Source organism: Neomonachus schauinslandi, chromosome 3 (assembly GCF_002201575.2).
Source record: "Neomonachus schauinslandi chromosome 3, ASM220157v2, whole genome shotgun sequence".
Lineage (NCBI taxonomy): Eukaryota > Metazoa > Chordata > Mammalia > Carnivora > Phocidae > Neomonachus > Neomonachus schauinslandi.
In genome coordinates, this window is record NC_058405.1 from 73,217,949 (window position 1) to 73,278,896 (window position 60,948).

Consider the following 60,948-nt stretch of genomic DNA (forward strand, 5'->3'; position numbering starts at 1 on the left):
AAAAAAAAATATATATATTTAAAATTTTTTTTATTTTTTTGAGAAGGAGGGACAGGGGGGGGGAAAACAAGGGGGGGGGGGGGGGGGGGTGGGAGAGGGAGAAGGAGGCTCCCCGCCCAGCAGGAATCCCGATGCGGGGCTCAATCCCAGGACCCTGGGATCATGACCTGAGCCAAAGGCAGATGCTTAACGACTGAGCCACCCAGGTGCCCCTAAAATATATATTATTTATTTATTTATTTATTTATTTTTATTTATTTTTTTTAAAGATTTTTTATTTATTTATCTGAGAGAGAGAATGGGAGACAGAGAGCATGAGAGGGGGAGGATCAGAGGGAGAAGCAGACCCCCCGCCGAGCAGGGAGCCCGATGTGGGACTCGATCCCGGGACTCCAGGATCATGACCTGAGCCGAAGGCAGTTGCTTAACCAACTGAGCCACCCAGGCGCCCCAAAATATATATTTTTTAAATGCCACCTTTTGTGGCAGAAATGCCACAAAGGTTTTCCCTGATCCCTCTTTCTAAAAATAACCCTTATACATCCTGATGCTTTATCTTATTACTTGGATTTATTGCATTTTAAAAAACTTACAATTATCTGACATTGTTTTTGCTTATTTTTGTCTACTTATTTACAGACTGTCTCTCTTTGTTAGAATGTACATTTTATGAGGACACAGATTATATCTGTGTCATTTACCACTCTGTCCCCAGCACCTGGAGTAATGACTGACACACAGCAGTTGCTCTTTATGTATTTGTTGAACAAATGAATGAATGTATGTCATGAATTGATGAATAGCCATTATATCTAAAAAATTAATGGAGATGTTGTCTTCAAAGAATATGAATAACTTTCTAGATTGTTTCAAGTTTGACAGTTTGTTCCTTTTTATTTCTGAGTAGAATTCCATGGTATGGATATACAGCCCTATGTTTAACCATTCACTCATTGAAGGACATCTGGGTTGTTTCCTGTTGTTGGCTATTATGAATAAAGCTGCTATAAATATTCTTGTACAGGTTTTTGTGAGAATATAGTCTTTATTTCTGTGGGACAAATGCCCAGAAGTGCAATCACTGGGTTTTATAGTAGTAGTATGTTTAGTGTTTTAAGAAACTGTCAAGTTGGGGCGCCTGGGTGGCTCAATTGGTTAAGTGGCTGACTCTTGATTTTGGCTCAGGTCATGATCTTGAGCCCCGTGTTGGGCTCTGTGCTCAGTGGGGACTCTGCTTGAGAATTCTCTCCCTCTCCCTCTGCCCTTTCTCCCATTCACGTTCTCTCTCTCTCTAAAATAAATAAATCAATCAATCAAAAAAAAAAGAAAGAAAGAAACTGCCAAATTGTTTTCCAAAGTGGGCTTTACTTTCCCACCAGCAGTGTATGGGTTTATCCATCTTCTTCACATCCCTGACAGCATTCGGTGCTATTTTTAATTTTAGCCATTCTGATAGGTGTGCAGTAATATCTCATTGTGGCTTTAATTGGCATTTCCTGAATGGAATGATGTTGAACATTTTTTCATGTGCTTACTAGGCATCTGTCTGTCCTCTTCATTGAAATGTCTGTTCATATCCTTTGCCCATTTTCTAATTTGATTGGGATTTTTCCACTTTTGAGTTTTGAGAGTTCTTTATGTAATACTAATACTAATCCTTTTGGATATGTTGTTTGCAAATATTTTTTCCTAGATTTTAACTTGTCTTTTCAACCTTTTAACATGGTCTTTTGCAGAGTAAAAGTTTTCAATTTTGATGAAGCCTAACATCAATTTTTCATTTAATGGATTGTGCTACAGTATAAGTATTTATATGTTAGGGCTTAAGTCTTAGATTTTTTGTTTTATGTTTGGTCCGTTTTTCATTTCTCTTTGCTTTTTACCACCTCCCTGTGGGTTATTTGAGCATTTTTTAAAATGCCATTTTGGGGGTGCCTGGGTGGTTCAGTCAATTAAGTGTCTGCCTTTGACTCAGGGCATGATCCCAGGGTCTTGGAATCAAGCCCTGCATTGGTCTCCCTGCTCAGTGAAGAGCCTGCTTCCTCCTCTCCCTTTGCCGTTCCCCCTGCTTGTTCTCTCTCTCCCAATCAATCTCTCTCTCTCTCATTCTCTATCAAATAAGCAAAATCTTAAAAAAAATAATAAAACAAAATGTCATTTTGATTTACATACTGTATCTCTTTGCATAACTTTTTTAGAGGTTGCTCTGGGTATTCCATTATATATACATACTTACCAGTCTGCTAATATCATTATTTTACCAGTTCCAGTGAAGTGTCATAACCTCCTTTACATCCCTTCATTTTTCTCCATTTATAATATACCTGTGGTTTTGTTTTTTTTTTCTTTTTCAGATATTGTATTCTCTTTCTTTCCTCTGAGTATACTGGACCCAGTGACATTTGCTTAGTATGAATGTGGAATATAGTGTCTTCGGTTTTCCCCAAAGGAATGATAGTAGAGGGGGAGAATGCACTATGCTATGCACAAATGCTATGGTATAGAGATAGCACCTGTCTATAATATAATTGTTTTAAATATTTACTCTACTTACCTTTAGAACTGCATCAGGCAGTGTTTAAATTTTTTCTTCAGCTATCAAGCATAATTTAGAAAACTCAAGAGGAGAGAGAAAATGTAGTGTATTTACCCATAATTTTTACTCTTTACATTGTTATGTTCAAATATTCCTTTTTTTATAATTTCCTTTCTATTTTGAGAATTTAAGTTATTTTTTTAGGGTAGATCTTCTTTTTTTTTTTTTTTTAAAGATTTTATTTCTTTATTTGGGAGAGAGAGAATGAGAGACAGAGAGCATGAGAGGGAGGAGGGTCAGAGGGAGAAGCAGACTCCCTGTGGAGCAGGGAGCCCGATGTGGGACTCGATCCCGGGACTCCAGGATCATGACCTGAGCCGAAGGCAGTCGCTTAACCGACTGAGCCACCCAGGCGCCCTAGGGTAGATCTTCTAACAACAAATCCTCTTAGTGTTTTTTCTTTCCTCCTCTGAGAATATCTTGATTTCCCCTTCATTCCTGAAGGATATTTTTGCTGGATATAAGATTCTGGGTTGACTGTTATTTTTTCCTCCAGCATCTGCAATATGTGGTGATACTTCTGGCCTCCACAGTTTCTGATGAGAAATCCACTGTCATTAATTGTTTTACCTTTATAGGTAAAGTGTTATTTCTCTATAGCTGCTTCAAGGTTTTTTATTAGCCTTTAGATTTCAGAAGTTTGACTATCATGTGTCTGGCTGTGGATTTTTTTGTTTTCTTATTTTGGATTCATTCAGCTTCTTGAATCTGTAAGTTTTTATCTTTTGCCCAATTGGGGTGTTTTCAACCATTATTTTTTTTTTTTTAAGATTTTATTTATTTATTTGACACAGAGAGAGACAGAGAGAGAGGGAACACAAGCAGGGAAATGGGAGGGGGAGAAGCAGGCTCCCCGCCGAGCAAGGAGCCCAACACAGGGCTTGATCCCAGGTCCCCTGGATCATGACCTGAGCCAAAGGCAGATGCCTAATGACTGAGCCACCCAGGTGCCCTCACCCATTATTTCTTCAAGTACTTTTTCACCCCTATCATCTTTCTCTTCTCTTTGTGAAATTCCATTAATTAATTAATGGAGGCTCTGTTCATTTTCTTTAGGGTTTTCTCTTTGGTGTTCAGATTGGATGATTTGTATTGTTTTAGCTTACAGTTAGCTAACTTTTTCTTCTGTCTCCTCCACTCTGCTGTAGAGTCCATCGTTAAGTTTTTAATTTTTTTGATTTTAATGTATTTTTCCATTTTAATTTTTTTTATTTTAATGTATTTATTTATACCTTCTATTTCTTTGCTGAGATGTTCTATTTTTTCATTTGTTATGAGAGTGTTTAAAATTGTTGAAGCATTTTTATAATGATTGCTTTAAAATCTTTAGGATGGTTCTAATACCTATGTTATCTTGATGTTGGCATCTATTGATTGTCTTTTTCATTCAGTTTGAGATCTTGCTGGTTCTTGGTATAATGAGGAGTTTTGTTTTTTGTGTTTTTTTTTTTGCAAACTAGAAATTTCTGGTATTATGAGACTCTGGAACTTATTTAAAACTCATGTTTTAGCTCAGATTGGTAGTTTCCTGGAGGTAGTGATTTTAAAGCAAGGGACAGATGTACTTGGACAAGGGAAAAGGAGGAAATGCTAGGGATGATAGATATGTTCATTAACTTGACTGTAGTAATGATTTTACAGGTGTTTACATAACTAAAACTTACAAAGTTTTACACTTTAAGTATGTGAAGCTTGTTATATGTCAATTATACCTCCATATAGCTATTTAAAAATGTTATCAGGGGAAAAAAACTAAAATGAAATAGATATCAAACTACTCCCTTTGATATTTCCTGTATGCAAATTTTTCTAACAAAGAATTCTAAGGACTGAGATGCCAAGATTTCTCTTAAATACGACTTTTATTGCTTGTTAGAAAATTTTGCATGACAATCAAGGTAATGAATATATCCATCACCTCTAACATTTCCCTATTCTGTCTTATCCATGTACATCTGTCCCTCACTTTACTATCACCACCCTCAGGAAAGCACTGATCTGCTTTCTGTCATTATAGGTATTTACATTTTCTATAACTTTAGATAAATGGAAGCAAGAATTATGTACTCTTTTTTTTTTTTTTTGGTCTGACTTCTTTGACTTAGCATAATTTTTGAGATTCATTCATCCATGTGATTCATGTTCTTACATGAATCAATATTGACTTATTGTAATTGCTGAATAGTATTCCACTGTGTATTGTGTATGATATTCTATATCATAATTTGACTATTTGCTTACCTTTTGATCCATATTTGGGTTGTTTCTAGTTTTTGACTAATGCAAACAGAGATGCTAGGAACATTCGTGAATAAGTCTTGGTATGGACATATGACTTCATTTCTCTTGGGTAAAATACCTAGGAGTGGAATGATTGGACCATATGGTAAGTGTATGTTTAACTTTTTAAGAACATATCAAACTGTTTTACAGAGTGGTTGTACAATTTCATAATCCCATGATCGGTGGGTGGGAGCTGCAATTGGTCCACATCCTCACTAACATTTGATATGGTCAATATTTTTAATTTTAGATTTTTTTTAATGTATTGATATCTAATGTTTCAGATCTGACCTATTTGTTGGAAAGACTCTTTCTCCACTGAATTTGTTTTTAAATTCTTTTTTTTAAGATTTTATTTATTCATTTGTCAGAGAGAGAGAGAGAGCACAAGCAGGGGGAGTGGCAGGCACAGGGAGAGGGAGAAACAAGCTCGCTGCTCTGCAGGTGTGGGGCTCAATCCCAGGACCCTGGGATCATAACCTGAGCCAAAGGCAGAGGCTTAACTAACTGAGCCACCCAGGCGCCCCAGCAGAATTACTTTAAAAAAAACCCCAAAACCCAGCTATTTTGGAAAAAAGAAAAAATCATTTTAATTTGCATTCTTTTCTTTACTGGTGAATTAGACACTTTTCATATGCTTCTTGGATGTTTGTATTTTCTGGGAACGTATAATCTATTCATAATTTTTTATCATGTTCTTAGTGTGTTTCTAATAGTTTTACATGATCTGGTTATATATTATGTATTGCCTTCTGTGTTTATTTTTGAGATTCACACACATATTTTTGAGATTCACTAAATATATTCACTAGAATAATGCATATTTTTAGGACTCATCAAAATGAAAATTTTGACTTAAAAAAAATTGAAAATGAATGCTTCTGTTTTGTTTTTGTGCTGATGACCTACCACCAATTGCTTCCCAAATATGGAAAACTGGAATACCAGCAGGCAGGGCAAAAAATAATTTTGAGAAGCAGGTATCGTGCTGCACAAATACTCTCTACCTTTAAATTTGGTGGACACGAACGTGGCTTAGAAGATTTTGAGGCCAGGAGTTCGATTGTTCTAATCTGGGCCCAGCATGTGCTTGTCACATCTGCTTATCTCTCTTACAGAATGAGTGAGTGAGTGAGTGAATGGCTCGTTCTTCATGTAGGCTATAGGATTAAAAATCAGTCTTGCAGTTTTTCATTTGTAAATCAGCCCTGAGCTTTGAAAGACTACCCATCAGACAGGGCTGTAACTTGGAGTAAATAGAGGCTTGTAACTGGGCAGTATATACTAGTTCATCCTGAAGGAACTACACCTGAGGAAGTAATGAGAAAAAAAAAGACATTTAGGAAGGATGCCGGACAACCACTGAAGATGTGCTATACATCTACCTGGTGGAGCCAAATGTCTGTCAGGTATTTCATAAGGATGTTATATTTGGAGTTCATGTTGCACATAGGGAATTTTCGTAAGTCATGAAAAGCAAAAGCAAAAGTTATAGGGCTAGATAGAGGGGAGAATAGCTCAACTATTAATGATGCTCCCAAATCTGTTTATTATTGGCCTTTTCATGATAATGCCCAGGGCCTTCTGCTGAGATTTATAGCATGGTAACCCAGATCAAAATTCTTTGTTTATAAAATTCCTCTGAATTCTGCTTATTATGTTGTGTTGGCAGTTTAATGTAGATTAACTAATTTGCTTCCTTTTCTGTGTCCGCGTGGGTGTGAGTGCATGCTTCTTAGCAGTCTTTTAAAAAAACTTGGGGGCGCCTGGGTGGCTCAGTTGGTTAAGCGACTGCCTTCGGCTCAGGTCATGATCCTGGAGTCCCGGGATCGAGTCCCACATCGGGCTCCCTGCTCGGCAGGGAGTCTGCTTCTCCCTCTGACCCTCCCGACCTTCCCCCCTCTCATGTGCTCTCTCTCTCTCAAATAAATAAATAAAAAATCTTTAAAAAAAAAAAAAAAAAACTTGGGAACGTGGGCAAACTAGCCTTCTCATTATTGAGCCTCAGACAAGGGCAGGGCTTATTCCAATACCTTTTGACACGCCTTTCCAAGGTGGTTGAGGTGGGGGCAGCACACACTCCGTGGGTCATAGGATGTTATTATTTAAGGTACCAAAGAGGCCTTGACACTAAGATTTCTTAACTCCAAAATCTTGCAATTCTTGCGGATGGAAAAAAGGAGAGGCTAAATATGAAATAGCTTAAAATCTTTCCTTCATGTGGGGTTTAATTTCCCTCAGGTATTCCATCAGCCGCCACTTAACCATTTAACCAGAGAATTTTAAGAGTTTTCCTCTTGGATTTCGATGGCTGTTGAAGCTGGCCTGCGTGGAAACTCTGGCCCAGCTGGCATTCCTTGGGTGGCCCTTGCCCAGTCTGGTCACCAGGAGTACACTGTAACCAATAAAATGCATTAGCTAGGGGCGCCTGGGTGGCTTAGTTGTTAAGCATCTGCCTTCAGCTCAGGTCATGGTCCCAGGGTCCTGGGATCGAGCCCCATCAGGCTCCCTGCTGAACAGGGAGCCTGCTTCTCCCTCTCCCACTCCCCCTGCTTGTGTTCCCTCTCTCGCTGTCTCTCTCTGTCAAATAAATGAATAAAATCTTAAATAAAATAAAATGCATTAGTTACATAAATTTTTATGCTCTGAAGTAGGGAATCCTTGGCCCATTCTACACCAAGACATCCTAGTCCTGTGTTTTGAGGGAGCTGAGTTCGGATTCGGATTGGCAGAAAGTTCTGGAAAGAATATAGGTTTGTAGATTCAGACAGTGGTGGCTTCAGACACCATTCCTGCCACCTCCCAGCTCTGAGACCTTGGGCAAACTGTCCTGTTTCCTTATTTATAAAATGGGCATAATAGCACCTTCTTCATAGGGTTGAGGTGACTGTGTGGACACAGGTGAAGGCCTTTCTTTTTTTTTTTTTTTTTTTTAAAAGACAATCGTTTTTTTTTTTTTAAATTTATTTATTCATTTGAGAGAGCGAGAATGAGAGAGAGTACATGAGAGGGGGGAAGGGTCAGAGGGAGAAGCAGGCTCCTCGCTGAGCAGGGAGCCCGATGCGGGACTCGATCCTGGGACTCCAGGATCATGACCTGAGCCGAAGGCAGTTGCTTAACCAACTGAGCCACCCAGGCGCCCATTGTGAAGGCCTTTCTTAAATGTTCTCACTACTCACACAAAAAGCTAACTGTGTGGTAATGTGTTAGTTTACCTAATTGTAATCATTTCACAATATATACTTACATCAAATCACCACATTTTATATCTTAAACTGATGCAGAGTTATATGTTAACTATATCTCAAAAAGCTGGGGAAAAAAGGCCTAACATGTTTGGCCCACAGGTGATACCCAATAAGCATTATTGTCCACACAGTTTCAGTATAGCCGACCTACGCCTCCTGGTGAGAATACTTACAAGGTTAGCACTCCTTAAGGGAGTGTGAGGCTTCACTTCATCAGGAATTCACCGCATGTCATGTTTATTAAACAAGCTCTGATTATGGGCCAGATACTCTTTATGATCCAAAGACAATGGCATGTCCTCTAGGAGTGACAGGAATTATATAAATATAAAAATATAAGTGCCATGCTAAGTCACATGGATAATCCATGAAGGAATGACAAATTCTACCAGTAGATTTGAGGCGGATCTGTACCACCTCAACCCACCTGGGAAAAAAAAAAGCACAGGCAAATTCAAAGTTCCACAGCCACCTTCCAGAATCAGACCTGAGGAAGTGTTCTTCAGTACTCAGCCTGCTCTAAGTAAAACCATCCGCTCTGGCTCCCTCCCCATGACGCGTGGGCCATTCGGAAGGACTAACACTAACAGGTCACCAGCCACAGCGGAGACCATTGATTTTGGTTTACATTTCTCAGAGACCATAGTTTCTGAAACCCAGTAAAGCAGAAAATGAATTCTGCTAAGTCCCACTTGTGTTCAAGTCTTGTAGCTTTCTAAAGGAAGCATGAAACGCAGTTCCTAAAACTGAGGGCTAAGCACTCGGTACTTCCCTCTCTACTTACTGCTAAATTAGGGACTCAGTCCAAACAGCTTGGTTCCCAGGTGGGGAAGACGCAGTCCAGAGAAGCCACCAGCTAGGGCCCCACAGCCAGCCAACAGCAGAGGTCGGCTGCATTCACCTCCTCGACCTCCTCTGCTGGGCTGTGTGAGCTCCGCAGACCCTCATACAGGAGGGCAGACAGTACTGAGGCCGAGGAAGCTCTCGGGGGGGCTTGCACGGTAGGTGCAGACGCAGGACGTGGCTGGTGCAGGTGAGATCTCAGGACCAAGACCTTCGCCAACATCCACTGCCAAGATGGGGAATAAGAACGGATAATTTGCTCTTGACGTTTATGTACAGGAAACCATGGCTGCTCTTGAGCAAAGTTTTAAAAGATTCTGATAGTTTTCAGAAGCAGAACAATTCCTTTTAAAGGGAAAGTGATCCTGCAGAACACTCATACTTGAACACAAATAAGGTTCAGTACGAGGAGGCTACAGGGGCTTCTGTTAAGTATTAGAATGTACTCATTATAATCATTTTCTTTTAAAGAATAATGAACTTGGCAGTTTGCTCTAAACACGGAGAACAGACAATTGATACAATCCAACTTTATTTTACTTAATTATAACAAGAATTTTCAAAAACTCATGACTACGCTATCTCTAGTATTTTAATACAAAACATTCCAAATTTAGCACAAACAGCGTAAGCTAATGCATAAATGGATTTGGATAAAGTCCTATGAACCAAACTATTCCTTTTGTATGTTTGAAAGCAAAGTGTGTTGCTGTGTTGTTACAAAGTCACAGGATGAGGCCCTGGGGTCTCTGGGGGCGGGGGAGGCCGGTGGGTCAAGTGACAAAGCCTGGGGTTTGTCACTCCTGAGCTTTTAGCTCAGAGCAGACTGAGGGTGTGGCCAGCGGCTTGATGGGCAAAGCCAGGACTTGGTCTATTCTAGTTTATAAACACCCCGAAGCTAACTTTTCGGATGTGCTCCTTTCTAACATTTAGAAAGGGCTTTTCTTGGCTGCCAGGAAGCAGGGAGCAGGCTGTGGTGAGTGATTATCTGGGAGCAGCCAGGCATAAGCTTAGACGCTTTGGAAAATTGGGAGGGGTGGGGACAGAAAGACAGATTCTTCTTCCTTTTGTGGACCGGGGAAGAGGGTACTTGGTGACATTTTCCTGAGTACGAAAGGAAGAATACAGGTTTGAAAGGTTTGTAATTATACGTTAAAACAGACACACATCCATATTGAAAAAAACAGAAAAAGGCGTTGTAAACACACTTTTATTTAAAATTAAGATTTCTGAAACAACTATACTGAGTGGTATTATAGTCTGTAGCTAAATAAGACATAGCACTAAAATACTTACATTAATTTTAACTTTAAGGGTTCTTTTTAAAGCACCACTTAAAACTTACATATTCCCCCAAAAATTAAATATAGAAAAGTTGTTCTATCTTAGGAGTGAGTTTGAGAATGCACAAGGAAACCACAGGGCCAATTTTTTAACCTCTGGTTACTGATATGGAACACTAAATTCAAAGCCATTTTGAGAATTTCCTACATTGCTTACTTACAGGAAAACAAAACAGAGAGTTTCATGGTAAATTTCTAGCCCCTGAAGGGCTACCTCTTTTCCTGACTGTGGTTACTGGTCAGATGACTTCTGAATTTTAAATTCATCATCCAAAAAGATAACGTATAGGATTTACAAGGGTTTTATTTTTTGGAGAAAATTGGAGAGACGACCACAATTGTAATACATCAAAAAAAAAAAAAAATCGGAACTAGTAGTAACAATCTCTGAAAACTTGAAGTCTTAGGTTTATTTTGAAACCAACTTCCAAACAAGAGAGAATGAAAACAGGACACGTGTATAGGAGGCCGCCCGGCTGAAGGAGCTGAAACGTGCTCCAACACCTTCAGAGCAAGTCCCCGTGGACTCATTTCCTTGTCACAATAGCAAAGGACCGACCATGAAAGTCACTCCTCGGTGCTCGCTCTGCAGCTCAAGGCCTGTCCTCACAGGCTCGTCTGCACACCCCTAGCCCAGAGGAAGCAGCGCTGGTGGCTGGGGCCCGCCTCATCGCCTGTTGGAGCGCGTCTCGTCCTTCTGCTGCTTGCTGCCCTTCTTGCACGGAGAGCGGCTGCCGGGGCCCCGGGCCTGGAAGCGGTGTTTGTAGGGGTGGGCTCTGTGCTTCTTCCTGTTCTCTTCTTTCTGGCTCTGGCTTTTCGCGGCTTCCTTGCTGCCCTCTTTTTGCTCAGGGTCTTGCTCTTTATGGGAGGGCAGCGTGTTCTTAATTGTGTTAATGAGGAATCTTTTATTTGTCCCAGCGAGAGGACACTTCATCCTGGGGAGGGAAAAAAGAGAACATTCTCAAACCGAATAGCTTGCTCCAGAGCTGCACCCACCGGTCACGGGTCCATGCCAAAGAATTCTGTGTCCACAGAATCAAGTTTCTGAATGTGTTCGGCTTTCCTTGCATGCCACCTAGTGTAAACTCTGAGTACAAGGGGGAAAAGGCAAGACGCCTGAAATTCCGGGCATGACCGAGCTGGACCTTATCTGAATACTTCACCCCTTTCTTCCTTCTTGGCACTAACTTTCCTATAGCTTTGTATGCGCAGGTATTGGCCACAACGTGAAAGAACGGAATCACTTCCATTTTCCCGTTGAATAATAAATGCCCAGATTTGACTATAATCTGCGTTTTGAGCTAAATTGATCGTGGCTTGTTTTTAATTACCAAAGAGTAAAGTTTAGTCCCTCTCCGAGGAACAAAAGAAGTATCTCTTGCCATATCTTGGATGCTGGGACTAAATGCTCTCCTCCAGAAATAAAAATTATCCAAAGAATCCATAAAAATGCCATAATCACATTTTACCTTTAAAAGAATCTCTGACACGTTCCATGTCAGGCCTCTAGTGTGTGTTCTGTTGGGGAGCACTTCATGTAGGCCCACCCTCTGGGTCAGTTTCTGTATGGGGTATATTTAAGCAGCTGGTGATTCAAGTTCACCCAAGAGACAGGATGTAACTAAAGTATTATTTTACATGCTTAGGTATATCCTACAGTAGTTTTCTTTTTCAACTGCATAAAGCTTTCATTTGGGGGAAGAAAACCCCACACAGATGAGAACCTGCGTATTTCTCTCGGCCTTCAGCTGTCTGTCACATGAGGGGGGTGAGGGGATGAGGAGGATGCTGATCCCCAAAATCCTGTTACTCAGAGCGGCCGGCATTAAGCAAAAATGAATGTAGGATTCTATAATCTCCATCTTTGCGTCAAACTTTGATAAAAAAGAGAATCCCACGCAATACTTCAAAATCAATCCACCAGCCCCCACCACAGTGATTTTATAGTCTAGTACCCTATCGGTGAAATATGAGCAGACATCAGCCTCGTGCCACTTACGCGGAGGTCAGACCAGCTCAGGCAACCAAAAATGGCATCGAATCTGGGAGTAAAATATGGAGAAAGATAAAAGAAAATGTCTCCGGTAGCAAATAAGCAGTTCTTGTGTCTACACGGACAGAGAAAATATCTGAGAAGAATCAAAGGTGCTGTAGGCACTCGATGGGCAGTGCGTGCGTCATGCTCAGGCTAGGAGAAGCGACGAGGGAAAATACTAGAACAAGGAGAAAAGGAAACGCAGAGAGAAAGGGCAGTGGAGTGCAGTAGGACCAGCGGGAACACTTAGAGGTGGAGTTTTTGTTTTGTTTTTCTTATAGCGCCGGAGTTTAGAAGCCACAGTGCATGAGATGAGGAGCAAAGAAGAAAGGCAGTGACAAAGATGTGACGTCCTGGGGGCACAACACCACGTAGCTCCCTGGAGCCCCAGGGGGCTTCATGGAGCTTCCAGAGAAGCACACGGACCAGCGTGATGTGCTCAGTAGTCCTAAGGCAGAGCCACCCGGGCGTCGGGTCGCGGTGTGCAATCTGGGCAGCATCGATGACAGGCCGCCCTGCTCTGCCGTCATTGGTGTCGACACACCGATGCCACCAAATACAGCTGGTCGGCAGGACAAAAGGGCCCCTCAGCGCGGAATGTAAAGAGCCGAGCGTGCCCCTCTTTGCCAACTGTGGCCCTGTGCTTAGCGCAGGGGCAGAATCGTCTGTACGAGTAAACGGACCACGTGTGTCTCTTGGCTCTGGGAGGCCACGGGCAGCCAGCTCCAGAAGCATCCTGGGGTCTTTTCCTGGGAGTGGGCCAGCTCAGTGCTGGCAAAACAGGTCAGTTCTTCTCTGGATTAGACAAATGAGGAAAGGCGAGTATTGCCTGATGGGACAATCATCAAAACAAACCCTTTGGTAACTCCTGGTGAATTCCGCTCTATTTTGCTATGTTCCACGGAAGATCATCTTTACCACCATATATGCTCGTCCGAGGAGAACAAAGCTCTTCTGTTAGAGACCCAGCGGAGTTCCTGCTGAGAGAGTGGGGGTCGCGCCGGAGGGGACGGCTGCGAGCTTCCAGCAGCTAGTGTGGCCCACTGACTCAACACAGCCCCCAAAAGAGCTGTTCCGAGAATGAGAGGACTTTGGTCTAGAATCAAGCCACAAGAAAAGTGGCCTTTACATCTCTTTTTTAACATTAGAGATGGGATTTTTAATGTTAGTCGTGCCTAAGAGTCTATTCCAGGTGCAGAGTCAAGGGCAGCTGGGACAGAATTTGGTTTACATGGTGGGGGTGGGGGGTGCTGAGAGTGACGTCTCCCGAACATGCCAGGACATGCTTTAGAAATGAGAGTAAGTGCTTATTTATACTCGTAATAAGTAAGGCAGGGCAATGAGATAGAGGGGCAGTTGCAAGCAGATGTGGAGGTACGTGTAGTAAATGATTCCATATATGGAAATTATAAAATCTGCAGTGAAAATATCACAGTATAAGGAGTCTAACAGCGCTGCTGACATTTGAGGAAATCCGCTGGGAGAGAACCGCTCTAGCCTTCAGTGTGGGAACTCATTTTGCTGAACCTCGAAGCCGGTTGTTTCATTTCTACAGACTCATACAACATGGTACCAGCTGAGAACACATGCTCTGAAATCACACGATCTATCAGATTGAACCTTGGGCATGTTCTATAGTCTCCCCATTGCTTCTTATCTGTTAAATGTGGGATAATAACAGTGACTATCTTAACGGAATGCTTGCAGATCAAATGAGTGAGTGCTTAGAATAATACTAATATATAACAAGCATTTGGTACATGTTAGCTCTGGGTTCTATCCTAGCTCTACGAATTAGCTGTGTGACCACAGGCAAGTTACTTAACTCCCCTGTGCATCAGTTTTCCCCATTTTTAAACAGGAGTAATAGACGTATTGACCTACTGGGAGGATTTATTGAGATAACGCATAAAGCACTTAGCACAGTACCTGGTGCATGGTAAATCTTCAATAAATGTTACCGATGGGTCTATAATTTCTCATCCACGATTCCAAAATGCTAAAACCTTTGAAAATCAGGTTTTTTATATGATGTTGAAACAAACTCGTCTGACAGCAAAACCTGGCCTAACCTGACACTGGGCTATTTATGTCTAGTCTCTATCCCATTTAGTATACGCGTATGTGTGGGGGCAGAAATGATGATGTGTTGAACAAGTAGCCCTGGGGGCGTTCGTAGTGCACACTGGATGTGCTCACGTACCTTTCTAAAATGTGAAAATATCTCAACTTAGAAACAGAGGGATTCAAGGGTTTTAAACAAGGGATTGTGGACCTGTATTATTATTATTATTCACTCTCTCTTCATGAAAAAGAATATATATAGCACATTAGTTAACATAGCAGGGATTTCTCCTTGATAGCAACTCAAGACAACATCCTAAAGTCTCAAATCACCTGGGATAAGAAGCTAATCAAGAACAGAGCAGGCTATCTGGTGTTTCTCAATGAAAAAAAAATTAAAAACAAATAAAACCTGAGCCATCAAGAAAAAGTTAATGGGATTTTATAGAAATTTTCATAAAAATGGTTAAAATTAAAAAGTTTTGGTATTTCAGGGCACCTGGGTGGCTCCGTTGATTAAGCTTCCGATTCTTGGTTTTGGCTCAGTTCCTGGTCTCAAGGCTGGTGGGATGGAGCCCAGCGGCAGGCTGGTGCTCGGTGGGAGTCGGATATTCTCTCCCTTTGTTTCTTCTCCTGCTCATGCACATGTGCACTCTCTCTCTCTCGCAAATAAAAAATCTTAAAAAAAAGTTTTGGTGGAGCACCTGGGTGGCTCAGTCAGTTGGGTGTCTGCCTTCGGCTCAGGTCATGATCTCAGGGTCCTGGGATCGAGCCCCACGTCGGGCTCCCTGCTCAGCGGGGAGCCTGCTTCTCCCTCTCCCTCTGCCTGCCGCTTCCCCTACCTGTGCTCTCTCTCTGTCAAATAAATAAAATTGTTTAAAAGAAAAAAGTTTGGTACTTCAAATGTTTAGACTTCTATACCTGGAAGTTTTACTTGAGGTTATAATTTGCATTTCCTAATAGTGTGTAAGCTCTGTAGATGCTCTTCAGATGTAACACTGTAGGCTGAGGTATGTAGATGATTTCCGAAGTCTGTCCCAGTTTTAAACTTCTCTGCTCGTGTTCTGCATGTTAAGCCTTTAGAAAATTACTCTCCTCTCATTCATCCCATTAGAAAATTCATTTCTGGGGCACCTGGGTGGATCAGTTGGTTGAGCACCTGACTCTTGATTTCGGCTGGGATCATGGTCTCAGGGTTGTAAGATCGAGCCCCACACTGGGCTCTGCGCTTGGCGAGGAGTCTGCTTGGGATTCTCTCTCCCTCTTCCTTTACCCCTCCCCAACAATCAATCAATCAATCAATCAATCAATCAAATCTTAAAAAAAAAAGAAAATTCATTTCATTGATCTCTGTCTTGTTTCTCAGCTCTTCCTTGGTGCCATTTCCCCCCATACTTGAGATGACATGATAAGCTAGCATTGGGTACCCACCATTCCAGGGCTTTTCGTATCTGCGCTGAGGTAAAACCTGAGCCCTGGAGTGAGAGCACAGGCTGTGGCATTTGCACCATATAACGTCACTAGCTATGTCCCAAGACATGCTTCCGGGGTTGGGGACCGAAGAGGCCACCAGACAGAGCGGCTGCTTCCCCGTCTGCAGCTCTGACCCACACAGTGTCCGCTTTCTCACCCTGGCCAGTTGTTTTTATTTTTGGTTTTAGAAAAGTATACTAGCTCAAGTGGGAGGAGCTGATTTTAGCATAAAGGGATAAATAAAACTCGAAGTATAATGAGACCGCTTACAGCTGCATTGGGAGAGTACCCACAACAGCACTACCAGACTTAAGCTCTGACATCCTGGCTCTGGTAAACTTTAAAAGGGAAGCACTTTACTTCACTTCCAAAGCTGTCAGCTCAGAAGCTGTGAAGGCTTCTGCATGCCCCAGGAGAGGTGGATTTCTGGACAATCTGCCATTAGAGAGACTCGCGGACTGACTGAGGCTGGAATTGTAAGCTTTTCATCTCTCTCTCTTTTTGAGTGGGCCCACGATATAACATAATGTGTAAAAATAAGGCACTTCCTCCTTGCAGTTATCATCCTTGACTTAGGAAAAACAGTAGACTGTAAACAAACTTAGAGAACAGAAAGGGGATGAGATATGTGATTTTTTTTTTTCTTTCTGGTTTTAACAGTTTTTGTCTTTACTGCTGAAGGATAGAAGTAGTAATATCTAGCATGCTACAGAGTCAGACCTGCCACTTTTCAAAAAGAAGATGTTATTTATTTTAGAGAGACAGGTGGGGGAGGGGCAGAGAATCTCAAGCAGACTCTGGTGAGCTTGGAGCCTGACGTGGGGCTCGAGCTCAGGACCCTGAGATCACCTGAGCCGAAACCAAGAGCTGGACGCTTAACTGACTGAGCCACCCGGGTGCCCTAGACCCGCCACTTTTGGATTCTAAGATAGTTCCGTGAGTATGACCCATCAGATAGTGGTACACAATCACTAGCCAATGGGAATAATAACACTGCTGACACTGACTTCCATGAAGTAATGGCCCATGCCATGGCATCACTGATGTCACCTTGTTCCATTTCTCCAATCATCCAGCACTTTATGAGCGGACAGGAGAAGAAAAGCAAGTTATCTGAGATCCCAAGCTAGGAGGATTGGAATCAGGGGGTCTGATGCCAAAGTCCACCCTCCCAACACCATCCCAGATGGGGAAGAAGGAGCAGAGAGAGACAAAGACCCGCTGCGGTGGAACCAGGTGGCCAATCACCAGAGCAGTGAGGCAAAGAAACCACGGGTGAAGAGCCTGTCGGCACGCCTGCTGCCAAGGCTGCTTCGTCCGGCAGGGCACCAAGCAGCAGATCTGTATGCAGTGTCAAGTGGAGAGTCACCGACACAGACGAGGCTGGGACAAAGGCAGAAAACTCCCTAAACGCACTGGATTTGGAGAGTTGTGAAGTACAACAGGCATTGGGAAATTATGATTCTTATTTTTGTGGTGAGGGAAATAGAGGCCTTGGGATCATAGGAGCAAGTTTCCATGGGATGCTCTCCAATTCACTCCTTTATTCCACAGCCACACTCAACCCTGCACTGGCAAGCAGCACTGTATCTCCATTCTGTCCGTTCCTTTGCACTATCATGGATGTGAGTACAAAAGAACGCCCGGAGAAAAAGGCACGACTGCACCCCAAACACTCCACGAGACAAGGGTAAAGTAATATTTTTAATCTTGGTGCTGTGGTTGAATGCAACTCATTTTGTTGTTTAATGCTGCCACAACCACAACCACCCATGGCGCTTGCGGTTTGTAATCTGACAATCCAATGCCGCAGCATGCGGCTGCCCAGGAAATTCTTCTAGAGTGTGACAAGTCACCGCCATTACTCAACTGTTAGTCCTTAATTACTCTGTGGACAACAGTCCTGAGGCCCAAGGCAGCTTTTCAGTGTAGTCGGTCCCCAACGCTATACCCAAAAGTAATGTGCGATAGTTGACACGTTTGTACATATATACATATACTATTGATTTTTAAAGGTCTGAGAATCTTGCATATGTAAGGCATTAGGCTGGGTCCTGCAGCAAAGATAAATCCCGGGCTATCTGTCTACGTACTTGTGCTCTTTAGCAGACGAGCAAGAGGAACAGAGGATGTGTGAAGATAAAGCCCAGAAGCAGCTGTGTGAATGGTGGTGTCCTGAGAGAGACGACAGGCTGTCGTCCTCGGCCTCCTACTCCCGTAGCGGCACACATTATTTCCATAGCGATATGATCCAGTGCTAACACACGCAGGGCTCTCTGATTCACTTTCATGACTGGATCTGAAAGGCATGTGGGAAGCTGGGGGCAGGGAGCATGGACGTGCCTGTGCGCTATCGGACAGTAACACATGGAAGAGAGGTGGTGCAGTACACGGAGCATTACGCGGGGGACGAGAGAGTAAATGATGATCCATTCAGCAGCAATTAGCTAGCTGGGGCCTTAGGAAACCCCTCTGGGCCCCATGTTCTTTAGCTGTAAAGGCTTTCGATCTCTGGGCCCTGAAATACTGCCAAGAGCCTCGTCCATGAGTCTATTCTGAAATGGGAGCCCTCCCTTCCCCGCCTGCTTGTTCTAGTACGCTGCATTGTGCTCACCTGCTCACTTGTCCATATCCACCAATGGATTAACAACTTTAAGGCCAGGACAGGGAGTCTTTTTTACTGCTGCCTGAGCCTGGCCTCTTTTTTTTTTTTAAAGATTTTATTTATTTATTTGACAGAGAGAGACACAGCGAGAGAGGGAACACAAGCAGGGGGAGGGGGAGAGGGAGAAGCAGGCTTCCTGCGGAGCAGGGAGCCCGATGCGGGGCTCGATCCCAGGACCCTGAGATCATGACCTGAGCCGAAGGCAGACGCTTAACGACTGAGCCACCCAGGCGCCCCACTGAGCCTGGCCTCTTAATATACTTACTGGTGCTCAGTCAAATGAATTAAAAAAAAAAAAATGCCTGCATAAAGACTCGAGAAACAACCAACAAGCGGATGACACACAATGGAAGAACAATGTCCGTGATTTTTCCCCTTATCACCGGAGTGACCACCACACCAAACAGAAAAGCACCCCAAAATGCCGTTTGCCTTAAAACTGGGTTAGAAAAACTGAATTTTCATTTTCTGTCAAACTCCATCTTTATAACTTTTCATACCAGAATATAAGCCTTTCCAAGTATAAGGCTGAGGTTCTGCAAGCACTGGACTAAAAAATTACATTGGGCTACAGGTCAGCTGATGTGAAAGTGACTAGAATAGAAACAGCTTTGTGGACAATGAAGCTGGACGAATTTCTGAAATTTGTGCTTATAAATTCCTTTATGTTGACTAAAAGGAAGTCATATGGGCCCATATTTCAGCTCCCTTGAGGCCTCTGTCAAGAACAGCTTCTGAAGAGATTCTTTTGCTGAAATACATCCATGGAAATACAGAGCACCAAATGGTCTCTTTCTTTATAAAATAAAAAATGGCATTCCATGGCATTTACTTTAGTTCAGCAATCTCTTTCTGGCAATGGCTCAACTACCTCACTAAGATCTTTTCATGGAATATCCAGGAGGAAAAAAAATGGCACTCTAGTTCTATTTTAAACTTTAAAGCAAATACAAAGGTCTCCTAGATGCTTAGAAAAACAGACCATGGCCCACTAGGAAGCAACAGATCGTCTACTCCTTTAAGATCTGTCCAAGAAGGTGTGTTGACAGGGATGGAACTTGGGACTCCCGTGGCTGAGCATCTGGCTACCCGAGTGCTATAGAGCCGTCTGCCCCTGGGAGAGGTGTGGGAATGCTCTGAATTCTGCAGAGCAGGTTGGTTTCATTCTTTATAATATATAGGGATTGTTACAGTGGTTTTCAAATTTGTGTGCACTTTAGAATCACCTGGGTATCTTTTTAAAACCCCAAAGCACAGGCCATACCCAAACTAATAATCTTTGATAGTGGGACACAGACATTAGTATTTTGGGAAGCTTCCCAGATGATTTCAAATGTGCAGATAAGTTTGGGAACCACTGGATCAGTAGTTAAAAGCTTTTATTTACACACACACACACACACACACACACACAGAAACAGATGGAAAACCAGTTATCCTCCCAGGATGAGCACGATGGGGAAGATGTTCTTTGTCTCAGCACGAGGGAGCAGACGCAAGTCATGGCTGTCCTTCAGCTAGATCCGTTTGCATAGCCCGTATCTGTCCGGGTGTGCTGAACCAAAAACTGCCTCAAGGAAGAGAACCTGTGTGAATGTTTGACTTGCAGGTGAACTAGCTGGTTATTCAGATGTGAGTGAGCCTGACACTTCAAGGAAAATAACTCACAGTTTTCACTGGCAATGATAAAACCTGAGTTTTCAAGTGAAAGAAAATTAGACTTTTAGAAAACTGTGCACTTGACAAGTTCTCAGCATTTAAAAGACTTTTCGGATGAGATTAGTGGTGATATTTACAAATGTATTCTTTTAATATTATATAATGAAATGTGTTAACATTTGGAGGATGACTCAGTGAACCAACATTTTTGAGATGACCAATGCATGATGTTATAAAATCATCTATGAGGAGACGATCCAGTCAAGGTGCAAGGTAGATGAAGGGATTTTATTATAGCAGAACATGAAAAGTCTACATTATTAAAAAGAATGTTAAGAAACTACCACTCTTCGAGGTTATTTGCAAAGTTTTGATGAAGGATTAAAGGATACCATAATTTTCTGGAAAGACTATTGAAATACTTCTTCCTTTTCCAAATATATATTGGTGTGAGGTTGAATTGTCTTCATATACTTCAATCAAAACAACAGACTGTAGAAGCATACATGAAATTCTAGGTGTCTTTTATAAGCCAGGCATGAAGGAGGTTTGCAAAAATATTAAACAATATCACTTTAACGCAGTATTTTTTCTGCGAATATAGTTATTTTTATAAAAGGTATATTATTTCCTTTAACATGTAATAGGCTTATTATTTTAAATGTATTAATAAATAAATCCTTTAAAATTGCTCAATTTTAATTTCAAATACAGTAAATACTGATAATCCACATTAAAAGTTCTTTGTGGTCAATAGTTTTTAAGAGTTGGACCCTAAAAGCAAAAAGTCGGGGGACCACCATTACAAGACAATTGAGGAAAATAGCCATGTCAGCAGGAATTCTTATCCTGTAGAATAATGGGAACTTGGAAGTTTCACATATTGTTCTCCCAGGATCCGCCTCTTCTAAGTCTGGAATGCTTTATTTGGCCTGCCATCTTTTACTCCCTTTTCAACACGCTTCTCCCTCCTTCATGGGAAGAGGCTGCCAGTTGTCCCCGAATATCCGTTCTTCCTTTCTTCTACAGTAAAAGAACCCCAGATATTTGTCTGGCACATGACTTCCTGGGGGAAAAAAAGACTGAACTCCTGACCTTGTAGCTGAGCTGGGTGAAGACATGAAAGGAAATTCTGACCAATGGCGTATATGTAGAAATGGTGTAGGCAGCTTCTGGGAGGGGAGGCGCGTCTTCCTTCTCCTTTTCTTCCCTTCTGCTAACTGAAATGGGATTGAATGGCTGCCACCATACTGGGCCAAGTGGAAAAGCATCACACCCTATGACTGGGAGATGTGGAAAACTGGAAGAGACCTGGGTCCTCGACAATTTTGTGCAACTGCTGACCTTCCTGATACAATGCTCAACGTGCACATCAGTACTTCTACAAATGTCAAGATGACCTGTACATGTGGTAACTCTCTCCAGGGGAAACAGAGCTGACACTGATAAACTAGTTCTCTCACTATCAGAAAGTTCTACTAAGCCAGTAAGGGGCAGAAAGATTGTCAGGATAAATGACTTCCATCCGGAAAGCTGCCTAGAAGCAACTGATCTCCTTGAGCACTCCTAACATAGCAAGAACCCTGACTGACATTTTCTTATTCACCTGCCAAGCCATGAATTCATGATTTAGCTCTACACTGATTCTTTCACACATGGTATTGGATTGGGCCAGTGGCTATGGTCAACCTGATCGCAGTCTTATACTGAAGACCTAAGAAGGAGGGGTATCCTATGAACTAATAGATTTGAGCCTTATACTGAACACCTAAGCAGCCTGCCCCCCTAACCAAATTTGTACTAATTTGATTCACCTGAGTAGAGGCACCTTTCTCTCTGTAAAGGACAGAGGAGGGCTGGTAAGAAGGTAAGAACAGATCTAACTAACACTGACCGACTGTTGCATGACAGGAAAAATGCCGAATGCTTCCTGACATCTTATCTCACCAAAGCTGTATAACTATCTTTCCACGAGGAGGGTATTTTATTGAATCTAAGATGATTACATACATATGTTACATACAGATTGACTCGCACTGGATTATTTCATTTTTTATCACTTTATCCATAAATACATCAGAATGAATTTCTGAAAGACAATAGCTTTAAAAAATGAAATAATAGCAAAACCATTATCACACCTAAAAAATCCACATTAATTCCTTAATATCATCAAATACTCCAATTATTTCATAAATGTCTTTTTATAGTTAATTTGGATAAGCATCCAAATAAAATATACATTTTATTTGCTGTGTCTCAAATCTATTAGTTCATAGGATACCCCTCCTTCTTTTCTCTGCAATTTATTTGTTAAAGAAACTGGGTTGTTTGTCCTGTAGAGTTCCCCACATACTGGATTTTTGTGATTATATCCCTATGGTGTCAGTTAATGTGTTCCTCCGCCCTCGGTACTTCCTGCGAACTAGTAGTTCTAATTGGAGATCTTATCAGATTTGGGTCCAATCTTTTGACAAGGATATCCCAGAAATGGTGGCGTGCTCTTCCTACTGCATCTTTTCATGGCCGGAGATGGGTTAGTGAGTTCAGGTGTGGTCAGCCTGTCCTGTCCCAGAACTGTCCCCAGCAACTCCTCATCTGGTCAGGTTAGTAGCCAGTGACCTTCGCCTAGGACCAGTGTGTCCTTAGGGATTGAAAATGAGGACATTCTTCTTATTTTAAAATCAGGTTTACGAGGTATAATTCATACAGAATAAAATTTATCCTTTTTAAGTAACAGTGTGAAGAGTTTTGACAAATATACAAAGTCATGTAATTACCACATCAATCAAGATGTAGACTGTTTCTGTCACCCACAGAGTTCTGCAGTAAATCCCTTCTTTCTGCCCCCACTTCCTGGCAACCAATGATCTGCTTTCTGGTCCCTACAGTTCTGGGTTTTCTAGAATGCCACATAAATGGAATCTTACACTGTGTAAGGTTTTTTTTTTTTTTTTAAAGATTTTATTTATTTATTCATGAGAGACAGAGAGAGAGACAGAGGCAGAGGGAGAAGCAGGCTCCCCGCGGAGCAGGGAGCCCGATGCGGCACTCGATCCCAGGACCCTGGGATCATGACCTGAGCTGAAGGCAGACGCTTGACCGACTGAGCCACCCAGGTGTCCCACACTGTGTAAGGTTTTGTGTCTGGCTTCTTTCCCTTACCAGGGTGTCCCTGAGATTCATTCATGCAGTTTGTCTGCTTCTGTTCCTCTTTGTTGTGGAGTAGCACTGAACGTATGGCTAGAACCTCAATTTGTTTATCCATTTATCAGTTAGTGGACATTTGGGTTGTTTCCAGTTTTATCATGAATAAAAGTGCTGTGCATATTACTGTCCAGATTTTTATGTAGGCTTAAGTTTTCAATTCTCTGGTAATTGGTTAGAAGAACTCTCTATGGCAAATGTATAAGAAACAGCCAGCTATTTTTCAAAATGGCTGTATCATTTTCATTTCTGCCAACAATGTGTGAGCATTCTAATTGTTTTACATCCTCATCCTTATTTGGTACTGTCAGTCTTTTTTAATTTTAGATATTTTAGTGCATGTATAGTGGTAACTAACTATGGTTTTAATTTGCATTTTCCTGGTAACTAATGTTTTGAGCATCTCTTCATATGCTGATTGGCCAATCCTATATCATTTTCAGTGAAGTGTTTGTTCAAATCTTTTGTCCATTTTTAAATCAGATTGTTTTCTTATTGCGTTGCTAAGAATTCGAATGATGATCTTATTCTGTAGTCCTTGTACATTTCATAGACACAGTTCTACAAGGAAGTTTTCTTTCATCAATTATTTGGTAACTCTGAGGTATAATTTGTACAGGGAACAGGATAAATGTTTTATTTTTCTTCTCTACTTGCCAATTTTATGAATAATGATTTGGTTCCATAGCATTCTCCAAAAGGGATCATTAAGCTTCTTGTTGTGATTATCATTATGACTTTATGGATTTTAACATATTTAGGTATCTCAATCATTATAGCTTTATTCTTCTTGGTGATCAAATTATCCTATCTGGTGGGAAGCCTTTCAGGTTGTTTCCTAAGTCTTTCTGACATCACTTTCTGGATCCTCTTACACATTTCTTGCCTGTGTAGTAAGAGTTTGGCCTTACCCACAGAGAGGTCTGGCTTCTGGGAGGAAATCTCAGTTCTGGGAGGTAATGTCACACCTGACGGAAATGTCTTTGTTTGGATCTTAGGATGGGACAGGCCCATGGTCTTAGAGTAAGAGCTGACCATGCCCCCCACCCCCCGCAAAAAAAAAAAAAAAAACCAATCATGTGATTTAGGGTGGGAGCTTTGAGTCACGTAGTCTTGGTCAACCTGGAGACTGAGATCAACTATGTGAACAATCAATCAATCATGCCTAAGTAATGGAATCCCAATAAAAACTTTGAATACCAAGGCCTGGGTGAGCTTCCCTGATAAGCTGGGTGGGTAATGTGTCCCGACTCCATGGGGGGAGGACAATAGAAGCTTCATGTTTGGAACCCTCTCAGACAATGCCCTTTATATAAGCCTCTTATTAGGTCTGATTTTAATCTGTATCCTTTCCCTGTAATAAACGGTAACTGTCAGTATCATAGTTTTCTGTAAATTGTATGAATTCATCAGTGACTTAAGGAAGCTGAGGGTACTGTGGGGAACTTCCTGAATTTGCAGCTGGTGTAAGAAGTGAGGGCAGTCCTGGGGACGGCGACCTCTAACTTGCTGTCTGGTGAACTCCAGGCACTACCTCGGATCTGCAGTCAGTTATTTCTCTAAGGTTCTTGGTCTTCTTTCAGTGAGAAATGGTATTTATATAGAACAATCTGGATGCCAGGGGCACTCACTGCTACTGAGTGGGTGGTCATCATTTCTAACACTTTCCCATGAACAGAGCTGGAAAAAGCTTTTCTTTTTTAAAGAGAAAATCTAGCATGGCTTTGTACTGTTATTTCCAATTCAAACGTAGGATTATACGTTTTTACTTTGATTTTATATCTTTATCTCTTTGACACTGGAGATCTGGGTATTTACAACATATAAATATTTACTTTGCTTTATTCTGTTATATAATAGTTTCAGAAAAACATCAGTATTGTTGACAATACGATGACTGAAAACAATTTAAGGTTTCTTGGTAGTTCTTTTGGATATAGAGTCCAATTTCAGATCACATGAAGGAGTTCCTTTATGTGCAGCTAAGCCATCCACTAAATGGCTTTTTAGGTCTATTTGCTTTATTTTGCTTGATTTTTAAGGATTGCCTTTTCCCTCTGTTTAACTTTGTTTTATATTTTTATGTAAACCATGTGCATGGTTCTAAGAGTCAAATCTACAGAATGAGGTATATTCTGAAGCCTAGTTTCTACTCCTATCTCATTTTTACATCTTACTCTTTTTAATTACCCATAATCCTCCACTGTATTGGGTTCTACATTCTAGATAAAAGATCTAAAATCAGCATATTTATTGAATGCATGTGTTACTGCTAAAGTAAAGCTTAAAAATGTTTAAAATTAAATTTTTAAGGTTAAATTTTTCCTTTGTTTCTGAACTTTAAGTTTTAGAGCTCTGTTTTATATGTAGAAACTGTAAACGCAAACTTTAGTTCTACACAGCTGAACTGTCACATAATCAAAATACTTACAAGTAGAATTTTAAAAAGAAATTTCAATTTACTAAGGACTATAATTAAAACAGAGATCCTTAAACAATGGACACTGATATAATATCACTCTCACACGGTGCCTTTGGGCAGTCAAAGGCAGTCATGTCTCCTGGGGATCTTAAGGACTTAAGGGATCTTAAAGACCCCTTAAGGGCTACTCTCCTTCCCATGCCCCTTGCCCTCTTCTTCAGGGTCTCAGAGCTCCTCCAGTGCTGGCCCTCAGCAGGGCTCCCACTCTCCTGCTCACCTCTGGGTGATTTCCTCCACCACCACAGTTTTATATTCCCTCTGGCTGCTAAAAGATTTACATATCCACACCTCCAGTCAAGACTTTCTCTTTAATGTTGCTTTAAGGAAGATTACTCAAGAACTTACCAACCCATAGGTCCCATGGTTTCTGCTCTCGTTTTCCCACGTTTTGCCTCTTTAAGCAGTTCTTCAATTGCTTTCCTGATGGGGAGAAAAAGAGATTTGAGAGGTAGTCACTCCACTAACTTCTGAAAAATCAGTTCTTTCCACATATATGATCTTGCAGAATGAACTGCTTTCGAAGCATACAATTTCAGAATTGGGGAGAAATTTTTAAAATTTAAAAAACATGGTTGATAGGTTTTGAACATATAAATAACATTAAAAAGAAACTTTCTATATGAAGGGGGAAAACATTGAAAATTAAAGACAAAATGACAAGCTATATCCATATTTAAAACCTTCAAATGTATTATTATTCTAAGAAATAATAATGAACCCAACAAGGATAAGTATGTTTCTGCCCCTTAGTTAGTGAGAGAAATGAATACTGTTTGTTCTATTAATGGGGACTGAAACTGATATAACATTTCTGGAGGACAATTTGGCAACATGATAAAGAGCCTTCAAAATAATACATACCTGTTGACTTAAAAATTCTACTTAAGTATCTTAAGAACATGGGTACAGTGTATATTGGATAATTTTTTTGAAGATTTTATATATTTGAGACAGAGAGAGAGAGCTTGCGTGCACATGTGCACACAAGGGGGGGCAGCTCAGAGGGAGAGGGAGAAGCTGACTCCCTGCCAAGTAAGGGAACCCCATGTAGGACTGCATCCCAGGACCCCAAGATCGTGACCTGAGTCAAAGGCAGACACTCAACCACTCAACTGACTGCGCTGCCCAGGCACCCCTGGATAATTTTTATTTCAAATTTATTTGCATGTATATATTACATAAGAAAACATTTGGAGGGGTGTTATCAAGATGGTAGGATGCGTTTCTGGGTGATTTTTAATTTTTTTTGTTTGCTTTTCTATTTTTTCTGGAGTGAATCTGTGTTATTTGTGCAATTTTTAGAAAGATATTGAAAAAAAAATTCCAGAAAATGTACTTATCAACCATATTCTGAGATTTTACTATGTCCAAGGTACTGTGCCAGGTGCTATGGGTAGTAAAATAGAAGATGAGCATTCCTGACTTTACTATTACTTATGATATATAATTACTCAAGTTAAGAGAGGTATAAAGTTGGAAACAAATACAGCCCAAAGACAGAACTATGTATCTAATCACCAAATTCTGAAACTGGTAATTATACATTGATTCTATATAAAAACATTTAATTATGCTATTGTAGCACTACTGTAGATACAATTTACATAATCCTCAAATGATGTGAACATTTATGAATATTTTATAATGATTCTTATTTTATCAAAGCACATAGCTTAAAAAAGCAAATATTATTTAAAGACTTATAATAAAATGCAGCAGTCCTCTACATCATCCTTCTCTACTCACCAAAAAAAATCCAATTTCAACCCTTAACAAAAATCTGTTTCTCCTGGTATTTACCTCCACATTTCTATTTAGTATGCTGTCAAACTATTTCACCACCCTCTTGATCTTCAACAAATCTATCTGGCTATTTTTGTATAATTTACACATTTTTAAATAAACTCCCATTGACAGTGAGCTCTTTAAAAAAAAATGTCTTTTCAGCTGACTCAGCAGCTGGACACTTTCTGCTCCATCCTGGAGAGCCCACTTGACCAGGTCAGCAAAGAACCAAACACTGACCAGCTGATGTGCCCTCTGACCCCCTGGACTTGTTCAGTCAGATTGTGTTTCACAGCCCAGCCCCCTGGCATCAGGAATAGGTAAGTGCATCTGCTTACCACAGATCATCACAGACCCTCCTCCGCACTATGGTCCCCTCGAGCTGAACTTAACCAAACTGACATAAGACAGATTAACAGGAGAAAATAAAATTTAATAGTGTACAGAAGGGGAATCCATAGAGACAAGAAATTGCAAAGACAGTCAGGCAACATGAATGAGCTAAGGAGAGGGGTAGGGCCTGAGGATACAAAGGGGAGGAAGGCCATTAGCAGGAAGGTGAGAGGAGATGTTTGGAAAAAGAGGTTTCCCTATTATGCAGATCAGTTTCTTAGGTAAAGTCTCTGTTAATAGCTCTCTTCCTGGTACAGGCTCTCCTTTCCAAAGTAAATTTAGGCAGTTGAGGGGGAGGCAGAGAGCTTTTTTTCTTGCATCTGCTGGATTTTGATGAATTCAAAATAATCTTTATGCAAAGTGGCCCATCTTGGGGCAGCCTGCCCTTGGCCCCTACATATTCTTTCTCCCATCTCTTTACAATAATAATACATCCCATTGATGTGATCTGAGGCCTTTGTCTCATCCAGTATTTAATGAAAAATGTATCCTATCTAGCTCCAAAGATCCTTTTTCACCCTCACAGATGTAAGTTAAAAAATCAAAGCGTAAAAATATTCTAAATACACCTCCTCCCCCTTCCCATCAGTAAGTGTGGTAGTTTCTAAATAAAAACAGGAATCCATTATACTTAGATCCACCCATACTTAGATCTCTTCTCCTGACAATAGAAAGTTAAAAAATCTTAAGGGAAAAAGCTTGTTTGGGCAGTTCCCCAATTATGAACAAACTGTCTATCAGTCACAAATACACTAGAATGTATTTTCGCATAAAACCCATGTTAAAATGTTTACCTAGCTCTCTTGGACCAGCCCACAAAAAGCCCATTTGTGTCATAATACAGTTGAAATGCTGCACATCTGCAGAAAACAATACTCAGTCCCAGACCTTGCAGAGATCCCGAGCCCATATTCTAGGCACCTTCAAGAGTTTGATGTTGATTTTTTTTTTTTAATTTGACAGAGAGAGAGCGCACAAGCAGGGGGAGCAGCAGAGGGAGAGGGAGAAGCAAGCTCCCCAGAGGCTCTATCCCAGGATCCTGGGACTATGACCCCAGCAGACGGTAAATGCCCAACCAACCCAGGTGCCCCAGAAGTTGATTTTTATATAGTTTTGATTTCATGTAAAACCCTCTCCAGCACTATCATTAACTTTCTCTGCCATGATTTCAGAGATCTGACTTACAACCACCACCAAAGAGAAAAGAAGGTATAGGTATGAGAAAGGCTGCCGGGGTAGAAGGAATTCACTTGTGACCGAAGAGGCGGAGGGGGGTGGTGGGTTGGGGGTGGGGCACGCTCAGTCCCCAGCAAGCATGGGAGGTGGGACCCCACTCCCAAGACGTTTGGTATTTGTAATTGGGTTAACACTAACGAACGTTGGCATGGAGCTTTACCTTTGGCAAAGTGCTGTCCTATCTGAACAGGACAACATAGTTATGGCAACTAGTTTACAGATGAGGAAAGTGAATACCCTGCCTAACTTGCCCAAGGCAGCACTGCTAGTGATCCTGGAGGAGGAGTAGGGGAGAGGGGACTGGGAGGGAGAGAGGAGGCGGGGGAGGACAACAGGGAGTAGGGGAGGGGGAGAGGGGATGAAGGGGCAGGGGAGGGGGACATGGAGCAGGGCAAGGGGAGAGGAGGGAGAAGAATCCGACAAACAAAACAGCCCCTGCACGTGTTTAAGGCTACATATCCTCTGAGCTTCCGGTTCGGTTCTACCACCTATCTTCTCTACAAACGTGTGCACAGCAAATGCTGAGGAATTGTTTCCGCTTTATCATTAAAGGCAAAAAATAAAATGAAGGGGAGGAGGGAGGCTGAACAGAGCTGCCGCTGAGTCCGCACTCACTCGGAGAACCGGACTGGCGAGAGGCAGAGGAAGGAAGGACTCTGCGCTATTTTGCCCGAAGAATGTTGAGCATCTGCTACCACCTCCCACCCCGAATTCTCCTGCCTGAGCTCCGTCTGCAGGGCTTTACTTCCAAACAGGAAAAGAACGATTCCTAGCAATCGTGCCTTCTGGCCTCGAAATAACACCAGCTTCGAAATTCAGGGGAGAAGAATAGAAAGTCAGGTAGTTCTTTCGGCTACTTACTGTGGCCTCTATTGTTTTTCCTGGAAGACTTGCTAATGATTCTTGGGTAAGGAAGGAGCAAAGCCAGCTTCTACTGCACATTATCCCAGAGGCTTAAATCATCAAAGATTATGAAACATCAACCTCAGGAAACAAGATAGTTATTTAACGAGAGGATGAAACGGAAGTGTAAGCTACATTAAAATACAAGAAAACCCAGCAGCAGGAGGATATGGAAGCACTAAGCGCAGAGAACTTGAGCAAGTAAACAATTATTCAGACACAAATTTAGTTCTGGGTAATTTTGATACTGAGATTCTTCAACATCCTAAAGATTTCTTTGTAAAACAAATTCATTATATTAGAATAAACACTTAGAAAGAAAGCCAGCTCATTAAGCAGACCGTTCTGGGCACAGGAACCAACTGCAGTTTGGTTTTCCACCATCCACGTGTCTATGGGCTCCACCCAGTCTTCCAGCCTCGCTGGGCTTCCGCAGGACGGCCTGTTCATTCCATTAGCCAGCTGGCACGTGCTTAAGGAATGTAAACGGATGATAATAGCAGCTGAAATAGGAGCCAAGTGGGAATGCAAATCTGGTGCAAAATCATCTTAAAATCCAAAGTCGAGCACATTAGTTTTGAGTCATCTGGGTCTGTGTTTCTTTTTCCTCACATAAATCAACCGAGCGAACTAACTCCATCAGTATACAGGAAGGGGAGGGAGAAAACCAAGGCAACTGAAATCAAACAACAGAGACTGACAGGTGGCAAATTAAATAGTGGAGAACATGAGAAAAATGAGATCTTTAAAGGAATAAAATCAGAAAAGCTAAACATCAAGTAGTCGTTCAAAAAAAACCACAGGGAGGAGAAGGACAGAGAGAGTCCGAAGCGGTTTCTGTGGCGCTAACGTTCCGTTTTGCGATCACAGTGCGGGTGACCCAGTGCACTCGCTCTACTTACCAGGCTGTGCACTCAGGATGTGTACACTTTTCTGTATGTATCATTAGAGTTCAAAAAAAAAAGATGACGAAAAAAGCTACCTTTGATCAACTGAGTGTACAGTACCTGTCACGTGATGGATGGGAAAAGCGGTTCAAATAAGTCGTGTAAGACTAGCCGAGGGCCTTGTGTTCAAACAAGCATAACCTGGTGACAAGCACAAAGACTCAGAAGATGGGCAGAAACCAGCGCAGTGCCATTGGCTGCTGCTGACCGGAAGGCCCCTGCCACGCCCAGCGACTCATCAGTGCGGAAGGCCACCAGCTCATGCCCGGGCCGTCCACACACAGCAGGGCGCCGGGCAAAATTTAAAAGCAACTCTACTACAGCTATCTCAGTGTCTTCCCATGGAGTGGTAAGTTTTGAAGGAAAAAAAAAAAAGGAACAATTTGCTTGATCTTCGGTAAGGATTTGATGTCAGACCACAGAACACTCTGATAAAAAAATAGGGACAGATGATTCAGATCACTGCTGGACATCTGCCTACAGGCTCATAATCAGTCAGCGGTAATTAGCAGTTGAGTGACCACATGGATTGGCAGAAACCATAGGACAAAGTGTGGGTTCTGTATTATTCAGTAATTTTATTATAGATATAGATGAAGAAATTCAGGCCATCCTAATTATTTAATTTCAGAAAACATCAAATTGTCTGGGTTCACCTATCTGCTGTAAAGAAAGGTAAGAAAAATCAAATTGTGGATAAGGATTTCAAAGGTAAAATTCAATAGGAACATTGAGATCATTTGGGAAACGGAAAGAATTATTTATAGTTAAAAGCTGGAAGCACAAGAAGTTAATTCTGTAGATTATGTTAAATTTGGCCAACCTCTATCAAGCACATGCTCTGTAATATGATTTATATGGTGAGCAAGGCCCTTCCCTATAGAGGCTTACAGTAGGGACTGTATATCAAATAAAGACCTGTATGTGTACATCAGAAATAAATATTGGATTACTTAGGGGAATGTGGGGAGGGAGCCTCAGTATATATTTATAACATAACAGGCAGAGATATGAGAAAAATTGCTTCGTTTTTAAAAACAACTTATGGTGATAAAACACCAGAGGTCAATGGAGGAGCATGAATTTGAATGCAGGATTAACAAAACTTGATGATTTCATGCCAACATAGACCAGAAAATAAGAAGGAAGTAGTATTTTAAGCAACACTGGAAAAATCAAACACGGATTGCTTTTTACGTTGATGATCATAACCCTACAAGGTTGTTATGAGGATAAAGTATTTCATTTTGATCGGGGTGTTCTGATCAGAAGCACAAGACATAGGATAGGTGTTTTTTACTTGGCCAAACTCCTAGAGGTCAGGACGTTGGTCTTTTTCACTCTAGTTTTCCCTATGTCTGGCACACGGTTGGTCCTCAGTTAAGATTTGGGGAATGAATGGTTCTGGGTGTGAGTGGGACAGGACAACAACGCAAGGATTTAAAAGTAAAAATACTGTACCTGTAGCCAGAGGAGGAGATGCTGGGGGAGATGGAAGAGACGAGACAAGGATGATGAAGACACAACAGTGAGATCACGTGTCACAGGGCAAAGAAATGCAATGACAGGAGCCCATGGCCGTGGGCAACTTGAGCCCCCCTGAGGCGGCCAGACGGGAACAGGGGCACACCAGCACTGTAGCCTGGGTGCCATGGAGTATCAGACCATAGTGGGAACGCCTAGACGTGGACCGAAGATGCCGCGGACCGAAGACGCCGCGTCAGTGCTCAGAATGAGGCACAGCTGGAATCTTTCTCGTCAGGATGGAGGTCTTTCATCCTCTAGGGCTGCTTGAAAATCTCAGCAAGCTTTCCTATCTAGAAAACACTTTTTCCTTTGTGTGCTACCACAGATAAATGACCTTTGTTTGGCTTCTAATATCATTCTTTTGCATCATTATGCGAATGGGCGAAGCCTACTTCATTCCTCTCTGTTCGCATTCTCTAAACTCCATCTCTTAGTGGAGATGCTAATTGCGCTTTGAAATAAAAGTACTCGGTGTTGGGAATCTGAGCAAGCTAACGGAGACCGCAGTGGGAGCTTCCTGGCCTGGCTCCCCGAGGCCTTGCCAGACATGACGTGCCCGCTGGGATTACCACGTTCTTGGGCCTTAGCTTTGTGAGTCCAGAAGCCCAGTTTGGCTGGGACACCCAGCCCAACAGCGGCACTTTATCTGCTATTACAGGGTGGAGCTCTGCTCAGGCCACACTCTCTGCTCCAACCGCTGTGCACGCCAGCCACATCCTTGTCACCAGACATCCAGATCACGTGTTACCTTCTCTGCAGAACTTTCCTCATCTCCTGTTTGCTCCACACCAGATGTTACTACCACTCCTTTCTCACAGGCCCACCGAGGGACAAATAAAGTCCCACAGACCATATTTCGAAATATTTACAAGTTATAAAATCAGCTAAAAGCTATTAAATATATTCATTCCTCCTACCATTTTAAATATACCTTCATTACAATAAAAATAAAAAACATGTGAAAAGCTATGTTTTTTTAAATGACTGAAAGTCAGCAAAATACCAGAGATAGTTACTGCACACACTGATAATTCTGTTTATGAGTTGGTAATATTTGGATATATACAGAAAGATACAGAAAGATATACGTTCATATATTATGTATTTATTCCATAAGATTTATTTTCTTGCTTTGATTTTGGCAAAATCACTATACTGTTAAAATCAAGATTTTTACGTAAGTTGTTATTTTTTTTACAAAGATTTTATTTATTTATTTGAGAGAGAGAGAAAGCAAGAGAGAATGTGGGGCTCGATCCTAGGACCCCGAGATCATGACCTGAGCTGAAGGCAGACGTTCAAGCAACTGAGCCACCCAGAGGCCCCCATAAATTATGTTCTAGGAACATAAATTCTGTCCTACTGTTCTAATAATCTAAAGTATTAAAAAACAATATGTAACTGCATTTAATGTGGATGAAATTTTAATATATTTGCCAAAAGGTTAATTACCTTCAACATAAAAAGGTGAAAACCCAAGTTCTGAATATTTTAAAATTTCCCTGTAAAATAATAAAATGATGAATGAATCACTATTGAACTTCTTGTATGCTCTATATAAACCTACATATTTACATATATACAAGTAATATGGTTTAACATTGCAAATGTCATTCAGCCTCCATGTAGAACCATTTCTAATACTGCAGAACCTGCAGAGCCATGAAGTGAAACCCTAAAACAAGCAGGGAAATGGAAGCACAGCACTTCCGGGAAACATCTTCTTTTGGTACAATCCACTGCATCCATGCTGAGATGGTTCAACAACCTAATGTGTCTTTTCCCTTCTAGCCCCTTCTGCAGCTCAAATCCTTCCTGTACACTACAGCAGTATCTGCCTCAACGTCAACAGTGGTACAACCCACCAATCTCCACTCAAAGATGCAGGTCAAAACATGACGGGGGTGTTTCCCGGGTTACAAATTGCACTGAGTGCCAGATGCCTAGTGACAGAGGGACCTATGTGTGTTTGTGATATATGGGGCTGCCTTCCTGCCCAGGTTCAAGGAAAGTGTCCATTGAATATTGATATAATAAGCACTTAACTTGCACCTCTGGGGTTAGGATGAAATGTAATACCGGCAAAAGTACCTACATACCATGTATCTTTCACCAATCCTCACAACTCCTCTGTGTAATGGCTAGTTTACTGAGAAAGAGGTAAGGAGAAAGTAAGGAAAAGAGCCACAAGAGTCAGTAAGCGATGGGGATGACCCTGGGATGTGAACTCTGGGGCCCAGGATCTTAGTTAACGCTTACGCTACTCTATTAGAAGGCACATTCCCAACCCTCAAGAAGCTCAGTCTAGTGAGAGAGAGGCATTTAAGGGAAGGTAGTAATATTTTACTGTATTGATTTGTATTCAGTTGACAAGAACTGTTGTAGTGAAGGTAACCCTTCAGACCCTCTACCTCGACTTTGACATTCTCAGATCTCTACAACTTCCATTATAGGTGACTTCCGAGTGTGGGTTATTATTATAGAGAGATGAACGCTTCAGTTAATAGTTAATATGTGGGCTGCCTCTTACTAGTTTAGCTCCTAGAGGAAAACCTTATTACTCAGGTCATAAGACGCTTCGCCATAGGAATGGCTCAAAAAGAAATGACCTCATTTTCAAAGTAGTTAAGTATCTTTTACAGATATTTATTCTCAAATCCTGATTAAGGAGCCATACGCAGAAAATACAGGGATTCATTTCCAGTTTATATCATAAGACCTAATTACATGTGCTATGGTAAATTTTATGTTATGGAGAAAAGCATCTCTTACTAAAAAAACTTTGTGGCGATGGGGTGGGAATAGTGGAGGATGAACTTAGAAAACAGTAAACTCTAACTTTTCTAGAAAAGCCCATGAATTCTACTAAGAACAGCAGCATTATCTTTTTGGTAGGGCAAATCTATGCATGCTGAAATATTAGTAGGGAGAAATAAATCCAGAGAATCTAAGGTCAAAATTATTATTGAGTTCTTTTAATCAAGGAAAGCATTTTGTTATCTCCTTAAGAGAACAGATGCTTTGAAGCTGATGAAAAGAAAACTGCAAGAAAAAAAGTGTTTAACATCTAGAAAGATGGCCGTGGAAGGGAGCCAGTATGAAAGCAGAGAAAAACTAACATGGCAGCTGCCTGAATTTGGTAAAGGAGAGGAAAACCTAGTGGAAAGCCACAAAAGCCAAAATATAAAATAAAATTCAAACTCTCACCAAATAGTTATTCAAAATGCAAAAAAGAAAGCAAGCCACGACATCTGTACGAAAGAAAAAATGACAGTATAAAGCCTCTAAAGTGTGCCTGCACAGCTTTCTTCAGCGAGGCTTGAAGTTTGGCATGCCGTCCTTTGGTAAGACAGTGCAGACCAGAGACTCCACCTCACCACAACCGAGGTCTGGAAATCACTGTCTGAATCCTAACGGAGCTCCATTTCACACAAGCGGTCTGCAGGGCTCTGCAGACTGTCCTAGACAATGCTTCCTCAGCAGAAAGCCTGGTGGGCCCTGCTGAAGCTATCTCCTTCCATTATGCAGGCCGCAGTAACCTGCTGGAAAATCAGCTGCCCCCTCCTTGTAGATCTCAGTGTTCAAGTCAACACATGATCATGAACCATACTTACAGCCAAGCACCAAGGAATGGAAAAAATGAAAACAGAAAGTTCCCGAATGTGTAGGATTTCCTAATCATTTCATGATCTTTAAAAAGTGTTTTCATTTTAAAACACACCTTAGCAACTATTCTCTTGAAGTAGCATTTCAAGATAAAAAATTTACCTGTCATCAATTGAATTAAGCAATTTTTAGAAATTGGACAGGAAGAAAACCTATTGATACATCTAATTCTTAGAAATCCAGCAATGCACAGTGAGTTGAGAGGAAGAGAAAGCCCGTACTTCATAGGCACCAACACAGGCTCAGTGACCACCCCGGGCCTCTCGGTGCAAGGCAGAGTCCAGCCTACAGAGGCAAGATATGATGAAGAGCCCATGGAAGAGAGGAACCCATCCAGACGAGTGTGCTTCCCTCACGCCTGTGGACTGCCAGCCCTGGGCCTCCTCTTGACCGCCCATGTTCTCTTATCTTTCACACTAGGTATCAAAGAATACTTTGAGAGATATAGTAGTTTCCCCTACAAAACTGGCAGAGAGTTTCTGGGGGCAAAAAAAAAGTACACATACACACAGACAATATTTTCTACATCGGTAATTAGGTACAAGAATGTACCATACAAAAATAATTTATTGAAACCAATCACTATGTTCTAGACTCTTTACAAACCCTCCAGCATTTCAAGTTGTCTTTCAGGCGTTAATTTATATAACAATGAATTTAAGTAAAACAGGGCAATTTTCAATCCCATTTTCCAATTTAAAAAATTCTTGGCTATTGTACATACAAGTGCACGGGGGGAAAATTCCATTATTTCTATAATGTAGCAGTTAATGGAATTAAGCAGGTAGGCACACATATGAACCTAACTTTGGGAGTAGTATCCCTCTGAAGAAAACCTTTTAAGAAGTTCAAAGTACTCAACTTAGATGGCTTCCCTAAACAAGTCAGCCCAAACCGCACAACTGTGCAAGTAAGGTTTTATACTTCCTTCTAAAGCCCCCAGAGAGGCTTCCCTTGCAGCCCGCAGAAGGGACGGAGCTCCACTGCAATGCAAACACGTTCCTCCAGATGGTGAGACAAACAGCTCAGGAGGCGGCACCAGAAAGGCTGCGGAGATACCCAAAGGGTAGGAGCCAACCAGCACAGGAGGGCCAAGTGCTGCAGGAGAAATGCCCAAAGCAGAGGCAATTCCATCGCCGGCTAACCCAAGCTTTAGGTTCATATCGTACCATACAAACAACAGATCAACGGCCAAAGGAAAGGATCCATTCAGGTTGATACAACTGGTGATTTGGGCACCAGCCAGCTACAGGACACTCAAGATCTAGTCAACTCTGAAGTAACACTTCATTATTCAGACCTATAAATGACTTGCATGTGATGATCTAACCAAGAAGGGAAATAGGAAAGCATGCTCTGGAGCAAATGTTTCACTATGCATTTTACAGATAAATGTCAAAAACCTTAAACACAACTTGTCCTGTCCCTTTATTACTGCTATGCTTTTAAGTAGCTGCACCTACTAGAGTCCTTGTGTGTATTATTGACATGTAATCCGTCCTTAGGGATGGGGCAGCAGCTGCCGTTTCACTGGCTGGAGCAATGCTAGTGGAGAGTTTAGAACTGTGTTAAAAATGGAATAGGTATCCAATTGAGACTGCAGGGGAAAATTCTGAGAGAGATATATCGTGCTGATTATCTAAACAGCATAATCTGGCCTGCTCCCAATGTCTGATGTACACTTACGCTTACAGAAAAGGGCACTGTGTTCTCAATACAAAGGCTCAGAACCTAATTCCACATCTCACTTGAAATATCAAAACCCCCAAATTCACAATTCTCCCTTAGCATTTGCTTGATAGAAATTGGGCCATACACTAAATTTCTATATTAATTCCTAAACAGTGTTTCCAGAGAGGCCTCAAGTCCAAATATTTACAGGGCTCTTTTTTTTTTTACTATAATATGGAAGGAAAGAAACCAAAATGAAAATAATAACAAAATGAAAATAGTTACCTTTTGTTTTTGAAAATTTAACTCAAAATTATCAGTATTTCTCTCCCCCCGTCTCCCCAGCCTAAGATGGCATTTCTCCATCATCCAGGTAGGAAATATAAGGGGATAGACATATAATTATGATATTTTCACCCAGGATCATTACCTTTAGAGACCAACACTGCAAAGAACAGCACTAACACCATCCCAGTGCTACAGTATGTCCACAATTGTGTTCTGAAACACACGCAGGAAGCAAACCCTGCCCAGCAAGGGCTTTTGGGAAACTTAGTCCTGGCTGGATTCAGGAGTGGTACAACTGGAATTCACTCGGCCTGGCAAATGTTTCTTTAAGTAATTTACTATGACTGCCTAATCATATAAAAACGAAAACCTACATAAAAATTACCCAAATTATTAACTTCAAAGCATGATAGATCAAAATCTTTTCATATTCAAACCCGTGTTTTATGTTGGAAAACAGTGTGGTATAATGGGAGCCAGGTGCACCAGCCAGCTGGGTGTTCGAGGGCAAGCTATACACCTTCTGAGTGTGTTTCCCTCTGTAAAATGAGATTAAGTCCTAGCTTGCAGATGCATCGTGAGGAATGAGAAAGATGAGAGATATAAGGGGCTTTCTTTGTATTGATGTTTCTTGGGAGGGACAATGTAGTTCCCTTAAGGATCTGAATTTGGCAAAACAAAGTATTTTTTAATCTCAGTATCTCCATTTTTATTCTGTAAAGAAAAGCTTCCAGAATGTTCATTTTTATCCCTTGTATTATTTCTGTTTTGATGAAAAGTGGAAGGATTATATCGGTCCAAATAACATAAAGGAAATTCTATCTTCCTATATATAGCCAGAGGAAATTCCCTGTGTACAATGTACTTGATATCAAAATAATCAGCCTGCTTGACAGAGCTAACCAAGTCCTCTGGTGAGACTGAGTGAGATTTTAAAGGGCTAAGAGGGAGACAGCGGAGAACCAGTTGGAAGGGAAAGACCTCAAACAGCCAGAACACATGAAATACGTGATCAGAAACAAATTATACAAAAGCCCCCTATCCTATGTATAAAAAGAAAGCCAGTGGTCCAGTTCTTCAGCTTTTCAAACAGTTCATTGCTTTCATTCTTGAACTAGGTCTGCTCCAGGCAATATGGGCAGGTGGGTAACTTCCTAGTTAATGTGTACAATACAAAAACACACATTCTGGATAGTTCAAGCTTCGGAGCAGGGTTTCTTACCTGAAAGACCTACATTAAATGGAATTTCCAAGTAATTGTTCTATCTTTTTACCTTCCCTACTCCATCTCTTGATGCTTTTCAGAGAGGGATTATGCCATTCTTACTTTCTAGATCTCAAAGACATGTTCAAGTCTCCTTAAGAAAATGACAAAGCAGTTACAACAGAGTAAAGGATGTGTCCCAGTCCTGCCACTTACTAGGCTCAGTGATCTTGTGATCTTGGTTACGTATCTGTAAAATAAAGATACCTCTACTGATCTTTCAGAATTCTTATGGGGATCAAATACAATCATACATATAATTACTTTGTAACTATAAAGCACTGAACAAATATAAGGTATTATTTTAAGAAGTTAAAAAAATGGCTATATAGTATTGATAATTGTGTTAACTAAAACACACAAATATTATGTAATAGTATCTATCATGGGCATAATGATTAACAACATAATAAATTATCTCACTGACCCTCAGAAGAACCCTTGAAGTTATTGTTCCCTTTTCGTTAGGTAACTAGGGCTGACTTGTCCAAGGTCAACTGGTAAGGGGTACACCTGATTCTCCCCCCCAGACCTTTCTGACTCCACATCCAGAGTCCTTTCAACTAACACACACCCTTAATTTACTTGATCTGTGAAGATATTTTCTACACTTTCAGGATGATGAAGTGCTGCTTTGGTACAACATGGATTAAACAGTTAAAATGAATGTAAAGATAATGCCGATGAAGTTTAACAAGATGGAAAATGGTATTTTCACCAACCAAGTATTAGGAAATCCCCATCTGGTTTCCTAACCAGATACTCTCTAACTCACTGACTCTTTTCATGGTTAAGATATACAAAGAGCAGCCTCATTTCCATCATGTTTCAGCCTGAACTTGGAAATAAACAAGAATTACTGGTCCACAGTTTTTCCCTCAAATTGAACTCTTTGGAGCATATGCTCTGACAAAGCTTTGTTATCTTCCTATGTACCTGAGGGAGGTAACATGGGCATCATCACGGACATGAGAAGCTGAGCCTGAGGAATCAGGCTGTCTTGCGTCATACCCACATACTAGCTGTATACCCTTAGTCTGGTTACTTCTCCGGGCCTCAGTTTCCTTTCCTGTAAATGGGAAAAACACTCTCTACCTTGAAGGAAAAGTAAACTGGTTTTCCCACATGGCTAGGCAAATCAATCATCTTACTTTACAGTCACAGTTACGTGTCTGCTTGGCTGTCTGCTTCTGGCTAGGGATAAGCCCAGTTGGTTTCCTCCTGTCCTGGCTTGTTCTGAAGCACATTGCTCTCCGATGGGGACCAATTTATTAGAGCAAGAAAATAGAAGGGAACCCTTGGCGTGCTTGCTGCAAGTCTGGGCAGCAGGCAGGGACACACCTGTAGGCTGACACTTCAAAAGACAGACATTTTCAGCAGAATAGTGTCTAATCAGACATTCCAATTTTCTCCATCCATTTAAGAACAAAGTACGATCTTTGCCATGTAAATAAAGAAACAAACAGCAATAAATTTGTAGGACCAAGTCCAGAAAGCTTAGATTATAAAATCTGATGCAGAACATAAATCCATCGCATTTACTCCGACACACAAAGAACATGATGATTATACTCTTTATTCTTCATTTTCAGGGAATGAAATGATAATTGATGCTTACATTTTATATTTTATATTAATCGCTTTGGAATAAAAATCCTGTTAAGTACTCCAAGCCCCAGGATTTATGTATAAGTATGCAGAACAGAGTAAGCAAACAAACCAGATCTGAAATAATTTTAGTTACGGAATATCAACGACCTGAACTTGAAATCTGAGTTCCAGTTAAAATTGATTCTGAGATCCCATATATAACTTAGCAAGTATGGTGGTGAGAAATTAAGAGCTGTTCATGAGGATCCAAGGGAAAACGGCAAGAATCTCATCTTATTGTGGAGCTAATGTAATAAAAATGGCACACCAGGCGTCAAATTATACAATGGTCCATTTATTCTTTGTTTTGGCCTTGTGATACTGTGATTTATATTAAATAAATATTTGGTCTTTATCTGTTCCAGGCAAAGAGCCCCTAAAACCCTGGAATTTCCTAAATGAAGAGAGCAATAAAGGTGTCTTTTGTTAGGGAGGTGACTTTTAGAAAGCCCCTAGGTCACCTAAAAATGGGGGCTGGTTGTTCTACCCCCAGACCCCTGGGGCAGGGAGAGGAGCTGGAAATTAAGCTGTCACCAAAGGCCAAGGATTTAATCATGCCTAATGAAGTCTCCTCGAATACCCAAAGGAGAGGTTTCAGAGAGCTTCCGGACTGGTGAACATGTGAAGATCCAGGGAGAGAGAGGAAATGGAAACTCCACACGTGACCCACATACCTTACACTACGGTACCTCTTCATCTAGCTGTTCCTCTATATTCTTTGTAATAAACTGATAAACCTAAGTAAATGTTTCTCTGAGTTCTGTGAGCTGCTCTAGCAAATTGAGTAGGGAGTTGTAGGGGCCTCCAATTTATAGCCAGCAGGTCAGAAGCACAGGCAATAATTTGGACTCATGATTGGCATTTCAAGTGGGGTGAGGCAAGGGTGCACAGTCTGTGGCACTTAAGCCCCAAACCAGTGAACTCTGATGCTGTCCTCAGGTAGAAAGTGTCAAAACGGAATGGAGTTCATTGCTTGGTGGTACTGGAAAACACACACTGGAAGGCTTCACGTGCTATCAGGCCATAGAGAGACTGAGATTTCTGACAATTTTCCATCAAAGTAAGGGAAAGTTCATTTTCAATGGCAAAATAAAACCTAAGCAATCCTACGTAGTTCACCCTATTAGATTTTATTTTGGGAAATATTAACCTGTGAACTCCCTAAATCTGAAACCATGCAGTAGGTATATAAGGTAGAGCATATGCTCTCGAAACCAACAGTGGCTGCCTTGGGGGTCAGTTCGCATTAATGTAAGATGCACTCACTTGCCAATTTGGCCTTCCAGATCCAAAGCCTTTCCTTCTTAGATGTGTATAAATAACATGACCAGCTCTTTTTAGCTTAGGTGACCTTTATGGACCCACCTACCACCTGGTAGATTCATTCATGAGATCCACTTCGTTCCCACTGTGCAGGCTACCCCTTTGGCAGTCTACCTTTGCCTCCTCTGTTCATGGGCATCTTTTGCCTAAATGAATTCCTAGGTTTGTCTGTCTCCTCCCTGACAATCCCAAAGCTTATAGGATAGTTATTTTAACCTTTCAAATTAAAATTAAGCTCTTAGACTAGTCAATGAAAAAAAAATACAGAGTCGATCGTCTATTTATTCATTTGATAAATGTTTTTTGAGCATCCACTATGGGCCAGGGTCTACAGATACAGCAGTGAGCATTCAGACAAGACCTCTGCCCTCATGGAGCTTAGGTGATAGTGGTGGTGACTGGGGTAAGGGGGCGTGGAGGAATAGGCAATACAGAATATATGCAATATATAGGTAAATTCTATATATGTCATAAGGCAGTAAGTGCTATATAAAGAAAATGCTGAGGGTCAGATTGTTGGAGGAGGGGCCACAATTTTAAACAAGATGGAAGAATTAGAAGAACCGATACCTTTCCTTCAGGACTTCAGTAATACATAGCTCAGGAACCAAATGAGATACATCTTTGCACCCCTAGTACCTAGCACATAGCAGGACTTAAAATAGTGGCTGGAAAAAAAAAATGCCCATATTCTGTATTTTGCCAAAGCAATGCTATTTGTAATAAGGGCACAGGTTTATCAGACAGCCAATCAGGAAACGGATATAGTATTTGGTATCAACAAAACAGCATACCTTAAAAGCAAACCCTTTGAATTCTATCTCACAGTACCCACGACAATGATCCTACAACTTTGGCCCCACGAGAATTCTGTGGACACAAGATCTCAAGGATAATCAGGACCACCCTTCCAATACTGCAAAATAAAAATGTCCTTTGATCACCCTCAAGTGGGAGGTATTTCTTTTAGACCAATAGGAGAAAGATAAATGTAGCTTGGGAAAAGGTGGCAAGGATTGGCAATATCAAAGGCTCTTAGGGAGAGGGAGAAGACATAAATGAAATAGGTTATAAAGTACAACCACCCTTATTTTGGCTAAGATGTTAATCACTTCAGCTCTTCTTCCCATCGAAGTCACAGGATAGGCATGCTTCCTTGCCTCACTCAAGAACCTTTTTTTCTTTTTTTTCTTTCTCTCTCTCTTTCCTTTCTTCCTTCCTTCCTCCCTCCCTTTCCTTCCTTTTCTTTCCTTTTCTTTGTTTCTCTTTCTCTCTCTTCTTTCCTTCCTTCCTTTTTTAAGTAATCTCTCTGCTTAATGTGGGGCTCGAACTCAAGACCCTGAAATCAAGAGTTGCAATACTCTACTGACTGAGCCAGCCAGGCGCCCTAAGAATTTTTTTTTCTTAAAGGCTTGTTACTGCAGTGGCTCTGAGTATGCAAATGTCAGCTGATGAGCGTACAATATAATGTCATTAAGAATCTTCAGTCCTTCTGCGCAGTTTCTCCTCCCTATTGTGGCAGTCACACTGACATTGACATTCAATCATACACGGTCATTCATTTACTGAATAAATATTAATGGATGCCTATATGTGCCTGAATGATTTCAAGTGCTGGGAATACAAAGGCAAACAAGGACAAAGCCGTTGCCCTCAGGGAGCCTATATTCAAGTGGAGTTAGACAACAGATAAATACACAATACAAGGTCGGGTAGCGATGAGTACTATGAAGAATGAAGCAGGTCCTGGACAGAAAATGATGGAGGTTTGTATGCAGGTGCACAGGCTGTTTTAGAGAAGGCAGTTGTGGTTAAGTAGCCTCTAGGATGGTCCTAAGGATCTCCACCTCCTGATATTCATACCCTTGTATAATCCCACCTTCAGTGTGGGCTGGACTTAGTAACTCGCTTCTAACAAACAGAATAGGGCAGAAATAAATGGCAGATGTTACTTCTGAGATTAAGGTATAAAAAGACTGTGGTTTCCATCTTGAGTTCTCTATTTCGTGGATCACTTGCTCTGGGGGAAGCCAGATACCATGGCAGGAGGCAGTCCCAGGTGAGTGAGCTTCGGAGCAAATCATCCACCCATTCCAGCCTCGAGAGGACTGCAGCCCCGATGACACCTTGATTGCAGCCTGTGAGTCAGATTTATCTGGTTAAGCTCTAACCAGATTCCTGACCACAGAAACTGTAAGAAATGTTTTTTGTTTTCAGCACTAAGTTTTAGGACAATTTGTTATACAGCAATGGATAAGTAACACAGTGGTCAAGGATGTTTCTCTGAGTAAATGACCTTGAAAAGAGACAGGCCATGTGAAGATTTAGGGAAGGGAGTCTAGGGAAGTAAAGGGCAAGTGCCAAGGCTCTGAAAGGGGAAGTAGCTAGGTAGATATGAAAGAACTGAGGCCAGTGGGGCAGACGGTCACAGGTGATGATGTGGAAAGCCAGAGACCAGTTGGTACAAGGCAGCTTTGAGGTCTCCCACGGATAATGAGACCGAACCAATACTATGAAGGCCACTATGCTAATCACCACTAATTGGCTTAAACAATGACCAATACAACAACAATAGTAATAGCTAATATTTGAGTATTTACACTACGAATTGTGCTAAGTGCTTTATTTCCCTCATTCTCCACAATAACCCTATAAAGTTGGTATTTTATAGATAAGGAAACTGAGGGTCAGAAATGTTAAGACACTATCCTGTATTTATGAGCTAGAAAGTGGTAGAGCCGAGATTTAAACCAGGCTTCTAACTTCAGAGTCCTTATCCTTCACTTCTGTATAGTACTACCTCGAAAAAGAGGCCCCAGAAAGAAAGCCTCTTTCACCCTTGAAAAAGAAAAAAAAAAAGAAAGAAAAAAACTCCAAACCCCAAACTGTTGTTCAAGCCAATAGTGCAGTCTCCATCTGCTACATGCTCTAGGAGTTTGATCTTCTTGTGGAATCCTTTTAATAGAATTGGTTGAGGCATTATCTACAATTTTTTTGAGGTCTGACCCAAATGGCATGGTAAACTTAGAAAAACACAGGCAGCTCTTCTCTTTGATATATAGTAAATGTCTTGCGTAACAAATATGGAATCTACCGAGGATTAGTACTATTAGATACAATATCAATATATTCTATTTCATGCAATTTTATGCTTAGCCTGGCTTCCTATCAAAATTCAGATACCTAGCACCAAGACAGGTGGCCATCTGCTATAGAACTTGCTTTCCTTCCTGCTTAACCTTTGTCTTGAAGCTTAGGAAAGATTATGAATGTTCCATCTTAATTTCTTTGTGAAAAAAGGAGAAACACAATCAATTTCTCTTTGATTTTTACCTATATTCTATAAGTAGGAATGTTATTTTAAAATATCGTTCTTAAAAGCAATGGCTGTAGCAGACTGATAACCTTTCATACAGGGGTCCACAAATTTCTATTACAGTGCTGCCCTGGGCTAGAGGAAACAAAAATAACAGGTCTTTTGCCTTCAAGTTTTCACTTGGAAGAAATATGAATGAAACCAGCTTGTTCGACACAATTCATGATATTATAATAACATTAATAACTAACACTGATTAAGAGCATACTCTATGAACCAGATACTATCCTATGAACTTTGAAAATATTATCTAAATTAATAGTTATAATATCTCTATATGACAAGTATTATTGTCATCTCAATTTTACAGATGAGGAAGCCCAGGCATAAAGAGGTCAAACAGCTTGTCCAAGGTCACATAGCTAAAAACTCTACAGCCAATACAAGACCCAGGAAGTGTGATTCCAACACTGCAACCTCTGAACTCATACACTAAGATATTCAGGATCCCAAGCGCATCAATTTCTGCTCCTAAGATATACTTTCCTTAAAAAAAAAAAAAAAAAAAAGGAAAAAGAAAAAAAAAAATCAACGCCCCTACATATACTAGCCAAACTAAAACTCTTACAATATCCTACTGTCCCAGTAACTTGGTATTCTTTACTATATTCTTTACTATATATTATAAATACATACACAGATTAAAGATAAATGATATAATTTTAGGCACAGATTAAGAACGACACACACACAAACACATACACACAGTGCTAAAAGTTTATTCCTTTAAAAAGGTTTGTAGGGGCGCCTGGGTGGCTCAGATGGTTAAGCATCTGCCTTCGGCTCAGGTCATGATCCCAGGGTCCGGGGATCGAGCCCCACATTGGGCTCCTGGCTCAGCGGGGAGCCTGCTTCTCTCTCTCCCTCTGCCTCTCCCCCTGCTCATGCTCTATCTCTGTGTCTCAAATGAATAAATAAAATCTTAAAAAAAAAAAGTAAAATATTAAAAAAAAAGGTTTGTAATTTTGCTTTTGCATTGTTGAATAATCTGTTTTTAGAAAATTCTGGGTATAGTCTCACATGTCCTTGGTCTCTCTTTTATTTCTCTGCTCAAATGTCAACTTCTCTGAAAGGCCTGCCCTAACTACTCAATCTCTCACCCTTCCTATCCCCATCCTTCTTTTACTTCCCATTTATACCACCACCCTTAAATCACATCATGTATTTATGTATTTTATATATCTGCTGTTAGAAAATAAACTGCTTGTGGGGCAGTTTGTTCTCTGCTATATTCCTACTACCTAAATTGTACCTGCAATAATATTTATGGAATGAATATGAATGAATGAAATGTTGCCTTTGAGGAGAGCAACTGGTTGAGGGCAGACAGCGGCAAGATCAAGATCCAGCTCAGTGTCCTGACCCTCCATCTTCCCACTTGCAGCCCTGGATTCCCAGCCTTGTTAAACCTGTGAATTCTGATGTGGGTGAGGGAAGGAGAGGAGGGTGGTTGCATGCATGGACACTGAGAAGCAAGGACAGGTTGGGGAGGTGAGGAGATGGTAAATCCTGCCATACTGGTTTTCATTGTGAGGGAGTGGTGGAAAAACAAAGGGGTAAAAGACAGGGATATGGGACCATTTTCAATCCTTCTTTTACCTTTACTCCTACAAAGACTCTGTCTCCAGGTATTTTGATTCTTATTTAGCAGTTTTGTGTATCCATCCTCCTAGCTCCATTCCTACACTTACGCCCTCCTTACATTACACCTGGACTGTTAGAAACGCCGCCGAACGCACTACTGTCTTCCAATGCTTCCTTCCACTTATCCATTCTGTACAGGCAAGGGATAAGAAACAAAAAATTAAAAACTTTGGGGCATTCCCTAGCTCAGGAATCTTTACTAGCTCCTTTACACTGGGAAAGAGAAAACGATTTATCCTGGAATACTGTATTTATTTTACAAGTCTGCCAACTTTAATACTCAATGAGTTACTGGAAGGCAGACTCTACCCATCTTATTTGTTCTCTACGGTGCCTAGGACAGTGGCTGGCAGAGTAGATGCTCATGGAACAATCCTTGTTTCACAAGCATCTCTCACCCATCCTGGTCTGAGACACTTACTCAACACTGTACGTTAGAGGACACTTTATCATAAATACAATTTGTTTTCTTTTTCACATGTATAACTGTTGTCTGCCCTCTGTCCAAAACCGCACAAGGCTTTTTCTGACAGACCCATATTGTATTGTTATCTTTTCCATTTCTTAGGGCTGTGCTCCTACTAGGTTCACATTTGCTGTACAGAGATCCAATAATGTAGGTACGGAAGGAAGTCATTAAAAAAAATTGCAGACCACACAGGTCTTGTACCAAGACAGTTGATAAAGTTTCAAAAAGAAAAAACAAAAACAAAAACCCAAGAATCTGAAGACAAAAGCGCTGGATTTGGGGTCTTTATAAGTATTTGAAAGCAGACTGGTGGATTTGGGTATACTTCCTAGGAGCCCAGTCTGAGGGATGTTACAGAGATGGTCTCGGACTTTAAATTATGCTAACCAAAAAGATGACTCTTGTCTAGTGATCTGGGGACTATCTACAATCTTAATGTTTCAAGGAGACAAAGAAGGGTGGGGAACGGTGTGCCATAAAACTTGATATGCTTTATTTCTTGAAATGCAAGACACTCTTTGGTCAGAATGGTACTAAATGGTCTACTTTTTGTGTAGACATTTTTTTTTAAATCACTACAGAGATTTTGTAGGCACCTGTGTGTTATACCAACTATTTAGAGCACTTACATGTTACAGCTATATGTAATTTATAAATAATTAGTTTGTAATGTGCTTTGAAAATAGAAAGTGCTGCGCAAGTACTCAAATTAGTATATATTAAAAGTCTTTGGTATGTAATCATTTTATTTAATGATTGGCTCTTCAAAAGGCATAGTGCTTTACAGCTGAACAAGATTTCTAATTTTAAATCATTAATACTAGTTTATTTAGAGTGAAAAGCTATTAGAGAGCAAATCAGAGATACTGATCAAGTTTTCAGTTTATATAAATACATTTGACTCCTATTTATGTCCCTCACCCTTTTATAGACCAATTCAGTCTTCCCTCAGGTTCCACAGACTTCATGCAAATTCCTTCCACTCATACTTGACTCTTGGTTATCCTGCCTGCCCTGCCCTCACTTTCTTCCTTCCCCCCATCTGTCTTTTGAAGTTGTTTTGTATGAACCTCTGAGTTTATGGCCACTCTAAACAGATTCAAGCCAACAAGCCACATTATCAGTGATGATAAATCCTCTTAAGAGCAATGAAGCCATGAGCTGTGGTGGTAGTCACCAATGGGTGCATTTCCCACTGTACTGCTATTAATTACTTCAGTCTACTATCATCATCCTACACCTCTATGTCCACTAATTAAGCTTTGCTTTCATCTCCTGAAGGTCTTGGTTCAGAGGTATTAAACTTCACTTAAATAATCCTGTTTACCATCCCCACAAGGAATACTCAGAGGCAAAATTTTAGATGAGGCAAAGAAATTTTTGATCCTTTCCCACCTATCCCCTTAGGTCTTCCTTACATCTTCAAGTGCTAATTTCCTTGCAACTGACACTGGCTTTCCAGAATCTCTTTCAAATCACTCTAGAACACTCCCTATCCTAGCACTATGACTTTGACCTTCCCTCATCCCTGCTCCCACTAACATTTAACTCTCCAATGCCCTACAGTGTATTTTCTTGATTGGAAACTAAGCCCTTTTTCTATACAATGAGTGCTCATGTTTAGCCTTCTCAGGCACTAAACTAATATGCCCAGTGCCCAACAACCTCCTTGTTAATGCCGATCAACACTTTTCTGTCCCCATGTGTCTCATTCAACATCATTTTTCCCTCTCTGAAAGCATTGGCTTCCACAACTCTACTTTCTACACCTCACTGGTTGCTACTTTTATACCTAACTTTTAATGCTGAGCTTTCCAAGGGCTTAGTCTTGGGCCTGCTTCTTTTATCACACTCGTTTTTATGGATTTACATCATTTTGATGGCAAGAACTCACAAAGTTTCTCTATAGCTTAGATGTTGTGCATGGCCTCCAACTCACATATCCACTGTCTACCACATTCAAAATGGAACTTTTGATTCCAGTTACCTTTTCCACTTTCCAACCTATTTTTCCCCTTAAGCTTCCTGTTTCAGTACTTTGGCCCCAAACCTAAGTGGGAGTCATGTCTCCTCGCCTTCCATATCCAATTCCTGAGGTTTACCAATTCTGTACCAATTCAGTTCTAAAATATATTTCAAATCAACCTTCTTTTGTCCATCACTAGCTTGCTGCCCTTCCAGGCCAATGACACTCTTAAGAGTTCCTCTCGAATTCATCCCTTCACTGTACTCAAAGTATTCAGATGTCATTCCCACTGTACTTAAAATCCAAACCCCTTACCATCCCAACTCTCTTCTCACCGAATCCATAGCCTACACCCTTCTTGCTTACCATGCTACAGATAAGCAAATCTTTCAGTATCTTTAATTCCTCAGACCACCGCCTCAAGACCTTTGCACAGCTATTCCACCAAAACACATTCTCCTTTTTGCAGTTAGCTCCTTCTCTTCCTGTAATCTTTGGAAGAGCTTCCCTGACTTCCATACCACAAGCTGATTGCCCTCTCATGTTTTCTATCTTGACCCTGTATGTTTTCACAGAATTCCAAGTTTCAAAAAAACAAAAACAAAAACAAAAAAACAACTCACTCCTGTATGTATGCTCTAGGAGAACAAGACCTGTGTCTCATCCAATACTGTTCCATCCCAGGGCCTGGTATATACCAGGTGCTCAATAAATACAGAAATATATTTATCCAAAGAAGTTGAGTGCAGGAAATATAGGTTCTAGGCCAGACTAGTAGAAGGAGGTCTGATTGGAGTGAATAAAAGGTTATATGCCATAACTACCGACATGGATTTAGCTAGTATTTTCTAATTGTCTACTACCCACCAGGCATCGTGCTGCAAGTCAGTATAGTGGGTAGACAATATAAGCATTAACAATAGCATAGTAAATCCAAGACCGGGAAACGCAGGAGTAAAATGAAAGCACATACAAGTGCCCAAACTAGGGTGGGAGTCTGACCTTAAGTTCTTACGTACCCTAGGGCAGAGCAGAGTAAGGGTGTTCCAGGAATATGGAACAGCAAAAACAAAGGCCCCAAAGCACAGAGTGCTGGGGGTGGGATGCTCAGGTTCAAAGCTGACAAAAGATTTAGGATGAATTAAGAGCCAAGTTGGGGTAGGACAGATATGAGACAAGGCTGATGAGATAATAAGACAGCTCAGAAGTGGTTCACTAATATTTTAAGTTAAAAAAAAAAAAAATCTTTTCCCAACATGGAAATTTCGTTTTCCCCATCCTTACTGTAACCGTGGGCTATACTTAGATACCCACATAAGGACTGAAGATGTTACCTGGTCATGCCAGCTTTCTCCTTTTATAATATAAACTCTCTGGACCTACTTAGGTCCTTTCTGGCAAAATATTTTATTAGTGTCCTGAAATTAAAGCAGTAAACTGGCACCTATCCTATAATATGCTACCACAAAGATGGAGCTAGATCCTACGCAACTGTCCTGTGAAACCAGAATTCTCACAATTCTTTCAAGTTCTTCCCCACCCTTGCCCAACCTACCAGTCATAGCAAAAGATGTAATTCTCTCATGATTTACTAAAAAATATCTAGCAAGAAGCTAAATCCTCCTCCCACTTCCACCTTTCTTTCAACCAACCACAGTGTATCTGGGGTCATGCTCTATTGCATCTCTCCCTCTCCCCCAATCACAGCCATGAATGCATATTCTTTTGAATTCCCTTGATCAAAGCCCTTGTCTAGGCCTCTAATTTTCTCCTAGCTTTCTTACTTTCACTGTTGGCTTAATTAAAAGAAAAAAAAACAAACAAAAAACCCCTGAAACAGTCAATCTTCCAGATGAAGCAACAGAAACCACTCAAATTAGTTTAAATAAAAGAGGGAATTTATTAGATGAGTACAAAGGTTCTTGCGGGGATTCCAACAGCTGTAATGGGTCATAGCTAGAAGCACGCCTTTCTGAAGGACAGATCGTGTTGTAATCACAAACTTCTACTTCTGGGTTTTGCAAGATCACGAAGAGAATATCCTAGAGGATAGTCCTCCCCGTATAGTGCATAAGGGACTAGAATGTGGATTCATTTCTGCTTGCTTTTTGATCCTTATATTCCTTTATGCTGGCCTCAAACTTGTCAAGCACATGTTGGCAGACATTCATGAGCTCATTCAAGCCTCTCTGAAATGGCTCAACAGCTGGAAGAGCACCTCGAGTCTGAATGCGTAAATTAATTTTGCTCTCTGAAGGATGGGTTGTAGTGTAACCACAAAATTCCACTTCCGGGTTCTTCATGATCATGTAACGAAGAGAATTTCCTAGGGTATGGTCCTCCTCGTGCAATACAAATGTCACACAGTGTCTATCTGTTCCAGCTGCCTGGACCATTTCCAGGGCTGTCTTCCTCTCGCCTTCAGCCATTGAGGTCTTCAATCCAGATATTTTTCTACACACATATTTTTTATAAAAATGAGATCATACTGAATATAGTTTTGTAACTAGCTTTTCTTTTCATTTACTGTATCACAATTGTAACATATTACTCTAATGCATTCCAATTACATAGAATTATTTGTATTAGCCCCTTATTTTCCTGCCTCCACATATTCTATCAGTAAATATTTAATTATTGCCTCCAGTTTTTCCCTACTCCATTTGACCGTCCACATGGCCACAAGGGCACAAACTTAAATGTTTCCTAAAATATTCTTTCGGTAGAATCAGGAGAAAGGGATAGGATTAGAATAGGGTGGGCTCTGCTAGAGAATGAATGTATTTAAAGGCATACAAAAAACAAATCTTCCGAAAAATTGGGACTGCAGATTATCATCGCGCAGGCCCCACTATGGTTTCCATTTGTACGGGATAAACTAGAATGGAAATTCTGAGAAGTGTCAATCAAGCAGGAGGGAGAAAGAAGTGAGCGCACAGAGTCGCTTTATTAGCAATCTACACAGAGTTAAGTTGGGCCACAGTTACAGGGGCTTAGGCCTGACAACGCACCGATACCTGCACTCGGCGATCGGAGACCTGGTGCGTGGTCTTACCTTAGTTTTATTTACTCCTGCTGTTCTCACTCGGGTGGGCAGTTTAGGGACTTAACTCCGGCCTCATAACGTGTGCTCCCTCCAGGACACCTAGTTGTACGGAGCGCCTCTACTCATATACATCCATATGTCCCCCCCTCCCTTCCCAGTCGGAGCCCCTTCTCCCCGCTCAGGCGCCCACTTCTGTCTCCTCCCCTGTCCTCCCAGCCAGGCCCTCGCTGCCGGGCCGGGCCGGACCGCGCCGCGGAGGCGGAGGCCCCGATCGGCCACCGGCCCCTTGGCCACCCGCTCCCGGCGCAGGGCGCGGCCTGCTCCTCCCGCCCGCCCCCACCGCCCACCCGCCTCCACGGCCGTTACCTCTCCAGCTCCTGGTCCTCTTCCATCGCGGGGCGGCTTCCGGGATCCTCAAGTGGTGCTGGCGGATCGGAGGCGCTAACCCATACCGCGAAACGTGCAGGCGAAGCAGGAAGGAAGGAACGACGGACGGAAGGAGCCGAGGACGGAAGGAGGAAGGAGGAGCCGCAGCGGCGCGGCGAGGCCCAGCCGCTGGGCGGGGCGTGTACGTTCGGCCCGGAGGCCCCGCCCACAGGCCAGGCTCTCGGCGCGAGGAGGGCGGTGGCCAGGCTGGACTTGCTCACCTGGAGCACCCGGAGCCAGTCCGCCTGCTGAGCTAGCCAGGACAGGTGGGGTAGGTCTCCCGGCTCACACCAAGGCCGAGACCCGCCTGTGGGCGCTTGCGTTCAGCCCTTGGCACCTTCCGCCAGGTGATGGCGAAGGGGGCGGGGCTTTACCTGCGGCCCCCAAATCAGTTTCCTTCTTAGGGCGGAATCACACCTCTTTCAGACATGCCGCTTGACCCATGGGGCGGCACGGTGTTACTCTGGCGGGACCCCAAGCCTGGCGGGGGGGGAGAGTGTTCAGGGAATGACAGGTTTAAACTATAGTTGATCAATACACCTTGATGAATTTCACAACAGAAAAGGATGAATTTAAGATTGTGTTTGTCATCCGCGATCTTGCAGCTGCACACCTCAAATGGGTCAAAATAAGCCTTCGTTTTTATCTTTGCGGGGAAGAGCGAGAGCTTGGAGGAAACTGCTCTTCTTCCCTCTTCCTTTCTTTCCTAGAATCTTTTCTACACCTGTAAGACGTACGTACTCCTTGCTCTGGACTTCCTTTTCCTTTTACCCTTTTGGCTTAAACCTCCTCACCTGCGGAACCTCCCTCTCACCTTTGTTCCCAGGTGCCTCTGCCCCCGCCTCGGCAACCTTTCACCACCCGGACTCGCTCCCCGCCCTCCTTTTTCCTTCGTACCTCTCCTCTCTCCGTCGCCTAAGGTGTTCTTCGCTAAAAACCCCCTTCCCCCGTCCTCAACCTCCTACTCCCCTCGCCCTTTTCAGCCGGGTCAGTCCCCGTCCCTGCACCTTACCCCAGAGTCCTCTCGCCCCAACACACCTATATTTCTGCTTTCCTGCGCCACCTGTTCTCTTACCCCCAACCCGATTCCCCTAGATGTTCACTGCCTCCCCCAGCTGTTCCACTCTCCTTGCGGCGGTCTGCGGTGAGCGCCGATCCACTTCTCGAGCGTGTCTTCTGCGGCGCGGGGGCATCAGGCGGGCGGAAGGGACAGCCGAGATCGGGTGGGGGAGGGCAGGCGGCGAGGGGCGGAGTGGGCTCACTCTAACCCGGGAGTGACGGCCCCGGCCTGGCCCTCCCCCTGAGCTCTCGGATAGGTGGAGCCGCTCTCTGGCCCGCCTCTTTCCCGCCCTGTGCTGCAGCCGGTTGGCCCAGGTGCGTGTCGGGTTGGGCGGCTCGGCCCCGGCGCTCGCCCCCGGGAAGGCAGCAGGGGCGGTTGAGAAGTGAAGTCTTGGCCAGAGTTTACTTCTTGCCAGGAAATCCGCGGTGGTGGCAGCGGCGGCGGCGTTTCCCCGCGGAGCCGAGGCCGGCTGGCTCCCCGCTCCCTCAGCGGGCCGCGGAGAGCGGACCTGGCGCTGGGCTGCGGCGCTGGGAGCCGGTGCGCGCCCCGGGCGGCCGCGCTTTCCCAGTGAGTAACTTTGCCCTGCCCGCCTGGCCCCGCGCCCTGTCGCGGGTCCCGGGCAGCCGCCTCAGGTGCGAGCGTCGGCGGGGTGTGGGGCAGCGCCGAGCCGGGGGAGGCGGCAGACCTCCGCAGCTCTGCTCCTCGCTCGCCGGGACTGTGGGGGACGTAGACCCGGCCCCGCTGTGGGGCTGGCCGCGCTGGTCCGGGGAGGGAGGGACGGGCTGTCCTGAGCCGGGTGCCCGCCGCCGGCCAGGCGCCTGGGAGAGGCGGGAGGCCCCCGGCTGTTACCATTTGGTGGTTCCGGCCACAGTGTTGCTGCTCTTTGCGTCGTTTGCTTTTGCCAGGAGGGGAGAGGTGGGGATGAGTTTCTTATTTCCTGTGTGTGTGTTGTAAATGAGAGTGGCACTAGCTACCTTACATCGGATCTTTTCTCCAGGAAAGGAATAGGGAGATACCCACCGTCCCAGCCTGTTGCCTATGAATTCTGACCTTTCCCTTGAGGCTGGAGAGGTGGGAGATCTCAGGTCTTCAAGGAGGTAATTTCAAAATATGGATCTCGATTTGGAAGCAGTTGCACACAAAGCACCATTCAGGAAGGACCTCACTCGCTTTCAAAGCTTTATGCCGTATGTTTCAAACAAGGACTTTTGGCATAGGTAGTGTTTCTTCTGATATTTCAGTTTGCTGTTAAGGTTAGGAATCAAGACGTTCTTATCTACCAAGGGTTACAGTACACTGAGGCATGGGCTTAACTGTATAGATGTTTCTCCTTAAATCACAGAAACCAGAAACGAAGTTGAGTGTAAAGCAGTGGCAGGAGGAACCAGTTGCGAGCCCTGGTTTATAGGAACTGCCTTCACTTTAAGAATTTCACGTTCTTGCAGCAGTAGTACTTATTTGTCAATTGGCTTTCCTCCCAGGACCGATTTAAAAAAAATTTTTTTTCCCTTGCATGTAGTGTGATGCAGCACTGATGAAGTTGGATCTCAATAGATCAGTTTTATTTTCTCTGACAGGTTTGATTCCCATCTCCACAACCGTTCAGAAAATGGACTTTGTTTGATCTAGTATACTTTCTGGCCTGTCCAAGCTTTTTTGAGCCATGAAAAACAAAGTTTGGCCTTTTTGTTTGTCCAAGTCCCACATGTGAGTTTTCCCAGAGGAGTAAAATGTAGTCCAAATCAGGACCAAAGTACAGTAACACTACTTTTAATTTGGCCCACTTGTGTGTTAACACTCCCAATTATGTATCTTGTTTCTCTCTTCTCGTAAAGTTAGAACATTTTATTATTTATTTATTCAGCATGTAGTAGAGTGCCTGTTGCCTGATGCATGCCCAGACATTGACGGCAAGGGTCAGTTCTTTCCCCCAGAGGTGATCATAGTCTTATTTGGAAGCTGATCCATACTTGTTCCATTAGCTACCTGAAAGTAATTTGAATAAAGTGCTGTGGGGACTTAGAAAAGGGAGCATTTCTGCCTGGTGTTTGCTAGGGAGGACCTCATCTAGGCACTTAACTCTTCAAACTGCTGTGGAATTTTCGCAGTACATTCTAGGCAAAGGGACTAACATGTAGGGTGTTGCATTATGAGATCCACATGTAGTTACTCTGGCTGAGGGGCGCATTGTTTGGGTTGGAATAGTAGTCAGGGGTTGGTGTATTATTCATTTCAGAGCGCTTAGCACTTTGCCTTGATTGCAGTAGGCACTCAAATACTTGTTGAACTGACTTGGACAGAAACATGGAGGATTTTGTGTGCCAAACTAAGAAAATTGGACTTTATCTACTTAGTGATACACAGCTGCTAATTTTATTTTAATTTTTTCAAAAGATTTTATTTATTTTAGAGAGAGAGGGTGAGTGGGGAGCAGGTGGGAGTGGGAGAGGGAGAGAGAGAGAATCCCAAGCCCACTTGAAACAGAGCAGGGAGGCTTGCGCTGGGCTAGATCTCATGACCCTGAGATCATGACCTGAGCCAAAACCAAGAGCCAGATGCTCAACCGACTGTCCCACCCCGGCATCCCCAAAGCTGCTAATTTTAAATAGAATGTCATGGGGCCCCTGGGTGGCTCAGTTGGTTAAGCATCGGACTCTTGGTTTCTGCTCAGGGTCCTGAGATGGGGCCCAGAGGCAGGCTCTGTGCTTAGTGGGGAGTCTGCTTAAGGATTCTCTCTCCCTTTTCCCCTCTCTCAACTTGCTCATGTGCGTGCGCTCTCTCTCTTTCTCAGATAAATAAATAAATCTTCAAAAAAGATAGTGCTTGGCATATAGTGAGGACTTGCTAGATGCTGGTTGTTATTCTGTGTGAAGGCAGCGGAGGTAGAGCTGATATGGCATTGAGGAGGTATATTTGGTTAGACTAGGTAAGTGACTAGGTATGATTAATGAGAGGATGATTCCTAGGTTTTTTGACTTGAGGCATTGGAGTGTACTGGTTAAACTGGCTGTGAAGTCAGTACAAATGTTGAATTCCATTGTTTACCTGTAGAAGTACCATCCTGAGCTTTGGTTTCCTAATATTTAGGAAATGATCATAGTACCTGTCGAGTAGGGTTTGAGGATCAAATGAAATTACGCATAAAATGCCCTTGGCAGAGTACCTAGCATGTTACAAGTACTCAGTAAATATTAGTTGTTCCTTTAGTGATGATGACATTAATGAGCTAGTAGAATGTTGGAAGATATGAAAAGGAGTGATTAAAAGCAGCTGAAGGTAGAAATGGGGAAGAGAAGATAATTAGTTTTGGACCAATCCAGTGAAGTGCTAATGAATGGTTGAGATGTCTGTGATGAAGATGTTGGATAGATGTGCTGGGCAGGAGCTAGGAAAGAATGGAAAAGCAGAAACAAAGAGTTTGTATAAAGCCTTTGTGGATATTGTTAGCTTTTTTTTTTTTTAAGATTTTATTTATTTATTTGAGAGAGAGAGAGAGCGCACACAAGCAGGGGAAGGGGCAGAGGGAGAAGAGGGAGCCTGACATGGGTCTCGATCCCAGGACCCTGGGATCATGACCCAAGCCAAAGGCAGACAATTAACCGACTGAGCCACCCAGGTGCCCCTGTGGTTAGCTTTTTGGAAGATTTGAGGAAAGGGGAGGCAAAGAAGAGGTTTGTAATACAGCAGTGCCAGCAGTGTTTATGTTGAGTATTAGGCATCTCTATCCTTAAAATGCGTTTTGGCCACCATCACAGGGGAGCTCCAGGCTCATAATCTGGTTGGCTCTGTGCTCTTCTCCCCCTCCTCTTTCTTTCCTTTCTGATTGCCCCCCAAATTAAATTATTTTTTACTCTGCAGTGTCATTTAACTTTTCCGTGCTTATGGGGCTAAAATTCACTCCAGGCCCACTTTCCTGTATCAAAATCCAACAAGGTTTCTAGAAGAATCAAAGGTCTTGTTTCGAAGGTTCCACTCAGAAGCAGTGTTGGTTGAAAAAAAGATATATGTATGTATATATGTGTGTGTAATATATATGATCTGACACGCAAGATATACATATATATACATACATATGTGTGTATATATACACACACACATATACATATATCTGTTGTATATATGTGTGTACGTACACACACATATATATATGCAAATCTTGCATGTCGAATTATGGTTGTAGAAGACTTGGCCAGGCCCAAAAGGACTCCGTTATGGGGCCTGGGAGATTTACAAAGAAAATCCCTTTCAGTTTTCCTCTCCTATGTCTCTTCCCCTGAAAGTACAAAACAGTAGAAAAATCTGTGATTATGTAAGTTTTTGGTTGGTTGGAGTTAAAAGAAATGGCTATTTTGCGTATTAGTCTAATGAAAATTTGAAGGAAATTTTTTAAAAAGCAAGTGCTCATAATATACATCATGATAATAAATTGTCATCTGGTTAGTATGCTTTTAAGCAGGTATCGTAGGATCTGTTCTTTAGAGAGAATGCTTCAAGTGAGCAGGGATCATATCAGTTTTGTTCACTGAAAAATGCCCAAGTGCTTAGAATCATAAATAGTAATGTATGCATGAATGAATGAAATGGATCTGTTGGCTTTGATCAGTCTTGGCTCACAGATTTCTCTGAATCTTTGGAACAGTCGTTGGTCAGAGGGAAAACAAAGGAAAATTGAGCCAGCAAGGAAGCCTAAAGCGCTTCATGTACCCACAGGAAGATATAGCAACTATAACAGAATTTATGGCTCTGCCAATTCAGTGACTGTAGTACCTACTACTGTACTTATTTACATGATTCCCTCCTTTTTCACATTTTCCTTTGACAGCTGTGAGGGGTGTGGTGGGAGGAACAGACTTAGGCAGGGTTATTGTTTGGTTCAGAGTTGAACAGACAATAGCTGTGTCATAACTTTGTCCTCTCTTGGTTATTAGCAAAACTCTGGAAGTCTTGCTTGATTAGAAAAGCTGAAAAAATAGTAGAAGTCTTTTGGGCAGAGGGTTTAAACATAGCTTACACCTTTATCTTTCCAGCCTTGAGGTTTAGTACTATTACTTCTGACAATCAGAATCCCTCAGTGGAGAAATTATTTGGGGGAAAAATTATTTTTGCTCAAAATTGGACTGGGTAAGAGAAATGAGAAATAGAAAAAAAGTGCAGGAAATAGGCAATAAGCCAGTAAAACTATATACAATATACACACAAGTATAGATGTGCTTTTATATATATATAAATATGCTATAAACAGTCATGTGTCCACTTAAAAAGCATACCACTTCCATATGTAAAACAAATGAGGTTTTAATTTTTTCTCTTTATTGAAACAGTAATCTTAGAGTTCTTTTAAATAACAAATTGCCCTAAAGTGTGTAATAGGAGCCATTGTAAGAAATGTTTATAACCAAGTTATGAGGACCTGTATCTCTCACAAAAATAAGGTGTACTTGACTATAATAAAGCTTCTAAAGGTTCTGTTGGCTATTACTTTGTTTTATAGATAAAAGTAAAATAAGTCTGGGAAATATTTATACCCTTTCCTCCGCCCTCCTATCCCCCCCCCCAAATTAAGAGTTTGGCTACCAATCTAAAAAATTAATGCATCATTCAGAATTCTTAATACTGTTCAATCAAACTACATAAATATTGAACAAATAAATTGGAGTCCTTCACTTACATCTTCATTGTTGTGACCATTGCTACTTTTCTTCCACATGATTTTAATGTTTGAACTTTGAATTGTATTCGTGTAAGCATACTTGATGTGATCAACACTGGGCTGTGTGGACCATGAAAGACTGTCCCTGCCTTTGTACAGCTGAAAATCTTAAAAGACATTCAGTCAAGGAGTTAGTCATTCCAAGCAGGGTGACTAATACCTTTCACTTCTAGTACCTTTGCTCACCTCCAGTGATCTTCACTTCCACTGTATTTTAACATGCCTCCAAATTTTTCGCATCAGAAATCCTGAGTTTATATATCCAGTTCTCTGACCCCAGCTTCCTACCCTGTCCTTCCCGCTTTCTCCCACCCACACTTTCTATTACAGTGCCCTTCTTCTTGACAGAGACAGCTTGCCCATCTCTTAATTCCACCCCACCTCCCCTTCCCTGTTGTTTTAACATCTGTTGGCCTCGAGGTCTTCCCTATCCAGTTTGGAAGCCCTTGTTAAGCACCTGGAATATGCTTTCACTGGTACCTCTGCCTCTCTTGAACTTATTTTTGTGCTGTGTCTGCCAGATAATATCCCTGTTCTGATTAACTCTGCCTTTTCTCCGGAGTTGCTTTGGTAACACCAGTGAAAGGCCAGGCCCTGGATGCAGGTAATTAATTGTCTCTCAAACAACCCCTCCCTACCATTTCCCCCAGTCAGTTATGTTTATGTGGTACCTACTGAGTGCTCTGACACTGAGCTAAGA

General features: G+C 42.0%; 2 protein-coding genes across 3 annotated transcripts; both read right to left on the reverse strand.

The window, feature by feature from the left end:
- Positions 1 to 9,490: 9,490 nt before the first annotated feature.
- On the reverse strand, positions 9,491 to 53,493 carry LOC110570270 (protein POLR1D-like). 2 transcript variants are annotated; one of them, XM_021678253.2, is made up of 3 exons: positions 53,419 to 53,493; positions 26,244 to 26,318; positions 9,491 to 11,248 (listed from the first exon to the last, which is right to left on the reverse strand). In XM_021678253.2, exons 1-3 carry the CDS (start codon positions 53,442 to 53,444, stop codon positions 10,981 to 10,983), a joined length of 369 nt encoding a protein of 122 aa, XP_021533928.1. In that variant the 5' UTR covers positions 53,445 to 53,493; the 3' UTR covers positions 9,491 to 10,980. The 2 variants fall into 2 exon arrangements, with proteins under 2 accessions (XP_021533928.1, XP_044769147.1); XM_044913212.1 differs by lacking the exon at positions 53,419 to 53,493 and adding an exon at positions 30,557 to 30,589.
- LOC110570269 (RNA polymerase I and III subunit D) lies at positions 51,887 to 53,494 on the reverse strand. The gene is made up of 2 exons (XM_021678252.2): positions 53,419 to 53,494; positions 51,887 to 52,460 (listed from the first exon to the last, which is right to left on the reverse strand). Exons 1-2 carry the CDS (start codon positions 53,442 to 53,444, stop codon positions 52,085 to 52,087), a joined length of 402 nt encoding a protein of 133 aa, XP_021533927.1. The 5' UTR covers positions 53,445 to 53,494; the 3' UTR covers positions 51,887 to 52,084.
- Positions 53,495 to 60,948: the final 7,454 nt, after the last annotated feature.

Excerpts from the sequence above, each read along its gene's own strand:
- LOC110570270 (XM_021678253.2), bottom strand. The coding sequence starts at position 53,444 with ATGGAAGAGGACCAGGAGCTGGAGAG. Across the intron at positions 26,319-53,418 it reads GAGGACCAGGAGCTGGAGAG|GAAAGCAATTGAAGAACTGC; the intron begins GTAACGGCCGTG and ends TCTCCCCATCAG. Across the intron at positions 11,249-26,243 it reads ACCATGGGACCTATGGGTTG|GATGAAGTGTCCTCTCGCTG; the intron begins GTAAGTTCTTGA and ends TTCCCTCCCCAG.
- LOC110570269 (XM_021678252.2), bottom strand. The coding sequence starts at position 53,444 with ATGGAAGAGGACCAGGAGCTGGAGAG. Across the intron at positions 52,461-53,418 it reads GAGGACCAGGAGCTGGAGAG|AAAAATATCTGGATTGAAGA; the intron begins GTAACGGCCGTG and ends ATATGTGTGTAG.